Source organism: Hyperolius riggenbachi, chromosome 3, assembly GCF_040937935.1.
Source record: "Hyperolius riggenbachi isolate aHypRig1 chromosome 3, aHypRig1.pri, whole genome shotgun sequence".
Classification (NCBI taxonomy): domain Eukaryota; kingdom Metazoa; phylum Chordata; class Amphibia; order Anura; family Hyperoliidae; genus Hyperolius; species Hyperolius riggenbachi.
Window position 1 is genome coordinate 233,160,442 of NC_090648.1, and position 68,998 is coordinate 233,229,439.

General features: G+C 43.9%; 1 protein-coding gene across 1 annotated transcript; it reads left to right on the forward strand.

The window, feature by feature from the left end:
* The first annotated feature begins 17,968 nt into the window (after positions 1–17,968).
* Positions 17,969–58,964, forward strand: SMO (smoothened, frizzled class receptor). Its single transcript, XM_068272627.1, has 12 exons — positions 17,969–18,614; positions 36,444–36,649; positions 36,953–37,162; positions 38,325–38,497; positions 39,636–39,855; positions 40,050–40,173; positions 42,622–42,714; positions 47,163–47,271; positions 49,056–49,241; positions 51,300–51,448; positions 52,566–52,700; positions 56,341–58,964. The coding sequence occupies exons 1-12, from the start codon at positions 18,365–18,367 to the stop codon at positions 56,931–56,933; spliced, it is 2,448 nt and encodes an 815-aa protein (XP_068128728.1). The 5' UTR covers positions 17,969–18,364; the 3' UTR covers positions 56,934–58,964.
* The last annotated feature ends 10,034 nt before the right edge of the window (positions 58,965–68,998 follow it).

Genomic DNA, 68,998 nt, shown 5'->3' on the forward strand with positions numbered 1-68,998 from the left:
ACCCGGGGCTTCTGATGGTCCCCCGCAGGCATCCTGTGCCCACGCAGCCACTCACCGATGCTCTGGTCCCACCTCCAGTTCACTTCTGGAATTTCTGACTTTAAAGTCAGAAAACCCCTGCGCCTGCGTTGCTGTGTCCTCGCTTCCCCTGATGTCACCAGGAGCGTACTGTGCAGGCACAGACCATACTGGGCTTGTGCTATACACTCCTGGTGACATCAGCGGGAACGAGGACACGGCAACGCAGGCACAGGGGTTTTCTGACTTTAAAGTCGGAAATTCCAGAAGTGAGCCAGAGGCGGGGCCGGAGCATCGGTGAGTGGCTGCGCGGGCACAGGATGTCTGCGGGGGACCATTACAAGCCACGGGTAAGTTCAACTCATTTTCCCCCGACCCCCCTACAGTATTCCTTTAAGATGGTGGGAAACCATGGATTGCATTTGTGCAAATGGAAAAAAATCTCCCAAATTAAATACATATTTTTGTGTTCAGGGAAAGAGAGCCATTTGTCCTCCTGGATATTGAACAGATTACTGAACTCACGCATCCGTGCTGTGTTCAAGTAAGTCACTATTTGTATTCCAATCATGTGCGTTGCACATCAGGGCCGCAAGGCTATAGCCTCTCAGAGAAGGCACAAGTTGAATCTCCCAAACATTTGGGGAGACACAACTTTCTCAAAGTTGCACTGATTTTTTTTATTTCCAAATGAATCTGGACCAGGCATCTGGAGTGGGTACAGAGATCTTCCAACCCCACCTCTTCTTCTTGGCATCTGTGTACAAGTGCTGATGTAATGCGCATGCACGAGTATGGTCTGTGCATGCGCAGCAGCATGCCCTTGTGGAGTATGGTTAGAGGGCCATAGCCCTGGAAAGATGGGACACTGGATTATTGGAGAAGTCTCTACTGAGGTCTCTGTTTTATTTGTGTTTTCTCCATTTCAAGCGTACAGCTTGAAGACAAAAGTATAACCCCCGTAATCTCAGCCTGCTCAGCTAGAATAAAACTATAGTATGTGGCTCACGTTCTAAGCTACAGTATTAATGTAATCATAGTAAATTCTGTAAAAGCTGTCATTGTTCATTACTGGACAGGGTGGAGCATCACAGCATAGTGGAGACAGTTACTGGAAGAATTTGTATGACTGCTTTGCAGCAAGACTCTTGACATGATACAGCTGCTGAATCTCTTCTGTTTGGAAATCTTCCGTTTAACACTGTATACCAGCTACAAGCTTGTGCAGGTGGGTAAGATATTTTTAGGCCTTATAACTCAATGGTTTCCTGGAGCAAGGCAGGAATGTTTGCGGAGGCCAAGCAGATACTCTGCCAGGAGTGTGAAGAACTAGCACATCCGGTTATCTATTTCATTTTCTTTGCTTACTTGTTAATATTATTAACTAGCTGATGACCCGGCGTTGCCTGGGTATATATTTGGCTGGTGTCGGCTCTGCCCACTTTTTCTAAACCTAACACACAAAGACTCACTGACCAAGTTTGTGAGCTTTGGCATCAATAATTTGTATATTGCCATAGAAATTAAATAAATCAGACTGGCGGTTTGTGGCTCCGGCCCTCTCCAGCATTTGAACCCCAGCCACCCAATGACCAACTGTAGCAGGTTTGAGGCATATGCTATTAACAGTGTAAAAATGGCTATTATAGGCTCCACTCACTTCCCTGAATATTAATCTCAGTCACCCAGTGACCATCTGGGCAAAGTTTGAGAACCCTGCCATTAACAGTGTAAGAATGGCTGCGGTTTATATTTGACCAGTGAAATTTGCTTTTGGCTCTGCCCACTTTTTGTAACCTGGACACACAGTCACTCAATGACCAAGTTTGTGAGCTTTCGGGTCCTTGGCATCATTTAAAACAAATCTGATTGGCTGTTTGTGGCTCTACCCCCTTTTCTGAATTTGAAGCCCAGTGACCCAATGATCAACTGTACCAGGTTTGAGGCTTGTGTCATTAACAGTGCAAGAATGGAAGCAATTTTTAATATTCCCCTTGAAAATCAACAGGTGAATATTGATTGGCTTTCTTAGGCTCTACCCACTTTTCTGAATATTAATCCCAGTCACCCAGTAACCAACTGTGCAAAGTTTGAGAATCCTGCCATTGAAGGGGCAGTTTAGTAAAAATTATTATTTACCATTAATCACATATCAGTTATTTAAAATAAAGAGCATATGTTTCTCCATAGACCTTGTGTCTAAAAAGTAGATGATATCACTTAATTCTGCTTTCCAGAGAGCTGAGCTTTTTAATTAGCATACTATGCGATGGACTTCACTGATACCAGGTACTCCAGCTGATTTATAACCTGACTCACACCCTACAGAGAGCTGCTGTTCTCACATGTAACTAGCTAAGTAAAGACTCCTCCAAGAGAAGAGACCCAGCACCGTCTTCAAGTGTATTATAAGCTCTTTTATTTATTTAAGGCATCAAAAAGACAAAAAGGGCAAGTCTGTGCGACGTTTCGAGAGGCGACTCCTCTCTTTCTCAAGCTGACAAGCCCTCTGAATACATAAGACACAATCAGCCTTAAATAGTCCTTGCTCCACTAGGGAGCCAATCAAAATGGTCTGGACGCCCTGTCATCAACCAATTAGGTTAAGTTCCTGCTTGCAGGCCCTCCCATCTGGTGGAGGACCTGATGGGGAACTACATCTATTTATACACTCCAATCATTTTAAAATGGCCGCTAGAGGGCCGACCAATGGGGGTAGAGCATGTTCTGAATGGAAAAAACGTCATTCAACCGTCATGCGGAAATCCGCATTGAAAATCCGCATGTGGTTGCGTTCAATGCGTATGCGTAAAAACGTACGCGTAAAACCATATTCCAATACTATGACCACGCGGAAATCCGCATTGGATATCCGCATATGGTTAAAATTAATGCGTATGCGTAAAAACGTACGCGTAAACACCCGGAAGCAAAAAATCGTCTAAACCATAGACGTTTCAATCCAATCGCCTATACCGGTTACGCATAAAATTGATCTATACCGATTGAAAAATGTACATGCTCCTAACCCTAATAGGAATGAGTGTCAACAATATATAATATATGATAAGAGAAATCTGAAAAAAATATAAAAAGGAAAAAATGACAAAACTCACGCTAGGTGTCTGGCGGCCACCCACAGCGGCGGCCAGACACCGAACGTCACAAAAAATGAATATAAACCACATCTCACCCTCCCAGACTGGCGTCCGTCTTAATTGCGGCGGCCAGTCTGGGCTAGCGAGAACAAAATTACCAATTCTGTCCCGACTGGCGTCCATCCCTGGCGGCCACTCGGGAAAGAAACAGGCAAAAAAATCAAAAAATATATGCTTTGAAGGCCAGCCCGGACTGGCGGCCACATATCAGTGGCGGCCAGTCCAGGAGAGCCAACAAATCAACATAGTCAATAAATATATTTTTTTCAAAACAAATAATAAGTTTTGCTATAAGCTCCTCTCCCCCCCGGCCGGCGGCCACCAATTGTGGCCGCAGGTCGGGAAGGATCGGGAAAAAAAGAAAACAGAACCAACCCAAAAAGGAGACTCCAGGCGTCCAGACCAAACAATAAACAACAAGACATCTATCTATAAACACATGGACCCAACTCGCACTCCTGGTTAAGACCCCCTGGACCAAGGGCATCCAGCTTCCTAATCCAAAACAACTCCCGTCTCAATAATAATTTGACCCTATCACCCCCCCTGCGTGGTGGGGGGACAGAGTCAATCACCTGGACCCTCAACTGGCTAACACTATGGCGACAGGCAGAAAAATGGCTAGCAACCGCTTGTTCAGATGTGCCCGAGCGGATAGCTGACTTATGCGCAGAGATGCGCATTTTAAGTATCTGTGTGGTCATCCCCACATAAATCAATCCGCAAGGGCAGCGAAGAAGATATACAACATATGCAGAGTCACATGTGTAATAACCATTAATTGAAAAACGTTTCCCTGTAGTAGGGTGTGTAAAAGTATCTCCTTTAACAATGGAATTACACATATGACACGACAAACAGGGAAAAGTCCCTTTTCTTGTAGTAGTTAAATTGGCAGTTCGAGAGCCAATATCTGCCCTCACCAAAGTGTCACCAACTGTAGGAGCCCGTCTATATGACATAAGTGGATATTCCTGAAATTCCTTAACCTGTGGAAAACCTTGTTTTAATAAAGGCCAATGTTTCCTAACAATTTTCTCAATTTGTTTGGAATTGGTTGAAAAAGTAGTGACCAGAGGAATCCGATCGATCTGTCTGGAGCGTGATCTTTTAAAAAGATCTAAAAGATCACGCTCCAGACAGATCGATCGGATTCCTCTGGTCACTACTTTTTCAACCAATTCCAAACAAATTGAGAAAATTGTTAGGAAACATTGGCCTTTATTAAAACAAGGTTTTCCACAGGTTAAGGAATTTCAGGAATATCCACTTATGTCATATAGACGGGCTCCTACAGTTGGTGACACTTTGGTGAGGGCAGATATTGGCTCTCGAACTGCCAATTTAACTACTACAAGAAAAGGGACTTTTCCCTGTTTGTCGTGTCATATGTGTAATTCCATTGTTAAAGGAGATACTTTTACACACCCTACTACAGGGAAACGTTTTTCTATTAATGGTTATTACACATGTGACTCTGCATATGTTGTATATCTTCTTCGCTGCCCTTGCGGATTGATTTATGTGGGGATGACCACACAGATACTTAAAATGCGCATCTCTGCGCATAAGTCAGCTATCCGCTCGGGCACATCTGAACAAGCGGTTGCTAGCCATTTTTCTGCCTGTCGCCATAGTGTTAGCCAGTTGAGGGTCCAGGTGATTGACTCTGTCCCCCCACCACGCAGGGGGGGTGATAGGGTCAAATTATTATTGAGACGGGAGTTGTTTTGGATTAGGAAGCTGGATGCCCTTGGTCCAGGGGGTCTTAACCAGGAGTGCGAGTTGGGTCCATGTGTTTATAGATAGATGTCTTGTTGTTTATTGTTTGGTCTGGACGCCTGGAGTCTCCTTTTTGGGTTGGTTCTGTTTTCTTTTTTTCCCGATCCTTCCCGACCTGCGGCCACAATTGGTGGCCGCCGGCCGGGGGGGAGAGGAGCTTATAGCAAAACTTATTATTTGTTTTGAAAAAAATATATTTATTGACTATGTTGATTTGTTGGCTCTCCTGGACTGGCCGCCACTGATATGTGGCCGCCAGTCCGGGCTGGCCTTCAAAGCATATATTTTTTGATTTTTTTGCCTGTTTCTTTCCCGAGTGGCCGCCAGGGATGGACGCCAGTCGGGACAGAATTGGTAATTTTGTTCTCGCTAGCCCAGACTGGCCGCCGCAATTAAGACGGACGCCAGTCTGGGAGGGTGAGATGTGGTTTATATTCATTTTTTGTGACGTTCGGTGTCTGGCCGCCGCTGTGGGTGGCCGCCAGACACCTAGCGTGAGTTTTGTCATTTTTTCCTTTTTATATTTTTTTCAGATTTCTCTTATCATATATTATATATTGTTGACACTCATTCCTATTAGGGTTAGGAGCATGTACATTTTTCAATCGGTATAGATCAATTTTATGCGTAACCGGTATAGGCGATTGGATTGAAACGTCTATGGTTTAGACGATTTTTTGCTTCCGGGTGTTTACGCGTACGTTTTTACGCATACGCATTAATTTTAACCATATGCGGATATCCAATGCGGATTTCCGCGTGGTCATAGTATTGGAATATGGTTTTACGCGTACGTTTTTACGCATACGCATTGAACGCAACCACATGCGGATTTTCAATGCGGATTTCCGCATGACGGTTGAATGACGTTTTTTCCATTCAGAACATGCTCTACCCCCATTGGTCGGCCCTCTAGCGGCCATTTTAAAATGATTGGAGTGTATAAATAGATGTAGTTCCCCATCAGGTCCTCCACCAGATGGGAGGGCCTGCAAGCAGGAACTTAACCTAATTGGTTGATGACAGGGCGTCCAGACCATTTTGATTGGCTCCCTAGTGGAGCAAGGACTATTTAAGGCTGATTGTGTCTTATGTATTCAGAGGGCTTGTCAGCTTGAGAAAGAGAGGAGTCGCCTCTCGAAACGTCGCACAGACTTGCCCTTTTTGTCTTTTTGATGCCTTAAATAAATAAAAGAGCTTATAATACACTTGAAGACGGTGCTGGGTCTCTTCTCTTGGAGTTCCTGCTTGCTGTTCCTGGAGACAGAGGGACAACGACCAATAGCACGTCGCATCTAGATGGTTGGGTGCTGCCTGTAACCACTTGTTCACCACTAGCTAAGTAAATAGATAAAGCAGGCTGCTAATTAGTTACATACATATCAGCCTGTTTGTTTATTTACTTAGCTAGTTACAGAGAACAGCATGGCTATCTGTAGTGTGTGAGTCAGCGTTATAATCAGCTGGAGTGTCTGGTATCAGTGAAGTCCATAAGTCGCATAGTATGCTAATTAAGGAGCTCAGCTCTCTAGAAAACAGAATTAAGTGATATCATCTACTTTTTTTTAACACAAGGTCTATGAAGAAACATATGCTCTTTATTTTAAATAACTGATATGTGATTAATGGTAAATAATAATTTTCACTAAACTGCCCCTTTAACAGTGAAGAAGGGCTGCAGTTAACATTTTCCCAGGGAAATCTGTTTTTGACTCCACCCAGTTTTTGTAACCTTGACACATAGTCACTCAATGACCAAATTTGTGAGCTTTAAGGCTCCTGGCATCAAAAATGTGTGAATGGAAGCAGTTTATCCAGCAAAGAAATCTGATAGGCTGTTTGTGGCCCCGCCCCTTTAGTGAATTTTGACCCCAGTCACCCAATGACCGATTGTAGCAGGTTTGAAGCCTCTGCCATAAACAGTGTAAGAATGGCAGCAGTTTAAATATTCCCCTTGAAAATCAATAGGTGAATTTTGATTGGCTGTTGTAGGCTCCACCCACTTTCCTGAATCTTAATCTCAGTCACCCAGTGACCAAGTGTGCCAAGTTTGAGAACCCTGCCAACAGTCTAAAAATGGCTGCAGTGTACATTTTCCCATAAAAAATGAATGGCTGAAATTTGATTGGCTCTTTTATGCTCCGCCCACTTTTCCTGGATTTGTAACGTCGGCCACCAAGTGACCAACTGTGCCAAGTGTGGGGACTCTGGCGTGATTACTGTGAGAATGGCAGCCTTTTACATTTTTTCCATTGACATTAATAGGTGGAATCTGATTTGCTGTTTGTAGCTCCGCCCAGGTGTGCAGGGGAGACGCGAGACCCCCAGAACATATCATCCCAGGTAGTAAGTGATCTGTATACTAAGTTTCGTTCAAATCGGTAAAGGCGTTTTCAAGTGATCGCGGCACATACAGTACATACATACACACACACATACATACAGTGGCTTGCAAAAGTATTCGGCCCCCTTGAAGTTTTCCACATTTTGCCACATTACTGCCACAAACATGAATCAATTTTATTGGAATTCCACATGAAAGACCAATACAAAGTGGTGTACACGTGAGAAGTGGAACGACAATCATACATGATTCCAAACATTTTTTACAAATAAATAGCTGCAAAGTGGGGTGTGCATAATTATTCAGCCCAGAGTCAATACTTTGTAGAACCACCTTTTGCTGCAATTACAGCTGCCAGTCTTTTAGGATATGTCTCTACCAGCTTTGCACATCTAGAGAATGAAATCCTTGCCCATTCTTCTTTGCAAAACAGCTCCAGCTCAGTCAGATTAGATGGACAGCGTTTGTGAACAGCAGTTTTCAGATCTTGCCACAGATTCTCGATTGGATTTAGATCTGGACCTTGTCTGGGCCATTCTAACACATGGATATGTTTTGTTTTAAACCATTCCATTGTTGCCCTGGCTTTATGTCGTTGTCCTGCTAGAAGGTGAACCTCCACCCCAGTCTCAAGTCTTTTGCAGACTCCAAGAGGTTTTCTTCCAAGATTGCCCTGTATTTGGCTCCATCCATCTTCCCATCAACTCTGACCAGCTTCCCTGTCCCTGCTGAAGAGAAGCACCCCAGAGCATGATGCTGCCACCACCATATTTGACAGTGGGGATGGTGTGTTCAGAGTGATGTGCAGTGTTAATTTTCCGCCACACATAGCGTTTTGCATTTTGGCCAAAAAGTACAATTTTGGTCTCATCTGACCAGAGCACCTTCTTCCACATGTTTGCTGTGTCCCCCACATGGCTTGTGGGAAACTGCAAACGGGACTTCTTATGCTTTTCTGTTAACAATGGCTTTCCTCTTGCCACTCTTCCATAAAGGCCAACTTTGTGCAGTGCACGACTAATAGTTGTTCTATGGACAGATTCCCCCACCTGAGCTGTAGATCTCTGCAGCTCGTCCAGAGTCACCATGGGCCTCTTGATTGCATTTCTGATCAGCGCTCTCCTTGTTCGGCCTGTGAGTTTAGGTGGACGGCGTTGTCTTGGTAGGTTTACAGTTGTGCCATACTCTTACCATTTCTGAATGATCGTTTGAACAGTGCTCCGTGGGATGTTCAAGGCTTTGGAAATCTTTTTGTAGCCTAAGCCTGCTTTAACCACTTGCCGACCGCACGCTTATACCGTGCGTCGGCAAAGTGGCAGCTGCAGGACCAGCGACGCAGTATTGCGTCGCCAGCTGCAGGCTGATGAATCAGGAAGCAGCCGCTCGCGCGAGCGGCTGCTTCCTGTCAAATCACGGCGGGGGGCTCCGTGAATAGCCTGCGGGCCGCCGATGGCGGCTCGCAGGCTAAATGTAAACACAAGCGGAAATAATCCGCTTTGTTTACATTTGTACGGCGCTGCTGCGCAGCAGCGCCGTAAGGCAGATCGGCGATCCCCGGCCAATCAGCGGCCGGGGATCGCCGCCATGTGACAGGGGACGTCCTGTCACTGGCTGCACAGGACGGATAGCGTCCTGTGCAGCCTCGATCACCGGGGGGGGGGGGGGGAACAGGTAGGAGAGGGAGGGGGGAATTTCGCCGCGGAGGGGGGCTTTGAGGTGCCCCCCCCGCCAGCCACACGCAGGCAGAAGAGATCAGACCCCCCCTGCACATCATCCCCATAGGGGGAAAAAAAGGGGGGCAATCTGATCTCTCTGCCTGCACCCTGATCTGTGCTGGGGGCTGTAGAGCCCACCCAGCACAGATCACTAAAAACCACGCTGGTCCTTAAGGGGGGGTAAAGGGTGGGTCATCAAGTGGTTAAATTTCTCAATAACTTTATCCCTGATCTGTCTGGTGTGTTCTTTGGACTTCACGGTGTTGTTGCTCCCAATATTCTATTAGACAACCTCTGAGGCCGTCACAGAGCAGCTGTATTTGTACTAACATTAGATTACACACAGGTGCACTCTATTTAGTCATTAGCACTCATCAGGCAATGTCTATGGGCAACTGACTGCACTCAGACCAAAGGGGGCTGAATAATTATGCACACCCCACTTTGCAGTTATTTATTTGTAAAAAAATGTTTGGAATCATGTATGATTTTCGTTCCACTTTGTATTAGTCTTTCATGTGAAATTCCAATAAAATTGATTCATGTTTGTGGCAGTAATATGACAAAATGTGGAAAACTTCAAAGGGGCCAAATACTTTTGCAAGCCACTGTAGGTCCTTCTTAAAAAATTAGCATATTGTGATAAAGTTCATTATTTTCTGTAATGTACTGATAAACATTAGACTTTTATATATTTTAAGATCATTACACACAACTGAAGTAGTTCAAGCCTTTTATTGTTTTTTTTTTTTTTTGTAACACTATTTTTATTGTTTGAATTTTAAGGAATAGCATAGGATCACATCATCCAGCTATCGTAATCATTCAAATACAGTACATCGAATATATACTTAGGTAAGGCAATAATAAGTAGCATTTGGTTGGTTCAACAAATATCAACTTGGGTAAACAGGATGATGTCATAAGGATATTAAGATTAGCCTTATCTTCGGTGTAACATATTAGACTCTGATAGGTTCCTTTTTATGAAAGTGGAATAAAACATCATGTGCCTATCGTATAATTCTACTATAGTCTAGGAAGGTAGGGAACATAAGCCTATAGGAGGGGGGGGGGGAATTGTGAGTCACAGTGGTCAGATAGTCACCTAGATCAGCTAGTAAAGGTCAACGGGAGTGAGAAGGGTCTTAAAGTTGTATGCATAGTATAAGAAAGGTATATCTTTACATTATTTGCTAAGCCTTTTATTGTTTTAATATTGATGATTTTGGCATACAGCTCATTAAAAATTTAAAATTCCTATCTCAAAAAATTTGCATATTTCATCCGAAAAAGTGTTTTTTTTAACAAGTGTTTTTAAAACAAAAAAAAAAATCAACCTTTAAATAATTATGTTCAGGTATGCACTCAATACTTGGTCGGGAATCCTTTTGCAGAAATGACTGCTTCAATGCGGCGTGGCATGGAGGCAATCAGCCTGTGGCACTGCTCAGGTGTTATGGAGGCCCAGGATGCTTCGATAGCATGGACCTGTAAACTATGTAGACCTGTAGATCTATGTGCCTTTCTCCTAGCAGAGTAAACCAGTAGACACCTTCTAGTTTACTCAGCTATGCATCTAGAAATGTAGGCTGTTTTAGAATGAATTATCTTTGCTACTGAAAATTATAGAGGCGCCTTGAAATAAATGTATGGTTTTATTAGGCAAGTCATTACAATATTATAAAACATTATCTTCTACAATTGTCAGATTTAAGATAAATGAAATGAATAATGTGCTAATTACTTGACTTACTATGATGTGATAAACAGCTACTGGCAGGCACTGAGGCTTGTGCAACAAAAAATAGTTTAGCCACTGGGTGCATATATAGGTCAATATAAATTCACATGCCACTGGTCCCAACAGGGGTTTTAAGCTGAGTATGTGAAGTCATGTATGCCTCATCATTCTTAGGCAGGCAGCTCTTAGTGTAGTCTACTGCGTGATGCTGCAGAAAATAGTGCCTCCAACAAACTACCAGCAGCAACTTGACATAAATGTATCATACCGCATAGTAAGGCGGTATTCCCTGAAGGCCTGTTTTTGGCAGTACGGGCTGCACCTCAATGCTGACGCCAAAATACAGTGTGAAAACGGCCTCAATATCAGCCATACAGACCCCCCTGATGAACTATTTGAGTAAAGGTAAAGATTTCTCATGGTAAAGGAGTATCAGCTACTGATTGGAATGAAGTTCAATTCTTCTTTAAAGAGAGCCCAAGGTGGGCACATAAAATAAAAAAAAGCTATGCTACCTGACCCGGGGGCAGGGCGGATCAGGGAGCCGCCATCCCCACCGCTCTGATGGCCTGCTAGGGCTCACTTTCGTGACCTCTGGGGTCACGCGCTGGAAAGAGAGAGATTCTCTCTCAGTGTGCAGGGAGGTGGGGGAGCGGCACAGGGCTTAGCCAGGGAGAGACAGCTGCCCAATAGCAGCTGGAGAAAGCCTGCAAGAACACCCCAGTGGGCTCTTTGAGCAGGGAATCCCTCTCCTCTCATTAACCTCCAGAATAGCGACAACTATTGTTGTTAATTTCGGGGGGGCTATAGCGTGGCGGTGGGGGAGGGGGCAGAAATCGGCATAAGGACACACAGGCGTGTCATGAGGCAGGGAACATGCCTCTGTGTCCCATCTGCCCACTTGCCATACCGCCTCGCGTTCTCTTTAAGTAATGTACCACTTCAGCCTTCAGTGTAATTTCCCCTTATGGGTCAGAGCAGTTTTCAACTTTCCACGCTCCTCCCTTTCATTCGCCAATAATGTTATCACTACTTATACAAAATTATCTATGTCTTGTCTTTTCCACCACCAATAAGGCTTTCTTTGTGTGGTACATTTTGCTAAAAATTATTTTATTAGAAATGCATTTTAACGGGAATAATCAGAAGAAAAAAAATGGAAAAATTCATCATTTCTCAGATTTCGGCCATTAGAGCTTTAAAACAAAACATTCTACTGTGTTTAAAACCAACACATTTTATTTGCTCATTTGTCCCAGTTATTGCAACATTTAAAATATTTCCGTAGTACAATGTATGGCGACAATATTTTATTTGGAAATAAAGCTGTATTTTTCTGTTTTGCATCCATCTCTAATAACATGCCTATATATGAAAACAAAATTATATTTATGTATAGTAAGAACAATAAAGGTTAATAGGAACTTGCACCAAAAACGGACAAGTACTACCATATGCAAAAGGTGAAAAAAAGTATACATTTATTAAATATCAACAAAAAAACAGACATATACAGTGCAATTTCAAATTGCTAAACACATCTATTACACAAAGAAATTCAGGTTGACCATATTGTATTGAATAGACTCGAAAAGTGCTCCAATGTTATGTCATAACTGCAGCAGCAAATAACTTTAGCGTAGTAGACTTCAAACTCCACATGGGTAGCATAAATATATGTAGACAGAGAACTGTTCCAGCCGACTAGTCATGACCCAGTGGGTGACTAGATGTCGTAGGGGAGAGCACCCAGTACTTGTCAAAACAAAGTGGTGAACCAGAGCGGTAAACCAAGTGGTAGCCATGTGTCCAAATGCTAGTTGTAACATGCCAGATTGGTCGTGAAACGACTGATTGAGACAATTCAGTCCAGAGCTATAGAACACCCAATTGCAGTGTAGAAGCTCAATGTGAGTGATGGACTTTCTAATATGGATAGCATGTATACAGTCCAATATGGATCACAGGTATACAGTCCAATGTGGATTACATGACAGTAGTATGATCTCACCCAAATCCTCTGAGTATTAAAGATCTCATATGTGGAGATAGTGAAGCTGGTTTCATAAAGCAAGGAGCACCGAGCGGTCTATAGGCCAACCATGGATAAAAAGATCAGGCTGCAACAAAAGAATCAACATGTTTTGCTGCATCACACAGCATTATCAAAATAAGTGCAGCAAAAATGGCGTCCATTTGTTGTCCTTTTTTCAAACTATTTATGTATATTTTATCATTTTAATTTTTTTTTATATGCATTTTTTTTTTTTTTTTGGGGGGGGGGTAACTATGGGACACGGCAGGAGGTAAGTAGTTAATTTAACCACTTCCTCCACTGCTACAGTATATCTACATCAGCTGTGGCACCCTCCAAGCCAAAATGAGGCTATACTGACTTGTTTGCAGCCCTGCTGTGCACGATTGGGTGCACCCCCCGGCACTGTCAGCTGCATTACTAATTGGCGAAAGGGAACATGTTCCCTTATAGCCAATTAGTCCACCCCCTCCCATGAACGATCGCTGCAGTAGTCAACTGCAGCGATCCTTCATCTGTCCCCCTCCGTACATAAATAGTTAAAAATATCCTCCAGCAAGCAGCCTCACTCACCTTACCTCGTTCCTGAGACTATCCTGAAGCCCGAGCCTCCGATCCCCGCTCTGCAGTCAGCCCCGCTATGCCGAATATCCGGGTCCCGGCTTGATGACGTCATCAAACCGGGACCGGATATTCGGCATAGCCGGGCTGACTGCAGAGCGGGGATCGGAGGCTCGGGCTTCAGGATAGTCGCAGAAACGAGGTAAGGTGAGTGAGGCTGCTTGCTGGAGGATTTTTGTAACTATTTATGCATGGAGGGGGCTGCCTGATGGGGGGGGGGCATCTGGCTATCGATTCTGGGGGAGGGGAGGGATGTTAAGATCACTGGGGGACATCTAGCTAACTGGGGGGGAGTGTCTAATAGTAAGGCACATCTGATTACCCTGAGGGGGGGGGGGGATAATCTAATACCAGGGGCACATTTGGCTATGATGGGGGGCCGGTGCTAATCCTGGGGGCATATCTGGCTAAAATGGGGGAATGCTGATACCAGGGGCACATCTGGCTATAATTAGGGGCACTATTCTTAGGGGCGCATCTGACGGTCTATGCTGGGGGTGGCAAATGCAGGGAACTTTACTGGGGGGGGGGGGCTTATATTGGGGACATATCTGACTATCCTGGGGGGGCGGGCTGATACTGGGGACACATCTGGCTATCTATTCTGGGGGACATAATACTAGTGACATAGTTTTTATGACAGTAGCACTTTCTATTTTTAAGCTGGAACCGATACAAGCTGAGAAATCATGCATTTTTTATCTTTTCCTCTTTTTTACCCATTAAAATGAATAGAAAACAACTATTTTCTTAGTACAAACTACCCCCAATGAAAGCCTAATTTGTCTTGAAAAAAACGGTATATAGATCATTTAAGTGTCATGAGTAGGGATAAAATTATTGCTGGTTAACTAGGGTCATGGCTAAAACATCAAAACGGCTCTGGTCCATAAGGGGGAAACAAGGCCTGGATGCAAAGTGGTTAAATAGTATTTTTATGTGTATTTCTAAAATAAAATGTAGGTGTAATTTTACTATTTGGCCACAAGATGTCCTCAGTCATTAGCTTCCTGCACCTACTGTTTGTATGTGAACAGGAAGTAATAAGTGTAAATGTAATGAGTGTCATTTACAATGAACGCAGGCATCTCAATGATGCCGGCGATCATTGATACAGTGACTTAGATCAATGAATGGCAACTGTTTTCCTATTCACTGATCTCCGGACTAATGGGCAGCAGCGAGAACGCACATGGGCGCACATGCACAAGCGAGCGGGAGCATGCACAGCGGCGATCGCGGTGTGATATATGTATCTACGCCCGAGGCTAAGATGAATTTTTAGGGGTGTAGATATACTGTATACAGAGCGACAATTGGTTAAAACACTTAAAAAAGCAAATTAGAACAACCAAAAAACGTTGTTCATACTTTATGTCCAAATCCATAGTTGTATGAAAGTACATCATGTATCATAGACTCAACTTACAAATTCAGCTTACAATCTCCCAGAATGGAACCTGTTTGTAAGCAGGAGGCATCCTGTACCTGTGTGTGAGAGCAGTGAAAAATGTGTTGATCTTGCTCCTGCTTTACAGTAGAGAAGTAGAAAAAAAAAGCCCACATTTAATTATTTTGATCTTTCTGATCTCAGTGGCTAGCAGGAACAGTACTTAGACTCATCTCAGGGTTATGGTGGCCATACATGGTACAATTTTTTCATCCAATCTTACCATTTCCATGTAGTATAAGGGTAAATTAAGTAAATATACTGAAAGGATAATTTAGGCAGTTCCCTTATATTACATAGAAATGGTAAGATTGGATGAAAAAATTGTACCATGTATGGGCACCATAAGTTACATCCTGAAATTACATCCAAAACGACAGCCTTTTGAAACCAATAGGCTGCTTGCGGGAAAAAATTGTGTGTGCAGTATTGGAGTCGCATCAGCACAGGTGCCACACCTGTCGCACGTGGAAACGGAGTCTTACTGAACAATAATGTCTTTCTTCACTAACCTCTAATGCTCACCCCACTACCGTCTGCATTCAAACAGGTAAATGTATCACCACTAATGAGAAAAGCTTCCACAGTCCCTACAACCCAATCTAGCTACCATCCTGTTTTGTTTCTCCTCTTTGCATCTAAGCTTTTATGCCTGTAAGCAGCATGTCCATTCAGAACTGTCTCTCTCTTAACTCTTTGTATAACCCCTTTAAGTCTGGTTTCTGCCTCTACCGTGCATCTGAAACATCCATACAAAAACTGCTATTGAACACTTTACAGCCAAATTTGAAAGTCAACTCTGAACTATTTGAATCTCATTGACCATCCTTACTAGTGATGTCACTGGTGTGAAGACAGCTTTAGGCTTCTGCTTCCACTGAAATATTCAGGCAATTACCAGCTTCACAAAAGCAGTAAATCAGGGCCTATGAGGGGCAGCAGAGAAGTAATGCATGTAGATATATATACGCTATAGCAGCATAGAGAGTGATAGCAGCGGCTGGGAACGCGGAAAATCAGCCGCGTTCCCAGCCTGTCGGCGGCTGTCGCCGAACAGGAAGTAGCCGCCGGCGGGGACAGGACGATCGGAGCGGGGCTGCGAGGGCACCATCCAGCTTCAGGGGGCTGAGGGATGCCCCAGGTGAGTAAATGTCAATTTTTTTTCTAGACTTAAGTATTCCTTTAAAGGGGTTCTTTCGCGAAAAAAGTAGGCAGTTAAAAAATGTGACAGATGACAGGTTTTGGGCCAGTCCATCTTTTTAAGGGGGATTCTCAGGGCTTTCTTTGTTTTCAACAGCATTTCCTGAACAGCAGCTTAACTGCCAAAATAGCAAGATACCAGCCGGCCTCCCTAATCACTTGCACACTATTATGTCAGTTAGATTTTGCAACTGTTGTTCAGGAAATGCTGTTGAAAACAAAGAAAGCCCTGAGAATCCCCCTTAAAAAGATGGACTGGCCCAAAACCTGTCATCTGTCACATTTTTTAACTGCCTACTTTTTTCGCGAAAGAACCCCTTTAAAGTGACCCAGAGATCACGAATTACAATGTTTTTAATTTACCCTGGGCTTCCTTCAGCACAATAAGCATGGATGCGTCCTCGCCGTCCTCCCATTTCCCTCCGTTCAGCGGTAATCGATCCCCAGTAACTGGCTCAGTCGGCTCCAGTCTGAGTTAGCCCGGGTCTTCTGCGCATAATTACCGCTAAATGGAGGACCGCAGAAGGACAGCAGTGACGCATCTATGCTTATGGGGCTGGAGGAAGCCCTGGGTAAGTAAAAAACTTTGTAATTCGTGATCTCTGGTACACTTTACATGTGTGCTCTCTGCTCTGACTACTTGGGTGTCAAGTTTTGCATTTACAATCTCCAGTTAGGACATGTACACACTGGCTGCGTTGCATGCGATTTTAGAATCCCATGCAATTTTTCAATCACAAAACCTTCATGAAAATAAAGTAAATCGCGAGGCGATGTAAACAGTGGTGCGATGCGATTTCAGAAAAGCGCATTTGCAGTGCCTGCTGTGCTCTTTGAGCACTTGCGTTTGTAACGTGCAGGAAAAATGCAATGTATGCAAATTTCATTGTGCTTTTTTAGTAAACAATCAGGAAACCATGAAAACATAGCCACAACAAATTTGCAATCACATCCCAAATACACAAAAATCGCAAGTAGAATTTTGATTGAAAAAATGCAATCGCATTGCACTGCATTTGAGATTGGCAATTTTCAGTGTGTACAGACCCTAATGATCAAAAAAAGCTTGTTTGAAAGAATGACGGGATACTTTGACAGCAGATATTGTAAAAGACTGAAAAGAAGAAAGGTCTGTGTTGCTTAGGTGCACTTAATTTTACATTATAAATGCTGTAGTGAAAAACCAGCTGCTTTTCAGAAGAAGTCCCTAAAAGAGTCTCATCCTTCTTGGCTCAGGATAGCTGGAGAGAAGATGCTAAATGTGATCTCAGCACATTGTCCTGCCAATCACCTCGTTCCTTCTGGTCTCTGCATTTGGGGAGGGGAGAATGTGAAACTTTTGTCTGCTCCCATAGAAGGGACATTCCACTGGCTCAATCACAGCTCCGTTAAGCTGAATGGTAAGAAGAAAACCATTGATTGAGATATGTAGTTCAGTAATTACAGATCAACCAGGGCCTAAGGATAGAAATTCCAGTTGTTTTCACCCACCTGTAAGATTTAGGATTCTATAGCTTCGTGGAGGAAATCCTAAAGGAGCACGTTCCCTTCTTTGTCTGGTGGGAGTGAACATAGACCCTATCATTTCTAGCCCGGGGACAAACTGAGTTTATGGGGACAATTAGCAACCTAGAATAATGAATCTGCACCATCAGGCGTGACATGTTTTAGCCCGGCGGACGGTACTTCAGATCTAGTTGGCGACCCAGCATCTTGCATGCAGGCTCTATGTATCGCATGCCCGATTATACTGACGATGCAATAGGGCGATCTGCATTTTTTTGTGATTTCGAGGAGTGAAAAGCCACTTTCAAAAGTGTGAATTTCAGTGAGATGCTGAGCTAGAGAGCTGGCTGCCAGGGAAGGAGGAGGAGGCTGGGATCCCAGAGCTTGGATCAGATTACATTCTTCCACTCCTCTCCCCACAAATCCCCAGCCTGGAAGTTTTTTTGTTGAAGAGAAAAGTGAACTGTTTTCTCCAAAAACCTAAACAAACCCGATGTTTGCCTGGCCCCGAGGTCTGTCTCGTGTGGGCGACTGAAGATCGGGGGAGATAGCTTTGTTCTGCTGCTGTTTTCACTTTAGGAAAATTGTTGTTTCGGGGGATTGCTGCGAGTGAATGAAGAGAGCCCTGGAAGTAAAATGGAGGAGGGGAGCTTTCAGAGCTACAGAGGGCTAGACGAGCACCCATCCCACTGAGAGGGGACAGATCTGCTACAAGGAAACAAAGCTGTGTGCACTTTCATGCCTTCTTATCCTGGAAAGTCGCTGAATAGTTCCCTCTCTTTTGTCTGAAGATGCCTTCTGCGGTTCTGTGGATCTATTGGAGTGTGGGGTTCTGCTACTCATTCTTCATCTCTGCATCAGGGGAGATTCACTTCAACGAGTCTTTCTATATGGATAGATGCAAGAAGGCCACGACTTGTGAAGCCTTGAAATATAACGCCTGTCTGGGATCTACCTTACCCTACACGTTTACTTCCACAGTGCTGGCCGAGGATTCCACTTCCCAGGAAGAAATTCATGATAAACTCTCGCTTTGGTCTGGTATGTATGGTTGTTGTGCCGTGTGTTCCTCAAGTTGGAGGTTCTTCTTATAAATCGCCTGAAGCCTGGTACACACATTTAGTTTTGATTGGCCAATTTAACCACTTCCATGTAGCATGAGAGCTTACCTACACAAACTGTTCATAGTATTCAAAATGTGTTGGTACTTGCGCTACCTGGAGGTGGTAAAACTGGTCTGGTATTTGCCATTTAAAATTGAATGTGTGCATGGACCTTGGTACACACCTTTAATTTTAATTGACCGATTTTACCACCTCCATGTAGTATGATTGCCAACAGATTTTGAATTCTATGAACAGATTGTGTAGGTAAACTCTCATACTAATATGGAGGTGGCAAAATTGGCCAATCATTAGGTTAGCAAATCAAAAATTGAAGGTGTGCACTTGGCTTTACCCTGGAATTATTTAGTGTATAGTATAATCTCATTATAGTTACGCCTGATATAGTAGACATTTGGTTTAGTAAAGGTGGCCATACATCAGGCGACTTGGCGGCCGATCGACCATCCGATTTAATTATTATAATCGGAATTGGATGAAAATTGGTGCCGCCAAGTGCATGCCCGTTCAACCAGGTGACTAATTTCGGGCCGAAATTGGTTGGATCAATTGGTCGGACATGCTGCAAGATTTCGGGCCTTCTTGCGCAATCAGGTGCGCGGTGGTAATGGCTAGCAATATCGGGACAAGCGATGAAACTCCCTGCACTATTCCCACTATGTAAATGTGCTGTAATGTGCATTTATACATTACACGTCCTTTGTTGCGGTGGCCATCTGTCTTCTGCCACTCTTCTAGTAGCTGCATACACACTGCCGGTGCATACGCCAATGCGTGACATCACATACGCGCCACGCCAGCAGCATGTATGCGGATAATTGAAGAGAGGTGGAAGACGGACAGCCAACGCGACACAGGACAGATAATGTATAAACGCACATTACAGCACATTACATACTGTACATACACACACACTCACACAGTGGCGAGGCTGCGGCTCGGCCGATTCTCAAGAGATTTCATGCTGAAATTGATTAGGAATCGGCCTGCGGTGTATGAGCATCCGACAGATCTCTCTCTAATTGGATTTGATTAGAGAGAGATTTGTCTCTTGGTCAGATCTCCCCATCATCACTAGATGTATGGCTACCTTAAAGGATACCTTAGCACAAAAAGAATTTAAAATCGGGGGGAGCAGGCATGTTTAGTTGGCTCTCTTCATGGCTGCCGCTCCCCCGTTCTCCTCCGTCCCCCTATGTACCGCCTACTAACCCCCTGAACTTACTTCCTGGTCGTGGTGGTCCCGGCTGACTGGGCAGGCGCTGCCCGGTGGAGCATGTCCTTTGATCATGCGCCGCAGCCGGGAGTGCTCTGCGCATGCACACTATGTCACAACTAGGTAGTGCTACTACTGTATAGCTATGACTGCCTGACCATTCAGTGTTGCATATGTGCCTGTATACATTACCTTTCTAGTACACACAGCGTTCAGCAATTTGCTATACTTCTCACAGATTAATTCATACTGGGGCACATCTGTGAAGACCAGTGCAAGACAAAATTGGAGTATAATTTAACAGAAGTGAAGCAGTATCCGTGATCTGGGCATCTGCTCCACATTTTCCCCAATTTGCTCTAGTTCTCCTTGTATTGGTCTTAATCTGTCCCACTGTCAGGCTAGGTTTCAATTTATGCGAAAATGGACCGATTCCTTGGCCACGAATTTGGATGGAATTTGGCAGCCTATAGAACTCTATGCAGAGCATCTGAATTCGTGACTGGGGAAATATCTGAGGCCCTGCAGCATAATCAGCTCGTCACCCGTCCGAGTCCCATAGCCGTGCATAGCGTGGCTAGAGGGATTCGGCTGCGAGACACGTCACAGCTGTGCCGGTATCGCGTCACGCAAGACGCATGCCGCGCACATGTGGAAATGAGGCCTAAGAGGTAACACTTTATATTGTGACCTTTTCCTTATGTTTGCTACATAGTATGCATTGTTATAGCAGAATGTTCTCATGTGGCTTTGCAGATGTGATCACATGATTAGAAGCACACTCTTCCAATAGAGCTCAGTGTGATCCCTACATATGACACTTCCGGTGACAACTTTGTTTATTGGTATCCATTGCCACATTTGTGAATGTGATGAGCAATGCAAAAGCAAATAAGCATTTATACCCCTGAAAATCTAGAGCACTGTCTCTCACCATTATTACAGCATGTACCACTATAGGAAAGATTCTAATTACCAATTACCCCTGGTTGCAGGTAACATCAGGCCTGATTCAAGTAGCCCCAGTGAAACTGTCATGCACAGGTAGCACATGGTAATTTTACTGGTACTTACTCTAGCAGAGTACCATGCTGTACTCAATCAGCGCAAGTTGCGCAACCAACAGTACATGGGTAATGGGGGCTGAGCTGATTGAGCAACACTATGCTGGCATAAGTACTCTGAGAATTGCTGTGAGCAGGCATTTACAAATCAGGCCCATCATCTAAAGTATCTCTTAAAGGGAAGGTTCACGGTCACGCGCTGGAGTTCCCCTGTATCCACTCTGCAGTACCGCCGGCGGTACTGCAGACTGTATAGATGGAAACTCCAGCACGTGGAACCATATAGAGGTGAGTCTGTGCGCACTGCTTTTATTCCTCCCTGATTCGCTGAGTAATAGTGCGTGGAGGAGAGAAGATGCAGGGCGAGGGGGGATGCTGAAGCCTGTGGGACCCAAGATGGCCCCTGTCATGGACAGAATTCTGTCCATTTCATGATATAAAATACACAGCAATCAAAACGTGTACAGGGCAATACATCTCTAAAGCAAGTACAGCAAGTAAGTAACTGCTTAAATATGTGTTTTTTTTCTCTGGCATAGTATGGCTAATAGTTGTTCTTTAAGAAGTATCTTTTCAGTACCAGTATTTCATTATTAATTCTGAACACCCTCAATAATTTCCTTATGCTTTTAATTGATGAAAAAATAATGTTTGATGTTTGTTTATATGCAATTTATTTTTTTAATCTCAAAACTTTTGTAATGAATCAACTGTGAAAATTTGAAATAGCGCATAATCGAACCTAAGTACTTCCTGGGGTACTTGTACCACATGTTGGGAAGCTAGGTTGTGGAGTCAAATCTCAGTTATTCCTCTAAATCTCTGTAGCGTACTAAATCTCAGTGAATCACTGTAGCGTGCCAAATCTCTTTAAATCTCTGTAGAGTGCTAAATCTCTATGAATCTCTGTAGAGTGCCAAATCTCTATGAATCTCTGTAGAGTGCCAAATCTCAGTGAATCGCTGTAGAGTGCCTAATGTCAGTGAATCTCTGTAGAGTGCCTAATGTCAGTGAATCTCTGTAGAGTGCCAAAACTCAGTAAATCTCTGTAGAGTGCCAAATCTCAGTGAATCTCTGTAGAGTGCCAAAATTCTAGTGAATCGCTGTAGAGTGCAAAATCTCAGTGAATCTCTGTAGAGTGCAAAATCTCAGTGAATCTCTGTAGAGTGCAAAATCTCAGTGAATCTCTGTAGAGTGCAAAATCTCAGTGAATCTCTGTAGACAGTAATGTAACTACTGGGGGAGCAGCCTGCACTGTTAGCAAGGTGGAGGGCCAAAACTTCCTTCCCTTGTGTAACCCCTCATGCTCCCCCAGTAGCTACCACTCTCACTCCTCCCTCCATGCAGGAATGCACAGTGGTGGCGAGGGGGCTGGTATTTTACCTCCTCCAGTGTCAGGCCCGGCTCATTCTCCTCTGCTGCAGCTGCCACTTTCACTCCGGCTTATTCTTGGTCATCTGTCTGTATATCGCATGACATCTCTTGACAAGCAGGCAGACTCAGAGGCAGGATGGAAGTCAGTGTAAGGGCATGCAGCTTCAGATGAGGAGTTTTGTTCTGATATGATTTATTATTATTCTCAAAATGTATTATAAAGGATCAACAGTGACCAAAAGTACCCCTGGTCCCCTACATCTGTATCCCCAATGGTACACGTACCGTGTGTTGAGAATCAGTATGCCACTGTATTGTAAATGGTAAGATACTGCAGAGTTCAAGGCCAGTACAGACTTTGTGTCACCCAAAACTACACCTGTAAGTACTTGGAAAATGTGCCCAAAATGATCTGCAGTGATTGTTTCAGGGAACCTCAGTTGCTGAACACGGGCATTAAAGAGAGCCCGAGGTGAACTTCAGGTCAAAAATCAAATACTGACCTCCAGAGGCTTCCCATGCCGTCCTCCGGACCTCCACCGTTGCCCAGGACCCTCCTGCACATCGCGATCGCACTTCTCTTTATGCATAAGTGTGGACGCACTGCACCTGTGCAAGAAGTACAGCCATGCTTATACTTTAAGAGGATCGCAGTCATGAGACTGAAATCCAACAAGAGCTTGTTGGATACCTTTGGGGGTCCGTGATCGGCAATGGTGGACTGGAGTACTGCGGGGGAAGCCTCTACAGGATCCAGAGCCTTCCTTCTTGAGTAAGTATTTGACTTTTCACCCAAGGTTTGTCTTGGGTACACTGTCTTATCAAGGCATTAGAGTGTTATCTCTTAAGAATCTCCCCACATTTTGGGGTGGCAGCTTTGTGGAGATTGCACACGTTTGGCTACCGGCTGAGCAGTGTGACGAGGGGCTGAGATGAATACAGCAGCAGCACTATGGTGCAAAAGCTACCTTTGACGTTACTAATATAGCGCCAAAGACCATTAGCAGAGACAACGTAACACCTTGGTCAAACTTCAAAGAAATTGATGAAGAAGTCACATCAAGCATCCTCCTTCACGTCCGCCTAACTACCTGTGACCTGGATCCTGGCCCAACACAGTTCATGTTGAACTGCCCCGACCTGTTCGCACCGGTATTCCTCAAAATTGTTAACTGTTCCTTACAATCAGGGATATTTCCTGCTTTACTGAAGGAAGCAATCATCAGGCCTCTCCTCAAAAAACCCTCCCTGGACCCAGATGCAATGACCAGCTACAGACCTGTCTCTAACCTTCCCTTTCTGGGAAAGCTAATTGAAAAAGCTGTATACCTCCAGCTAGAAGCCAGAATCCTACAAAATAACAGTTATGACCCATTCCAGTCTGGCTTCAGGAAACACCACAGCACTGAAACTGCCCTCATCCAAATATGCAACCACCTGCTCATGGCAAGAGAAAGAGGAGAGTGCTCGATCCTCATACTGCTAGACCTTTCTGCAGCCTTTGACACAGTTGACCATGACATCTTGATAAACAGGCTACAGGAATACTGCGGCATTGATGGCATAGTACTTCAGTGGTTCCAATCCTTCTTGAGTGGCAGAACCCACAAAGTGTCTATGGGGCCCTTCCTGTCCACCCCTGTAACACTTAAGTATGGGGTGCCCCAGGGCTCAATCCTCTCTCCCCTGCTTTTCACGATTTACATGCTACCGTTGGGAAAACTAATCCAAAAACATGGCCTGACATACCACTGCTATGCAGACGACACCCAACTATATCTTTCCTTCAAGCCTGGTGTGACAGACCCAACTCTAACTATAAACGCCTGCTTACGTGAACTACAGCAATGGATGAATGACAACTGGCTGAAACTAAATTCAGACAAAACTGAAGTCCTTCTGATTGGAGGGCAGAGCATGATAACAAAACAACTTAACTTGCAGTCTTCACCACTGGGAATAGGAGGCACGGATCTACGCAGCTCTGATCATGTGCGTAGCCTGGGAGTTCTAATTGATGGGGATTTAAACTTCAGAACTCAAATCTCTGCTGTGGTGAAATCATCCTATTTTCACCTGAAGAACATTGCAAAAATCAAGCACCTCATACCCCCAGAAGATCTGCCAACCTTAGTCCACGCCTTCATCACATCCCGACTGGACTACTGCAATGCTCTCTACACTGGCCTTCCAAAAAAGGCCTTGTACTGGCTACAGCTGATACAGAATACTGCTGCCAGACTGCTAACCAACCAACCCCGTCACTGCCACATAACGCCAGTCCTGCATTCCCTTCACTGGCTACCTATAGAATGGAGGGTCCTATTCAAGATCGGCCTACTGACATTTAAATCCCTGAATAATCTAGGCCCTGGATACATGAAAGATATGTGACAGCTGCGAAGCAATCCCCGCATTCTCAGATCCACAGGTTCTAATAATCTAGTCATACCCAGAGTCCACTTAGAAACTTTTGGTCCCAGAGCCTTCTGTCATGCTGCCCCTACGTTTTGGAACTCCTTACCTCAACAGATCAGGACAGCCCCATCCCTGGACGTGTTTAAATCCAGACTGAAAACCCACCTGTTCAGTCTGGCATTTGCAGAAATATAACTTTTGTTGTGTGAATACTTCATCCTACTAATTACTGAATCTGAGAGAGCCTAAGCGCTTTGAGTCCTATGGGAGAAAAGCGCTATAGAAATGTTATTGTATTGTATTGTATTGTATTACATGGAACAAATGACATGACATCAAGAGACACATGTATACACTTCATATTTCCATCCAGAGCAATCAGGAGTGATTATTTCAGCCAGGAAAATTCTAAATGAAGGTTACCATGTTGGCAAAGAGCTGTTTCTTTTTCCCTCAACAGATAAAAAGTAGGGTCTTTATAATAGCATGGTGTTATTCATAATGTATTATCAATTATTACCTCTATTATTATTTAGTATTTATATAGTGCCCACATCTTCTGCAGCACTGTGCAGAGTATATTGTCTTGTCACTTAAAGTGAATGGGAACCGCATTTAAAAAATAATGAAGCAAATACTTACCTAAGGAGAGGGAAGGCTCTGGGTCGTATATTATTATTATTATTTATTATATTTATAAAGCGCCAACATATTACGCAGCGCTGGACATTAATTTAGGTTACAGACAATATTTAGGGGTGACATACAGCAATATGACAATACAGGAATAGAAGAAAACCAGATCACACAGCACAGTATGAGTACAAGGTAATGCTTAGTCAGTCACTGGATGGGAGCATGGAGATTAGGCAAGTTAGGTTCACTCAGATGAATAGCATGGGTTTACAGTAATGGAGGTGCATGATCAGGTAGGACACAAAAGGAGGAGGACCCTGCCCAAAGGCTTACAATCTAGAGGGAGAGGTAGGGACACGAGAGGTAGGGGACCAGAGTTCAGCTGTGGGTTTAGAGCAATTGAAAGGGGTAGTAGGCCAGAGTGAAAAGGTGAGTTTTAAGGGCCTTCTTGAAGTTGTTGAAGGAGGAGGCTGCCCTAATGGGTGGAGGTAGGGAGTTACATAGTGTTGGAGCGGCTCATGAGAAGTCCTGGAGGCGTGCATGGGACTGGGTGATGCGGGGGACGGTCAGGCGAAGTTCATTGGAGGAGCGGAGTGAGCGGCTTGGTGTGTATTTCTGAGTAAGATCAGAAATGTAGGTCGGACAGGTTTTGTGGACAGATTTATAGGTCAGAATCTGATTCTGGACTGGATAGGAAGCCAGTGGAGGGATTCACGGAGGGGAGCCGCCCTGGTGGAGAGATGGGAGGAGTGGATAATTCTGCCTGCCGTATTCATGATGGACTGGAGAGGGGCTATTCGGGTCAAAGGGAGACCAGACAGAAGGACATTGCAGTAGTCGAGGCGGGAAATTATGAGGGCATGGATGAGTAGTTTGGTGGTGGCAGACGTCAGGAAAGGGCGAATCTTACAGATGCTACGAAGGTGGAAGTTGCAGGACTTTGTGAGGTTTTGCATGTGGGGAGTGAAGGAGAGTGCGGAGTCCACGGTGACACCCAGACAGCGGGCTTGAGAGGTAGGGCGAATGGTAGTGTGGTTAACAGGGACCTGCACATCTGGGAGGTCCAGGGATGACCGGGGTGGGAAGATAAATTCTGTTTTCTCTAGATTTAGTTTCAGCAACCTAGCGGACATCCAGGAGGAGATGGCAGATAGGCAGGAGGAGACCTTGTCCATGGTAGTGGTGGATATGTCAGGGGTGTGGAGGTAGATTTGGGTGTCATCTGCATACAGATGATAGTTAAAGCCCATGGAGGAGATAACTTGCCAATGGAGGATGTGTATAGGGAGAACAGTAGGGGGCCAAGGACCGAGCCTTGGGGGACTCCCACTGAGAGGTGGTTGGGGGTGGACGAGGTCTCATTGAAGGAGGTCGTGAAGGAGAGGTAGGATGAAAGCCAGGTCAGGGCGAGATCGTGAATGCCCATGGACTGGAGGGACTGGAGGAGTAGAGGATGATCTACTGTATCAAAAGCTGCTGAAAGGTCAAGGAGGAGGAGAATGGAGTATTTACCTTCAGCTTTAGCTAAGGCAAGGCCATTGACCACTTTGGTAAGAGCCATTTCGGTTGAGTGGGCAGGCCGAAATCCAGATTGCAGTGGGCCTAGTAGTGAGTTGGCATTGAGGTACTGGGTTAGGCGTTTGTGAACCAGACGCTCAAGGAGTTTTGAGGCAAAGGGGAGGAGGGAGATCGGGCGGTAGTTGTAGGGTAGGGTTTCTTGAGCAGGGGCAGTACTGTAGCCTGCTTGAAGCCTTCCGTCTCCTTTCTCGGTGCTCTCTATCCTGTGCTGGCTCCCCCCCCCCCATTTCAATCCTTCTCCAAAAGGGTATTTGGAAGTCTTCGGGAGCCGTGTCCTCCCAAAGACGTGCGGCTCCATACTGCACAGGCGTGAGCGTGCAAGAGAGCGGGCCGCCCTTCTTCAGGAGCACTCGGGCTCCCTGAAGACTTCTGAAGCCTCCTTTGGCCGGGTAAAGCAGTATTTGACTAATTTTGTCAAATACTGCTACCGGGCGAGCCAGCACTGGAACGAGGGGACCAGCAGAGGAGCGGGAAGGCTCTATAGGACCCAGAGCCTTTCCTCTCCTTGGGTAAGTATCTGTCTCATTTTTTTAAATGCGGTTCCCAATCACTTTAACTGTCCCTCAGGGTGGCTCACAATGTAATCCCTACCTTGGTCATACGTTTATGTACTGTATGTATCGTAAGGCAATTTATGCATTGTGTAGTGTATGTATCAGAGTTTAGTGCCAATTTAGGGGGAAGCCAATTACCTTATCTGTATGTTTTTGGGATGTGCTAACCACTAGGCCAACCTGCTGACCTTAAAAAGAAACAACCAGGTATTTAAAAAAAAAAACAGATCTACTTACCTGGGGCTTCCTCCAGCCCTGGCAGCTTATGTGTCCCTCGCCACAGCTCTGCTCCCAGCCGGTGGCCCGGGGTCCCCTCCGTTGGAGCAGCTGACCTGGGGAGGCCTCTGTGCCTGCGCGCTCACGATTGCGCTCACGCAGCTGGGAGCGTTTTGCACAGGTGCAGAAGTACTTCGCCTGCGCACAACGCTCCCGGCTGTGGGAACGCGCTCGCACAGGCGCAGAGGTTTCCGAACCTCACCAGGTCGGCTGCTGCAACGGAGGGGACACTGTGCCGGCGGCTGGGAGCGGAGCTGCGGCGAGGGACACATAAGCTGCCAGGGACACATAGATCTGCTTTAAAAAAATAATAAAAAACTCCGGGTGTTTCCTTTAAGTTATTATAAAATCTGCCCTGATGCCCACCACTCCCCCCGTTCTCCTCCATCCCAATCCTTTGCTAGCTAAATTTCCCCCAGCAACCTCTTCTGGGTTGGCCGGGTCAGGCATAAGTGCACAAGCGCTGGCCCGGCTGTGCATGTCCTACATCCTGCGGTCGGGAGCGCTCTGCGCATGACATAGTCGTGACGTCATACACAGAGCGCTCCCATACGTAGGCGCTCGATGTAGGACACGTGCAGCTGGGACAGTGATGAAATGCCTTTTATGATACATATTTTTAATCCACAAGATTGTCATATGCAAATTAGAATTGGAGTCATCATAAACTGAGAAGTTGGAGTTGGGAGTCGGAGGATTTTTGTACCCACTGCACAGCCCTGCTCCTAATGCCCCTTGCCCACTTGTGCGCTGTGTGAAACGCAGGTGGCCGCAGCAGTGCATGGCACTTGCAATGCTATGTGATTCCCCCAATGCGGTTTTGATCCCATACGTTTATCATGATTGGAATTGCACTGCGTTTGTGCAAAATTGTCAGCAAGTGTGCTGAATTGCAATGCATGACTGGAAACATCAGACAGGGCAGTCCATGCACTACTGATGTCTTGCGCTTTGCAAACACTTTGCGTTGCTGACAAAGTGATCAGCAACAGAGAAATGGGGAAGGGGGGGCCTAATGTGTTGGTGGAGGGTACCTGAGATGTTATTACCCAGAATGACTTGACTCGTATCTTCTTCCAGAAAGGGAAGCATGATATAATAATGTTGAGAACTAAACAAGGAAGTAAACTTAAATGTACTCAAGGTAATTACGTTTTTGCCTCCAAGTAAAGTTGCAACGAAAAACTCATCCCCAGGCACAGATGTTCTAGTCCTGGGCAGCACTCAGCGCAGCTTGTTCACATTTGTGTATAAACTATTTGATTAGCTGATGTCTTATAAATCACTTTTAAATTACTGGTTGGAAGACTATTGTCAGCCAATCCTGTAGAGTCAGCCCTTCCTGTAGCTACAACTACCAGGAACAGATGTCCCATGTATCTGTGGGGTTGTAGGAGATAGCAGGGCAGCCACTAACCATGTTCCTGGTAGTTATTGCTGGAGTCATTTCAATTCTGGGAGGAAGAGGTTTCTGTACATGGAAACTTTCCATTAGTTGTTTGTTTAAAGAGGAGCTGTTAGGTATAGGGTCTCAGAGAAAATAAACACATATATCAGTAGCTAAAGATTGGCTGTACTTACATTACATATGCATTTCACTGTCCACGTTTGGATTTCACAGATTTTGTATATAGTATATGCAGAGATAGATGCTCCTGACAGCTCATGGCAGGCTCCATGTTTGTGAAGCCAAATGTGTCGTCATGTCCTGCCTGCTTCTGATCACAGATAAGCTCGTTCTTGAACAACACGGTGTGCAGTGAATATTAATGAGCCATGTGGCTAGGAACAATAGCTGACTCCTGCAGTGTAGTCTGCCCGAGATTTATCAGTGCTTCGTGCTGGACTGATTAGAAGCTCCTGTACCGTCTCATTAGCAGCCGAGGGGAGGGCCCCAGAATGCTTTGCAGTTTAGCTGCGGCTTGCGTCTTTATGGGTCTATAACAGACTTTAAGATAAGCACACATCAAAGGTAACTGAAATGTTTATCTTCACTAATGGCTTTTGAGCTTCCTTCTAAACTGTTTAACACAGGAGAATAGAGGTTTAAATTAGCTTCTGCAGCCTGACAGTTACTCTTTAACCCATTTCCTGTAATAGAGACTTTTGGATCTATTGGGAGCAATCTTCTAAGACAGGCCTGCCTGTGGCGTATATAGGGGTCCAAGGAAAAATGGGTGCCAGGTAGAAGAATATCTGTAATTATACCATGATTGTACTATCACCCTCCAGTGTTCTCCCCAGAATATTTTTTCAGCCGGGTGGCACGAAAAAGTAGCCGGGTGGGAAGGGTCAAACTGGGTGTGGAATCACACTGGGTATCGGGAGTGGGGTGGGGGGTTAGGGAATATTCTAGGTACTACTGGATGGGTGGGGCAGCCCAGGATAAAAAACACACACACACACACACACACACACACACACACGCGCAATATATACACACACGCGCAATATATACACACACACACGCGCAATATATGCGCACACACACACACGCAATATATGCGCACACACACACACGCAATATATGCGCACACACACGCAATATATGCGCACACACACACACGCAATATATGCGCACACACACACGCAATATATGCGCACACACACACACACACGCAATATATGCGCACACACACACACGCAATATATGCGCACACACACACACACGCAATATATGCGCACACACACACGCAATATATGCGCACACACACACGCAATATATGCGCACACACACACACGCAATATATGCGCACACACACGCAATATATGCACACACGCAATATATGCACACACACACGCAATATATGCGCACACACACACGCAATATATGCGCACACACACACGCAATATAAGCACACACACACGCAATATAAGCACACACACACGCAATATATGCGCACACACGCAATATATGCGCACACACACGCAATATATGCGCACACACACGCAATATATGCGCACACACACACGCAATATAAGCACACACACACGCAATATAAGCACACACACGCAATATATGCGCACGCACACACACACACACACAAATATATACACACACACCTCACAGACACACACACAATGTATGCACACAGACACACCTGCTGAATAAAGTGCTCTGAAGTTTACACTGCAATAACTACAAGTATTTCCAAGTTTAGATAAAATTACAGCTAAACTGCTTTTTTTTATTTTCTAGAAATAAGGTCAGTAATGTCACATTTGTTATAATCTCTCGGCAGAAATCTTCTGTGTGCATTAGTGAGGACAGTACAACTGAAGCTAATACTGTCTGCATATAAAAGGAATTTACCACAGCAGTGGCTGCGAGACAGCCCCCCTCCCCCGTTATGACAGGAGACTTGCCGGAATCATGAATAGAGCCAGGCGTCCCGCGGTAGTTTATCTGTCCTGTGTGTGCAACTTCACAGGACCTTTCCCCGCCCCTCTACACTACGAAGGGAGCTGGGGAAGAGGGCGGAGATATCTCCCTGAATAACAGCGCGCTGGCTGCACAGACACAGCCGCTGCTGCTGTAATGATTCAAGAGGAGGAAAAAGTAACTCTGCTACACACCAGGGCAAACGGCAGCCGGGCGGGAGGGCAGGGTCAGGTGGGCGCTCCGCCCAGCTGAAAGGCTCTGGGGAGAACACTGCCCTCTGTATGTAATTCTCACACTAATCTTCCCCTATCTATGCCTAACACTAACCTCCCCCTACCTACTCCTAACACTAATACCCCCTGTCTACTCCTAACACTAACCTCCCTCTACATACTCCTAATACTAACCTTCCTCTACATGCTCCTAACACTAACCTCCCCCAATCTACTCCTAACACTAACCTTCCACTATCTACTCTTAACACAAACCTCCCTCCACCTAGTCCTAACACTAATTTCCCCCTATCTACTCCTAACACTAACCACAGTCATTATCCTCCCCAGCCAGCCCAATAATCTAAAAGCAGGAATAAGGCTACAGAGTAGTCAAACTTTGGTGCACTACAGATCCCAGCAAGCAGCTATATAGCCCCTTCAAACCTCACACTCGTCACCATCCCTGCAGAGGTCCACTACATAGTAACAGAACACCACCGCCACTATTTTACTCGGCTATATCCAGTAATTGGTCATTATAACATGATTACTGTCCGTGCATAGTTCCACGCCCAGAGTCCGTATACAGTGTAGCCAGCCCAATAATTTAAAAGGCCGGAGTCCGCTTACAGTGTAGCCAAAATCAGGTGCACTACTTCTCTCAACAAGCAGCTATATAATCACTTGAAGCCACACGCCCGTTGCTGTCCATGCAAAGTAGCAGAACTCCAACTCTGCTATTTTGCTTGGCTGCAGCTGATAATTAGATGATTTAAAAAGCAAAAAATCATTCAGAGGCTCTTTAGGACCTTTGTCAGAGGTTGGCTCCCCTCCAGTGAGGGTATAGTAGGTTTACCTAGACCCAAGCGCACCCCAGGAAATTTCTTTAATTAGATGATTTAACAAGGGCATCAAAATGTTTACATAAATCCATCTCTAGAATGGTCCAAAAAAACAGAAAATATCCAGTGAATGGCAGTTGTGTGAATGAAAATGCCTTGTTGAGGAGAATGAGCAAAAGCAACTTTAGAAAAGCTAAAGAGGTACTTAATGCATGTTTAAATCTTTTTGATGAAATTAACTGATGAAGCAGGCTGCATTTCACGAAAGGCTTTGTAAACAAGGGCCGGTTTAGACGGACGTCTTCCAGCGTCCCGTCGGGGCGTGCGCAGGCTTTTAGCTGCATCTCGTCGCGATTGGGGACATGAAGACGCAGCGGTTAATCAACCCTGGAAGCTGCATGCTGCTTCCAGGGTCACCTAGAACGAAGGGGAAAATCAGGATCGGAATGCATAACATACAATACCCTACTGCTACTAATATAAAGTGTGAGTACAACAAATCATGACTTGATGGGTGGTAATAAATAAGCTTGACCCACGTTTCTCAGTTCCACAGACCATTTTATGTCATGTATCCTAAAGTGTTTATTGTTTAATAAAGCATACATTTTATATATTTTAGTTTTGTTTAGTTTTTTTGTCATGGACAGTTATTTCAGGATGCCTTGTTAGTTCTACTAACCCTAATTTCTGCATATTTCTTGATACTTAAAGCGGATCCGAGATGAAAAACGAACTATAACAAGTAACTTGTCTATATATCTTATCTAAAGTTTAGATAGCTTACACAGCAAATCTAGCTGCAAACAGCTTTAATAGAATATGATTATTTCTTCCTGTGATACAATGACAGCAGCCATGTTGTTTGTAAACATTACACAGAGGCAGGCTTATCTGCATCTTGAGCAAAAAAACCTAATCCCCCATCCTCCTCCCCTCTGCCTCTGAAATGCATGGCTAGTAATACCTCCCCCTCCTCCTGCCCAGACTGAGCTCTTGCTACTGTCTGAAAGTGCCTTGGCTCTCTGAAAACCTGTGGGCGTGGCTTGTTTAGTTTATAGGGAATTAGAGTATTAAAACAAAACAAAAAAGTATTTGGCTTGAGGAATGCCCTATAAACAATAGGAAAGGAACACAATTATGCAATGAGTAAAAGTTCATCTCGGATCCAATTTAACCCTAGCCTTCCTCTCTAACATTATCCCCATCCTAATGCCTAACCCTACCTTTCCTGCCTATTGCTCTCCCTCCCTAATACTTAACCCCTGCCTTCCTAGCATGTAACCTTAACCTCCAGGCTACCAAAATCTCCTTACTGATACCCATCCTTCTGGCCTAATGTAATCCCCTTCCTGACACCCAATTCAATAGTACTACAACTGAAAGTAACTCAGGGCTGTGGAGTCGGTCCAAAAATCCACCGACTCCGACTCCTCAGTTTAGGATTCCACCGACTCCGACTCCTCGACTCCGACTCCTCTAATTTGCATATTACAATTTTGTTGATTAAAAGTATGTAACATAAAATTCGTCTCTTAACTGCCAACGCTTAGGAATTTTACAAGACAACTGAAGTGAGAAGGATATGTAGACTACTATATTTATTCCCTTTAGACTAAAACTAGTCCTTGGTAAGAGTACTTGTAAAAGGTACAAACCGGAACAAAGAACATCTATCAGGTCCTAGGCAATGTAAGTGTGGGTACATGTAAGAATGATGTGCAGGTACTCTGCAGGGGAATGAGGAGATTGTAAACAGACAACACCTCTGTGTTCAATGTGCACAGCATTCTCAGTGGATTCCCTGCAGCTCCGTGGGGAGTGCATATGTAGAGTATAGTACTACTGTGTAACAAAGTAAACCTGAGACAGATGAAATTAAAGTTTTATACATACCTGGGGCTTCCTCCAGCCGCCTTCAGGATAATCAGTCCCTCGTTGTCCTCCTCCACCACCTGGATCTTCTGCTATGAGTCCAGGTACTTGAGCCAGTCGGGCGTAGTGCGCATGCACACACTCCGCCGCCAGGAGCATACTATACCGGTGCAGCACTATTGCGCAGGTGCAGAACGTTCCTGGCTGTGGGAGCGGCATGCGGCCGGACAGCGCTGACTGGCTGAATTACCAGGACTCATAGCAGAAGATCCGGGTGGTGGAGGACAGCGAGGGACTGATTAGCCTGAAGGTGGCTGGAGGAAGCCCCAGGTATGTATAAAACTTTACTTTTCATCCGTCTCAGTTACCCTTTAATTTGTAGTCACCAAAACAAATTTTAACAACATATCAAATTATTTGATTTCATCAGCAAAGGGAGTGCATACATTGCAGAATTATTTCCATCTCGTTGACCATCTCTATTAGTGACACAGCTACACATCAGGCTTTATTCTTACAGCATAGATGTTATTTAGTATATATAAGAGATTCCTGTGTACACATCATATATACAGTCACAATCAGATATGTATATCTGACCTTAAAAATACAGGGACTGCTTTATTGAAGCAGCACAAGTAACTAATTTTGATTGGTTTATTTCATTTTTGTGGACTAAACACAGCTATTACTGTATATATACATTATTTTTAATGACTATTATCTGAGAAATAGAACATTTTATCATACTTTCTATTTTAATTACAGTTACAAATTCATTAGGAGTCGGAGTCGGTGCATTTTTTCCCGACTCCGACTCCAGGCACCCAAAATTGCCCGACTCCACGACTCCGACTCCACGACTCCGACTCCACAGCCCTGAAGTAACTTCCCCCTACCCTGTACCTAATGACCCTGCTAATATCGCTGCCTGTCCCTATCCGCTAAACTGTAACAGTGCTCCTTGTCTTTCCTCATCAGTGACCAGTGTGTGCAATGTTCCAGCTTCACAGTTACTGAAACACCACACCAAAATTACTTGTTTAGCGACACAAACTAGCACAGCACTTCTGGCTATCTTATAGCCTAGACTCTGTGTGTATATCCGAACACGGCTCTAAGTATATAGAATAGCTGTAACTTTTCGCCAACTTAATCAGCTGTTGTGATAAATTAAATAGACATGGACATGGACTGCCAAGCTCCCCACTGGTGCTGTACCCCTGCGTGGCTGTCTTAGAAGATAGGCGGGGAAGGTTTAGTCATATAATCTTAAAGCTATTGGTTTAAATAAGTTATCTGTGAACATTTGGAGCTTTGCAAGTCCTGTTTCTTAATATTTTGGGGACCAAAAATGTAGTAATTTCACTTTAATAATTTGTTTACAGAGATCACTTAGGCATACCAGCAAGCTTCTCACCAAGCCAGATACTGTAGTAACATTTCAAACATGTTTTCAGATGGCTTTTTGTTTGCATTCCAGCTGTGAGCTCAGACACCAACACACCTCGGCACCAGCCAGAAACTAACATAAAACAGTTTCTATATAGAGATTTGAATTCCATTAAGCATCAAACACGGGTTCTAAACATACCTAGACTATAACATACTTGTGTTTGTGTCTGTCCATCACCCGCTACCCCCCACACTCTGCTGGTGTATTCAGTGCTTTCCTTTCATTGCTTCAAAATACAAACAGGACTCACTCAGCAAGCCCAGTTGCTTCTGTTTGTAGGGCTGTCTTGTTCTATTTTTAATTACCATTGGAGATGTGAGATGGGTACTTTTTGAACTAGGGTTCTCCCTTATGTTGCACTTCTTTTACTACTTTCAGAGTCATCAATCCAAAGCACATGTGAGTGGGTGTCCAAAACCTGAAACTTTAGTCTGCAGATGGTAGGCTGTCAAGCACCTATAGATGCGAAGCAGTTCATTTTGGTGCGCGTCGCCATCATAGCAACAATGCTATGCTGTGCGCCCCGCGTAATGGTAATTCGGGGCTCTGGCGGTTGCCAGACCCTGAACTACATTTCCCTCTGAGTTGCGACATCTCGGAGTGGGGAAAAGTGTTTAACGCCACCGGAGAGTTTAGCGCCCAAACTGCCTGGCGCAAAAATGATATACACCCCTATAGATGGGCTACCATGTGCAACTAAGCCATGGACTCCACAGAATGTCCGTTAATGACATCGCCTTATATGCCATACTCTGTATTTGCCAATTTTTTTTTGTACTATTTTTCAATAAAAAAATCACTTTACATTCCCTTTCTTATATAATAAACTAAACATAATACATAATTCCATTCTTTGTTAGGTTTACGGAACGCTCCACGCTGCTGGGAAGTTATACAACCACTGCTGTGTGCAGTCTACATGCCAAAGTGTGAAGGGGGCAAAGTAGAGCTTCCCAGTCAAGGCCTTTGTCAGGTGACCCGCGGCCCCTGTGCTATTGTACAGCGTGAGAGAGGATGGCCAGACTTTCTGAAGTGTACCACAGATCGCTTCCCTGAGGGCTGTCCGGTAAGTTCCATTTGATTCATGATGAAAACTTCATTAAAATCCACACTGCATTTGAAGTCACAGGAAAATAGAAAATTGGCTAACGCGTTTCAGGCAGCAATGTGTCCTTACTGATAGCCTGTACTTTCGTTTCAGGAGGTGCTTTAGTTTTAGTTATAGCAGTACACCTTATTTTAATTCCTTGTCATCCATACACCATATACATAGTTTTTTTTTTACCGATGTTCAATCCTCTTTTACATGCTTTGGCAAATGGAAGAAGCTCTGTTCTACATAATGCATACTGTTTTATGTTTTTTACAGAATGAGGTGCAAAACCTTAAGTTTAACAGCTCTGGGACTTGTGAAACTCCGCTGGTCCGCACAGATAACTCCAAGAGTTGGTATGAGGATGTGGAAGGCTGTGGCATTCAGTGTGAGAACCCACTATTCACAAAGACAGAACACAGAGAGATGCATGTCTACATTGCCGTGTTCAGTTCTGTCACCATATTTTGCACGTTTTTTACTCTGGTAAGTTAGAATACAGATATTCACAAGGTAAATGAAAGCACAACATTTTAATGACAGCTATCACCAATGCACTGCAATGTAAGTAGAGTGTGTTTCAAAGAACAAACAAAAGCCCAGATATCCCTTTAGTTGCCTACAATGAAAGTATCGAGCTCAAATACAGAGTGGGCCAAAATTGAACACTGGGACCAAGTCACAGGCCAACCTCATAGTCTAGGGCCATCTCCCGCCTTTATAAAGTTCCTTGGTGTCTAATGGCCCCCCTCCTTCCCTCCCCTATACAGTTCACTGGTGTTTAGTGACTCTCCCTCCCCCATACAGTTACCTGGTTTCTAGTGCTCACCCCGATACAGTTCCCTGGTGTCTAGTGCCCCCCCCCAACCCCGATACAGTTCCCTAGTGTCTAGTGGCCCCCCTCTCTCACCCAGATGCAGTTCCCTGGTGTCTAGTGGTCCCCCTCCCACCCCTTAACAGTTCCTTGGTGTCTAGTGGCCCCTCTCGCACCCCTAAACAGTTCCCTGGTGTCTAGTGACCCCCTTTCCTTCCTTTATACACTTCCCTGGTGTCTAGTGCTTTCCTACTCCCACTCCCTTATGGCTTCCTTGTTGATCTAGGAGTTAACCTCTAATATAGCTTCCCTTGTGGTCTAAAGTGGGCCAAACAAAATGCAAGGTGGGGAAATCACTTGCATGCCAAATTTGATGGCTCTGTGGGCCAGATGTGGCGCATGGGCCGGAGTTTGACATGTATGATTTGGGTGGATTCCCACTCCTTAAACCTCTGAAGTGCCCAGAGATAACCCCCTACCCAGCGATTGTTGCATTTTTCATTCATCCCCAATTTGGAGAGCTAAAGCCTTGTACATACATACCAGGTATGTCGCCAGAGAGGAATCTGTAAATGTTAACACTTCAGTTACAGATGCACGCAAATAGAACACAGTGATTTGGTGCAGTTTACACATGTGTATTTTGTTCTGCTCCTGTGGTTATAATAGAGATGTAATACTTCTCAAGTGATCATTGATAAAACAGGCTCACCACAATGGATATTACTAATTCAGGAATTGTTCCCCAGCTACTTGTCTATACATACTGTAACTTGCTGATCTGTCACTGTGCTAGTTATTGCTGAACTGTTTGTGCTCCTGGCTTTTCCCTAGGCCACGTTTGTCTCAGATTGGAAGAACTCCAACCGTTACCCTGCTGTGATTCTCTTCTATGTCAATGCGTGCTTCTTCATGGGCAGCATTGGGTGGCTGGCACAGTTTATGGATGGTGCCCGAGAAGAAATTGTCTGTCGAGGAGATGGCACTATGAGGCTTGGAGAGCCTACGTAAGTCCTACTGGCTTTTATACATTTAGATATGCTAAATCATACAATACCCTATAGGCCTGAACGATTTATCGTTTTTAAACCGAAATCGCGATCACGGAAACGGCGATTCCGTGATCGTCAGAGTGGCGATTTTTTACAATATCCCGCGCCCTCCCGCTCTGCACTCCCCCTCGCCGCTCTGGCAGCTCAGCGGCAAGTCGCAGCAGCTCAGCGGCTCTCATTCCCGGCAGTTCGCCTGCAAACTTCATTCTCCCGCTGTGCGCCGCCTCTCCTCCTCCGTCATCAGCTCTTTTGGCTTCTTCCTCTGCCTAGCGTGTCATCAGCTGTGCGGGCGCCGGGCATCAGACTCCGCCCACCAGCTCTCACTCGTTTCCCTCTGCAGGACAGTGGAACATCAGAGCTGCCTCAGGTAGACTTTTAGGGGCTGGAAGAAGCCGGCAAGTAAAGCTTTACTTCTTTATTTTACCTCAGAGCCTCCACACACGGGCTCGCACTTGTTTTCCCTCTCCCTCCATTGCTAGCTGGGCCTGTCAGTTAAAAATAGTGTGGCCAGCAATCAGGCTTAGGAAATGGAATTACAGGATCACAGTTCAGCTCCCATCTGTAGAATTCTGAATGAGGCTTACAGCCTGCTAAAGCTTGATTTGAAAAAAATCGTGGATTGAATCAAAATCACAATTTCTGACAGAAATCCTGCGATTCAATCTTTTCCTAAAATCGTTCAGGCCTAATACCCTACCAACAAAAAAAAACCCACCACCAGATTCAACTGCTAAAGGATAAACCAGGTTCTGTATTTGGTTAAAGCTTGTGTTTTTACTTTGTTTTTCTTGGATCAGCAGTAAAAAGTTGACAGGCATCCAGTCATAATCATAAACCTGCCATTTATGGTTGAACTGAACAAGTCTGTACAGGCACAACCCAATTTCCTGTGCATGTTCATAGCTCACCGTTTGTCCTTCCATAGTTGCACCACTTTATAGTACTTTTTAAATTGTTAAAAGCTAAAAAAAAATTGTTTTGTAGATAGGATGAAAAATTATCTCCTGGGAGAAAGAAAAGTTAATTGAATAGGGGCTCTAGTATAAAGTAGTATATATGCCAAGGTGATCTTCCTTTTCCTTTTCTTTTTCAGGTCCAATGAGACTCTCTCATGTGTCATTATATTTGTCATCGTCTATTACTCCATGATGTCAGGAGTGATCTGGTTTGTTATGCTGACATATGCTTGGCATACTTCCTTTAAAGCCCTGGGCACCACCCACCAGCCCCTCTCTGGAAGGACCTCTTACTTTCACCTAATCACATGGTCTATCCCCTTTGTGCTTACAGTGGCCATCCTTGCAGTGGCTCAGGTAACTTGATTCTGCTTACACATTCCTATAGTGTGCAGGTTTCCATACTCTACCTTGTATTGATGCTCATGCAGTTCAACGTCAGATGCACAATTTTGATCAGGGAGTCTCAACTATTTAGAGATAAAGCTGTTGAAGTCCTGTATTAATGTTGAGATTGTAACTGAAGGAATTTCTCTGTCGTGTTCCAACAGGTGGATGGAGACTCTGTGAGCGGGATCTGTTTTGTTGGATACAAGAACTATCGGTACAGAGCCGGCTTTGTCTTGGCTCCTATTGGAATAGTACTAGTTGTAGGAGGTTATTTCCTAATTAGAGGTGAGAAACGATTTGTTATAGGAAAACCTTCACAAACAAAATTACAGTACAAATATCTTACCTAATTCCAGTTTGACATATACAGTTTCTTTGCAGTCTGTCTATCAGTTGGATATGCCAATAGTAAGGTATGGGAGGGGGTAAGATCATGCTCAGCTATCGCATACTATATCTGTATACTACATTATAGTGGCACTGTCTCCTGGACTATAAAATACTCTGGACCTTAAATAGATCAAATTGCGCAAAAGGTGGATCAGCGCAACACCAGGCCGCCTCCGAATGGCCTCCATCAGAGATGCGCTGAGCCCCCCCAGGAACTACAAACGCACCTTGAACCCAAACAGAAGCTCTGCATATACACCAAAAGCATGGCTGTTAAGTGGGAGCAGCTGACCAAAAACGAATTAAATTAGTACATAGCAAGGAAATGAACAGCGCTACTTAAAAACAGGCAAGTGCCTACCTGCAAAAGAGTGCAAGCCCCACTTGTGGGATATAATACACACCGAGCATACACATGACCTGTCTACCACTGGAGGATGTTGGTTTCCTGTAACAGCTTGCATGCAACCTATTAAGTACTCGTCCCTCCCACTGCGAAGAAGTCAATCCTCCATGGGAGGGGCCTAACACTAACTAAATCCTAACCTATGTATATGCATAGCCTGGGTGCGGCTAATCAAGTGAAATTGAAAATTGCGCAAAAGGTGGATCAGCGCAACACCAGGCCGCCTCCGAATGGCCTCCATCAGAGATGCGCTGAGCCCCTCCAGGCACTACAAACGCACCTTGAACCCAAACAGAAGCTTTGCATATACACCAAAAGCATGGCTGTTAAGTGGGAGCATCCCCATGGAGGATTGACTTCTTCGCAGTGGGAGGGACGAGTACTTAATAGGTTGCATGCAAGTTGTTACAGGAAACCAGCATCCTCCAGTGGTAGACAGGTCATGTGTATGCTCGGTGAGTATTATATCCCACAAGTGGGGCTTGCACTCTTTTGCAGGTAGGCACTTGCCTGTTTTTAAGTAGCGCTGTTCATTTCCTTGCTATGTACTAATATAATTTGTTTTTGGTCAGCTGCTCCCACTTAACAGCCATGCTTTTGGTGTATATGCAGAGCTTCTGTTTGGGTTCAGGGTGCGTTTGTAGTTCCTGGGGGGGCTCAGCGCATCTCTGATGGAGGCCATTCGGAGGCGGCCTGGTGTTGCGCTGATCCACCTTTTGCGCAATTTTACTTGATTAGCCGCACCCAGGCTATGCATATACATAGGTTAGGATTTAGTTAGTGTTAGGCCCCTCCCATGGAGGATTGACTTCTTCGCAGTGGGAGGGACGAGTACTTAATAGGTTGCATGCAAGCTGTTACAGGAAACCAACATCCTCCAGTGGTAGACAGGTCATGTGTATGCTCGGTGTGTATTATATCCCACAAGTGGGGCTTGCACTCTTTTGCAGGTAGGCACTTGCCTGTTTTTAAGTAGCGCTGTTCACCTCCTTGCTATGTACTAATTTAATTCGTTTTTGGTCAGCTGCTCCCACTTAACAGCCATGCTTTTGGTGTATATGCAGAGCTTCTGTTTGGGTTCAAGGTGCATTTGTAGTTCCTGGGGGGGCTCAGCGCATCTCTGATGGAGGCCATTCGGAGGCGGCCTGGTGTTGCGCTGATCCACCTTTTGCGCAATTTTCAATTTTCGATTTTACTTGATTAGCCGCACCCAGGCTATGTATATATATAGGTTAGGATTCAGTTAGTGTTAGGCCCCTCCCATGGAGAATTGACTTCTTCGCAGTGGGAGGGACGAGTACTTAATAGGTTGCATGCAAGCTGTTACAGGAAACCAACATCCTCCAGTGGTAGACAGGTCATGTGTATGTTCTCTCTGTGTCTGTGTGGGTTTCCTCCGGGCACTCCGGTTTCCTCCAACATTCCAAAAACATACAGATAAGTTAATTGGCTCCCTCTAAAAATTGGCCCTAGACTACAGTACTTACGCTACATAATATAGACATATGGTAATGGTAGGGATTAGATTGTGAGCTCCTTTGAGGGACAGTTAGTGACAAGATATGTATATACTGTACAGCGCTGCGTAATATGTCGGCGCTATATAAATACTAAATAATAATAATAATAATAATAATGCTCGGTGTGTATTATATCCCACAAGTGGGGCTTGCACTCTTTTGCAGGTAGGCACTTGCCTGTTTTTAAGTAGCGCTGTTCATTTCCTTGCTATGTACTTAAATAGTGCAAGGCGACCCCGTTTTCCAACTGCATTTTTAAAGGGCTATCATATGTAGATACAAGTATGTATAGTATGTGGTCACATTCAAAAGGCTACTGTGAAAAATATTTGTCTAGAAGAGTATAGGCAGAGGCATGTTTACTAATACTTATGACAATCACTGAGTGATACTTACTGTTTCACATTTCTCTTACAGGTGTTATGACATTATTTTCAATCAAGAGCAATCACCCCGGGCTACTCAGCGAGAAGGCAGCCAGTAAAATCAATGAAACCATGCTGCGGCTAGGTAATCAATGCTTGTTCTCTTGCTGGGTAATTTAAAGAGCAACTTTAACCAAGGATTGCACTTCATCCTAATCAGTAGCTGCAGTGGCGGACACAGGCAGCAGTGGGCCCCTGTGCAAAATATCAATTGTGGGCCCCCCTGAGGCAAAAAATGGGCGTGGCGATAGGCAAAAATTGGGTGTGGATAGAACCTGCGGCGCTACGCGCCGCGGCAAAACATGGGCATGGCAATGACTGGATAAGGGCGGAGCTAACTGTAATTTAAAGTGATCCCGGGGTGAGAGTGATATGGAGGCTGCCATATTTATTTCCTTTTAAACAATACTAGTTGCCTGGCGGCCCTGCTGATCTATTTGGCTGCAGTAATAAACTGAATTACACCAGCAACAAGCATGCAGCTTAATCGTCTCAGTTCTGACAATATTGTCAGAAACCCCTGACCTGCTGCATGCTTGTTCAGGGTCTATGGTTGAAAGAATAAGAGGCAGAGGACCAGAACGGCAACCAGGCAACTGGTATTGCCTAAAAGGAGAGAAATATGGCAGCCTCAATATTATTCTCACCTCAGGTTCCCTTGAAAAGTGCAACGCAAAGACAGTGGGCCCAAGTTTTGGTGACCCTTTCCCCAGAAAATTCACATAATTGTGCAGGTTTTCTCAAGAAAATACACATAATGTGAGCAGATTTGCCCAGAAAATACATTCAATCATGTCGGCAGATTTGCCCAGAAAATACATTCAATCATGTCGGCAGATATGCCCAGAAAATCCATTCAATCATGTCGGCAGATATGCCCAGAAAATACGTGCAATGATGTCGGCAGATATGCCCAGAAAATACGTGCAATGATGTCGGCAGATATGCCCAGAAAATACGTGCAATGATGTCGGCAGATATGCCCAGAAAATACGTGCAATGATGTCGGCAGATATGCCCAGAAAATACGTGCAATGATGTCGGCAGATATGCCCAGAAAATACGTGCAATCATGTAGGCAGATATGCCCAGAAAATACGTGCAATCATGTCAGCAGATATGCCCAAAAAATACGTGCAATCATGTCGGCAGATATGCCCAGAAAATACGTGCAATCATGTCAGCAGATTTGCCCAGAAAATACGTGCAATCATGTCGGCAGATTTGCCCAGAAAACACATGCAATCATGTAGCAAATTTGCCCAGAACATACATGCAATCATGTGGCAGACCTGCCCAGAACATACACGCAATCATGTGGCAGACCTGCCCAGAACATACACCTGCTAAAATAAATAATAAAAAAAAACATTTACTCACCTGCAGCAGCAGACCTCCTGTCCCAGCCTCCATCCGGCGCGCAGCTCCCATGGGTGGTTGGGTGGATAGGTAGCCTGGTGGGTAGGTAGGTAGGCAGCCGGGTGGGTAGGTAGGTAGCCCGTAGCCGGGTGGGTAAGTAGCCTGGTGGGTGGCTGGGTAGCCGGGTGGGTGGGTAGCCTGGTGGGTGGCTGGGTAGGCGGGTGGGTAGGTAGCCTGGTGGATGAGTAGGTGGGTGGTTAGGTAGCTGGGTGGGTGGGTAGGTAGCCTGGTGGGTCTTTAGGTAGGTAGCCTGGTGGGTTGGTAGGTAGCCGGGTGGGTAGGTAGGTAGGTAGCCTGGTGGGTGTGTAGGTAGCCAGGTGGGTGGTTAGGTAGCCGGGTGGGTGGTTAGGTAGCCGGGTAGGTAGCCGGGTGGGTGGTTAGGTAGCCGAGTAGGTAGCCGGGTGGGTGGTTAGGTAGTCGGGTAGGTAGACAGGTGGGTGGTTAGGTAGCCGGGTGGTTAGGTAGCCGGGTGGGTGGTTAGGTATCCGGGTGGGTAGGTAGGTGGGTGGGTAGGTAGCCGGGTAGGTAGCCGGGTGGGTGTGTAGGTGTCCGGGTGGGTAGGTAGCCGGGTGGGTGGGTAGGTAGCCGGGTAGGTAGGTAGCCGGCAGGGTGGTTAGGTAGCCGGGTGGGTAGCTAGGTAGCCGGGTGGGTAGGTAGCCGGGTGGGTGGTTAGGTAGCCGGGTGGGTAGGTAGGTAGCCGGGTGGGTGGTTAGGTAGCCGGGTGGGTAGGTAGGTAGCCAGGTGGGTGTGTAGGTATCCGGGTGGGTAGGTAGCCGGGTGGGTGGGTAGGTAGCCGGCAGGGTGGTTAGATAGCCGGGTGGGGAAGGTAGCCGGGTGAGTGGGTAAGGTAGCTGGGTGGGTAGCTATCCGGGTGGGGGGCCCGACTCCTATCCTCCCTCACTCACCTCGGGGCCCCCCTCCCGGTATGCGCGGCGGCCGGCGGGAGAGCAGAAAATACAGGAAGTCTCCGGCCAGGGCTGCAGCAGACGCTAGAGGCAGCTGCCGCTTGGTCTCCGATATGTCTCCAAGTTGGAGACATATCGGAGACCAAGCGGCAGCTGCCTCTAGCGTCTGCTGCAGCCCCGGCTGGAGACTTCCTGTATTTTCCGCTCTCCCGCCGCATGAGGGGGGGGGGCCCGAGGTGAGGGGGAGGGGCCCGAGGTGAGGGGGGAGGAAAGGAGTCGGGGCCCCCCAGGTTAAAAAAATTAAAAGCAAAATAAAAAAAAAAACCTGCAATACTTAATGGGCCCCTGAAGCAGCGGAACTTCAGGGGCCCTCGTGCGGCGGCACGGCCTGCACGGCCGTATGTCCGCCACTGAGTAGCTGATACCCCTTTTCCCATGACACATTTTTCCCTTTTTTCAAATAGAGCATCTGGGAGGTATGTGTGGCTGATATTGTGTTGAAACCCCTGCCACGGTGTGATGTCATGACCTTGGTTTGCTGTCTTGTTGCATTGTAGGGAAATAATGTCTGTTTCCAACTGCCAACCAAGCAATATCTCCCTCTGTGCATAAAACCCTCAGTCAGGGCTCGTTCACACCTAGGGCGTTTTTGCCCTTTTTTCAAGCGCCGGTGATTTTGAGAATCACCCTAAAAAGCTTGTGCAATGATTCCCTATGAGAGTGTTCACATCTGAGGGGTTTGTTTCCGCTTAGCAAAGCACTGCCTGTACCATTTTCTGAGCTTTTTTGCTCAATGGAAGGTATAGGGAAATCACTTTATATAGGGAATTCCTCAGCGCTTTTAAGAATAAATACATTGTATTTATTCTTTTCTGGGTCAAAGAGTTCACTTCCTCACTTGCGCCAGAAAATGAAAAAACAACTCGCTCTGCAAAAGCGCTTTAAAAAGCGCTTTATACAAAATTACAGCACACAGCAAAGCGCCGGGAGGATAAAACAAAAACGCGCAAAAAATTCAAAAATCGCTGCCATCAGCATTGAACATTCCGCAAACATCACCTGGCAGAACTAAAGAGCACCACCAGTGATATATTTCATAAAGTAAATCAGGAAGAAGAAAGATTTTACATTGGGCAAACACTGACTAAATAATTTATAAATGAATATTGTAAAAAAAAACAAGCAATTTTATTCATTACTTATTTTCACTACAGTTCCTCTAAATCATCTTATGCACAAGCTTTGTTTTTATAGGGATAGCAGGTATGATGTTCCAAATGGGTCTCATTGGCTATCTTTCCTTATCTATTTCTGATAAGATTATTGGGAAATGCAAATTCTGAAGCGTGTTAACCTGGGTACACACGGTACAATTTTCCATCAGATCGACAGAACTATTAGATAATTTCCGATAGGTCAGAGCGGATTGCGATCGATTTTGGGTACTTATCAACACAAAATCGAACACAAAATCTATTTTGTGGAAACAATTTGGACATCTACACACAATGCAATTTCTTATCAGATCACCGGTTGATCTGATGAAAATTTGTACCGTGTGTATGAGGCTTAAAGAGACTCTGAAGTCTCGTTTTTCAATTGCTATTCTCATATAATCCCCTTCAGCGTGAATGCCTCACTTAAATCGCCGCATCCCCATGGCAGATGGGTGATATATTACTGAGAAAACTACCTGCAAAGTTCCACGACTATGCAGGTCGCAGATCATGCTGAGCTTTGAGCTGTAGCTTAGCCTCTCTGCAATCAATCTCCACGGGTCTCCGCCTCCTCCCCGCCCCTCTCAGTGAAAGAAGACCTAGAGGGGCGGGAGGAGGCGGCGATCAGCAGAGATTAATTGCGGAGGAGGCAGAGCTACAGCTCAAAGCTCTGCCTCTTCTAGGAAGTAAAGCCCTGCGAGCCAGGGAGCTTTGCAGGACTATCTCAAACTAAAAAATCAACCATCTGCTGCGGGGATGCAGCGATTCAAGTGAGGCATTCATACTGAAGAGGATTTTATGAGAAAAGTAGGTAAAAAAAGAGACTTCAGGGTCTCTTTAAGGCTGCTGTAATGGAATTTTAACAACATGGAGCCAAATATGATGCTTTCCCTGAATATTTTATTTAGCAAATTACAAGTTATGTTGTTGCTGTTGTTGATTTGGTAACTATTTAAAAATACGCCTGTATTTCCTCCTTTTCTTTGGTGCAGGAATATTTGGAGTCTTAGCATTCGGTTTTGTACTCCTCACCTTCACCTGTCATTTCTATGACTTTTTTCACCAGGCAGAGTGGGAGAGAAGCTTCCGAGAATATGTCCTGTGAGTATTACAAGCTAAGAGTTGGACTTTCACCATCTACAATATACCATGGCCCATATACAATTCATTTTTTTCTCCTGATTTTTCTCCTAGGCGATATTTTCTAAATTTGACAACAAAATACCGTTAAAAAAAACAGCAAGCAAGAAAATACAGGTAGTCCCTGAAATACAAACTACCTGCCACTAAGAACGTCATTTTTTCAAATAGGTCTTATAGTTTTTGAGAAAATCAATTTCAAACAAATTAAAAGAAAAATGTTTTTTAAACTCAAACTCACTAAAATGACATTTTGCTGTGGTACACTATAATATATAGAGAGTTCAAAGTTCTGCATTAATATTTTACACATTTTAAAGCAAACCTGTGATCGAGCCCTGGATAAAGGGGGACAGAAGGAGGCACAAAGGGATCAGAGGTGGTACAGAGGGACACAGTGGAAGCACAAGGGAGAGGTGGCCCAGATGGAGACACTGAAGGAACAGGGACAGAGGTGACACAGTGGGGGGCAAAGGTGGCACAGGGGGAAAATAAAGGCAGAGGGGTACATGGGGGCACAGAGGAGGTACAGGGGACAGAGATGGCTCAATGTGTTAACCGGGACTACCTGTACTCAAAATAATTTCTTTAGTACATTTTCACCTACCGTGTGGTGCAGATTATTATTTTAAAGAGAGGAGGAAAAAAACAATCTTCTAGGAGAAAACTCTGGAGAAAAAGTTATTTGCATATGGGCCCAAATGTTTTTCCTATGAATGACAGAGGAAAATAGAGTCCCTAAGTGATTTGATTACAAACACATATCAAGCTTATAATCACTAATGTGATGTGAATTAAAGAAATGAACAAAATAACAATTAGATGTATAGCACATTTAGAATCATAACAAGCAACACTACTAGAATACAAGCCTTTCCACTCGCATTTGTTGTTAACAGGCTGCAAAGGACTTACGTCACAATGTCATGAGATTCAGTCATGCAGAGCCCATATTGGGCCTGAATTCAATTTTTCTCCAAAGTTTCTCCCAGGACATAAGTTTTCATCTTCTGTTTGAAATAACATTTCAGCACTCTGCAATTAAAAAGGTACCAAGAAGCAGGTGAAAAAGTATTGTCAAAAATATTTTTGCTGGCGGCGTACAAGGCATTTTATTGATAGGAAGTAAAAAATATTACCTAGGAGAAAACTTGGAGAAAAAGTGAATCAGGCCCATTGGGCATGATTTACAAAGCTTTTTCACCTGTTTTTCTCTGTTTTCACCTTTTGGCCCATATGCAATTAACTTTTTCTCCTGAGTTTTCTCCTTGGAGATACTTTTTCATCTTCTATTTAAAATAACTTTCAGCACTTAAAACAATATTTTGAGTATTTTCTTGCTCGCTGGTAAATGAAAGTGCATTTTATTGACAAGCTTAAAAATATCACCTAGGAGAAAACTCAGGTGAAAACGTGAATTGCATATGGCCCTTTCTATGTTACATTTTTAAGCTCCCAAAGAGCAAAAATATAATATAATTAAGGTAAGAAAAGTAATATTGAAACAAAGTTAATCAGGAACAACTTACTTTAAGTGATTATTTTGCTTGTAAATGTGCTGAAACGTTATTTTTATCAATTAGGTGATAAGTCATTTATGAGAAGTTTTGTGAATAGAGCCCATTGACTCTTACAATAGGAAACGGGGAAAAATACATCTTAGTGGTCAGAGTTCTGTTTAAACATTGTACAGCTCTGTAAAAAATATCTTAAATCCTCTGCATTTTACTTTTGCTTTCTTTCAGGTGTGAGGCCAATGTTACTATTGCATCTCAGAACAACAAGCCTGCCCCAGAGTGTGAAATCAAGAACAAGCCCAGCCTTCTGGTGGAAAAGATTAACCTCTTTGCCATGTTTGGCACTGGCATATCTATGAGTACATGGGTGTGGACCAAAGCAACCATTATCATCTGGAAGAGAGCCTGGTGCAGGTGAGACAAGGAGATGAAAAACTGAGCGTCTCCCATGGGCTTTTTCATAAAAATTGCAATGGACAACCTATTATTAGTGTGTGATAATAACGACACAGTACTCAAGTCATGTTCAAGCCTGAAGTGGAAATTTACAGCTGAAGAATAATTATGACTTGAAAACTTTGTACAGACAATTAAGTTCTGTCACCTAAAATGATAATTCCTGGTAGTTTCTTGTGATAGTCCACTGTTTATACATAATTTCCTTTTCTTCTATAGGGCAATGCATAAAGTGCAGAGGCTTCGCCATTGTAAAAAACTTTGACGTATAAATGAACTATAACTAAAATACATTGGGCCTCATCCAATCCACGTTTTCTCCCAAGTTTTTTCTCTTAGGAGATATTGTTTCATATTTTGTTTAAAATAACTTTTCAAAAAAAAAGTACTGTCAAAATTATTCTGAGTATTTTCTTGCTTGCTGGTAGCTTAAAAGGCATTTTATTTATAATGTGAAAAATATCACCTAAGAGAAAACAGTGAATTGGATCGGGTCCAAAGTAATTTAGTTATAGTTCATTTATACTTCATCAGGCTCATTTTATACTAGCATAAATATTGTCCCTTGTTTTGAGCTTTTGTGTATAATTTTATATAACTTTCTCTCTGTCTTTACCAGCGCTAAATTATTACCAAATGAGATTCAGTTTTTGAATAAAATAGAAGTTTTCGACATTCGCTTTCCTGTGTGGTCCACGAACCATGTGACCTAGAAGTAAGACAGATTTTGCAGATCTCTAAACTTAGCTTATTTGCAAACTTCTGGCTTGTAAACATACCTATGGCTCTGGATACTACAGAGCCTTTCAGGTCCTTAGTCTGTCCTGTCGTTCCTGTGCTGTCCCCGGTTGAAGTTACTTATTCTTCTAGGTCTTCAGGCACTCTTCAGGCTGCCTTTGGAATTACTAATTTCTCCCGATTAGTTCCAAAGACGAGAGCATCTGTATTACGCATAAGCAAGCCCAGACCCATGGATGTGGAGTAGAGATTAGCTCATCTTTGGAACTTTTCAGGGACACAAGTAGTTCTGAAAGCTGCTCGAGGAATACCGGAAAACATTTCAACCTAGCAGGTCAAATAGCTTCAACGGCTGAGGAAAGACGGGTCGGAGCAAGGACCGGGAAGGGTCTATGGTATCCAGAGCCTTCCCCCTACTTAGGTATGTATCAAACTTAACCTAACTGTGAGGTGTTAGTTTTTGTTTGGGTCCTTGCTGAGATTCCTCCTACCCTGTTCCCCTTCCTGTCTGGGGGTTCGATTCCACTAGGGGCGATTCAGAGCAATTCCCAGCATGCAGATTTGGACAGGAAATCGGTGCCTATTGCAATCAATAGGCTGCTTCCAAATTTGCATACGGGAAAAAAACCAGATGGTCGGCAATATTTTTTCGCTTCAGGCATGTGAATCTCCAGAGCTATACGTGGCATGGCTAGAGGGATTGGGATGCGCACTTGCATTGGAATAAAAGGAAAATGAGCCCTTATGTTGCTGAGAACATGACATGAGTGAATCTCTCCAACACTTAGGCCTCTTTCACATGGTTAGCTGAAGGCGATGCTCATGCAGAGGCGGCCATTGCATTAAATCACATCTGAGTTTGGCCATAATTGAACTTACACGTGGCATACATGATGTCCTTTTTTGCTGTCAAATTCTGACTTGTGGGGCTACAAACGCTCCCACTTTACTGTATTTAATAGCACCTGGGAAGGTGCTCAGTGGCCATCAGATGGGAGACCAACAAAGGCAGTAATATACAACTAGTAAATATTATAACATTACACTAAAATGTTTTTATTACTCTTGTGATTTACACACTTTCTGATACTTTATTGGGAACAGGAAGTAAAGGAAGTTTCTAACAGAGACAATTCTGACAGAGATTCTAACCCTTCTTCACTGTCCAAAGTGGAAAAAAAAATGTTGTGACCAGAATTCAAAAGCAATATTTATATATGATCTATTATTTATATACTGTCTAGTCTGTTAGTATAATTTTATACCTATGATTAACAGAATTTTAGGTCGCAGTGATGATGAACCAAAGAGAATCAAGAAAAGTAAAATGATTGCAAAGGCATTTTCCAAACGGAAGGAGCTGCTGAACAACCCTGAAAAGGAGCTGTCCTTTAGCCTGCACACAGTGTCCCATGAAGGACCAGTCGGTATGTATAAATAAAGAGCTTTTCCACTCTACATTGGAAAAATTTCCTACCGTATATACTCACGTATGAACCATGCTGAGTATTGGTGGACCCCCCAACTTTTGCCCCACAAAAACCTAATAATGTGTGACCCGCTTATAAGCCGAAACCTCAATGTCTCCTCAAGCTTCTCCTTGTGTATGTGATAAAGAGTTCCCACTGGAAGTGTGCTTGTTATTTATAGTTACCACTCCTTGTTCCTGGCACTCGTCTCCCTGTCCTTGCAGCTCTGTACTCATCACTAGAGATCCAGGCTGCACCGTATTCTTGTTCCAGGCAGTCATCTTCCCATCTCCCTTGCAGCTCTGTACTCGCCGCTGACGTCTGACGTACAGAGTCTTAGGGGAAACGGAAAGATGGCTGCCCAGAACAAGAAGACAGTAAAGCCAGAACCCCTAGCAGGGGGAGATGCATGGGAGAGGGGAAGATGGCTGCCAGGGATGAGGAGAGGTAACTATAGATACAGGCACGGGTCCAATGTGTACACTGTATATTGGGTCCCACATATGACTCGCATATAAGCTGACACTTTTTTGGTCCCAAAAATGTGTTGTTGTTTTTTTTATGCGAATGTATACGGTATGCTTAATCCATACTGCTCATCTAAGCTTTGAGGTGCCAAGTCCACCATTACATGCAATGGATACTGTACAATTGTAGGAATTTATAATATTGCAGAAGGGCCAAGCTCGTGTTGGAATGTGAAGAACTCTGCAGCAGTATGAGGTCATTGTTTTTAGATTCAATGAGCACAGTAGTAAAGCAATGTACTCATTAGAGCTTGGCATCGTGAAACATGAGGATTATGTGGGTCTTGTTGCCAATTTCCTTTTAGAATATGCTTCTTGTTTGGCTGTTGTGCTGATCCTCTGCTGCTGAGCCACTGACCCAGACTCATCTGGCCGTGATGCAGACACTAGTAAAGTAAAAAGATCAGCATGGCATCCTTAAAAAGGAAAAAGAGGGATTCCTCTCTATTTCACTCCTTTCAAGTTGTATGTTGGACTGCTAGTAATATCCTGTGGAATTACCTTAATTACATGATTGCAGTCACCATGTTTATTCCCTATTTTCCCAGCTGGACTCAACTTTGACATTAATGAACCATCAGCTGATATGTCTTCAGCATGGGCACAGCATGTCACGAAGATGGTCGCCAGGAGAGGAGCCATTTTACCTCAGGATGTTACTGTAACTCCCGTGGCAACTCCAGGTGACAAATATAAACACTTCATATGCAAAACAAATAACATGTGGATAATGTAGATATGGACAAGCATGTGTACTGAAGTAAATGTTTATTGTGACTGTATAGGCTGGTGTCCCTATGAGAGCTAAGCCACCCCTTACACTTTTTAGTCTATTTTAATAATAGTTTGTCTTACCACATGATAAATATCTGGAAGAGAATAGAAGCTACTGTAGAAGTGGAGAGGGAAGGGTGATTTTTTTTTTTCAATTTAACTACCGGATATACTCACATATAAGCTGACCCGTGTAAAAGCCGAGGTACCCACTTTTCCCTCAGAAACCAGGAAAAAGTGATTGACTCGCATATAATCCCCCTCCCCGATATAACCCCTTTACACAGTAGCCAGATGTTCCCCCAGTACAAGTCAGTCCCCCTCCCCATAGCCAGATGTGCCCCAGGATCATACAGCTGTGTCTCAAGAAGCCACTGTAACGATCGGTGTCAGCACACAAAGAGAATCTGATTATTGGTGATCTGCAGTATCACCAACAATACAGATATATACCCGATTATTGATGATCTGCAGAATCCCCGATAATCCAAGTATGACTAACCTCTGGACACCTATATAGTGTGAGTGTTTGGTGCAACAGTAATGACTTTGAGTGAGACCACCCGAGGAGCAGGTGGTCTTTGGCAGTATGGGCGATACTGCCTTCTGAGAAGTGCAAAAACCTTCCAGCAGCCTGAGACCTCCAAAGGGGTGGAGTCCCAGGCTGAAAGTAGGAAGTACCTGTGAGTGAGTGACACCTGAAAGGTGGATGTCACTAGCAGGTCTGGAGACTATCTCTTAAAGGAGAGAGATAGCTCTCAAGGTCGGGCAAGCCAGGTCGGCAACACACAGACACACAAGGTACAGAGACAGAAGGCTGATTCGGTATCCAAAGGCAGGCAGGGTTGGCAACAGATAATCAGATATGCGTAGGTACCGAATCAGAAAGCAGAGGGATAGTCAGAAAAGCAATAGGTCATAACAGATATCAAACAATGCCTAGTCTTGGATGTGAGGTCTGTGGTCTCTACACCCTGGAACTAGTCTGGAGTATAATATGATGGTACACAGTATCCCTAGTCTTGGGTGTGAGGTCCGTGGTCTCGACACCCTGGAACTAGTCTGAAGTATAACAGAATGATAACACAAAGTCCCTAATCTTAGGTGTGAGGTCCGTGGTCTCGACACCCTGGAACTAGTCTGAAGTATAACACAATGATAACACCAAGTCCCTAATCTTGGGTGTGAGGTCCGTGGTCTCGACACCCTGGAACTAGTCTGAAGTATAACACAATGATAACAGAAGTAATCTGGCTCAGTGTGAATTCCCAGGTCCTCCTGGTTCTAACACACTGTAGAATCTGACTAAGGTCTGAGTGCTTCCACGTAAGTGTTCGCAATGGCAGACAACCTGAGACTGACCAGCAGTAACTATGTATAGAGCGGCGCTTTCCGGCGCCACCCATCAATGATCAACCAATAGTCACTAGCTCTGAGGTCAGCTGACCGACCTGGTCAGCTAATCCCTCCTTGGTTGTCATAAAGGTTCTGCCTCTCAGCGCGCGTATTCCTTAATCTGTGTGAACTTACAGTCCCAGCCACACCAGACGCACGCTGCTGCGTGCAAACCGCCGCGCTGGACGCGGAATCAGCCGCCTTGCTGTCAGTACACGCGGCGGCTTTTCCGCGTTCTATTACAGCCACTAGATGGCATCATAGATATGAGACACTGCGATTGCCACATAGGAAGAATCCCCGATCATTGCACCGCTGACACGTTGCTTGCACGCTCAGCTCCACAAGCCAGGGGGCACAGGTAGTCAAGAGCAGCACACTCTGCACACCATGTTGCAGGGGATGGAGGGCACTGACAGCAACAATTTGATGCAACAACCCACTTATCAAAAATGTTAAACAATGGTGGAGAAGTAACTACGTAGTATTGTATTTTTTATTTACAATGCTGTGAGTGCAATATGGTCAAATATTTTTTGTAGTTCAACCAGGATAATTTGATTCCTGCGTGGAACACCTGAATTACTAGAAGTTTTATCTTAGAGCACACTCACCTCCAGCATTGACCAGAAACACCACGATAGATTTACTAGTTTGACTAACATTGTTGTTTGAATTTGGGACCTTGTGGTTCAGAACCCTAACACCCTCTTTCAGCACCGAATAGCAGGAATGGGTACATTTGATTTAACGCAGATACTTCCTGCTTTCAAGCTGGAAGGACGAAGTATCAGAGAAGGAGGAAGTATGGGGGTTAAATGAAATGCACCCCATTCTGCTGTTTAGTGCTAAGTGCGGGTTGTCGTGTTTCAAACCACCAGGGCCCATATGCAATTCACTTTTTCACCTGAGTTTTCTCCTAGGAGATAATTTTTCATCTTCAATTTAAAGCAGTTTTCCAGTACTTTTTAACTAAGTATTTTCTCGTTTTCTGGTGACTTAAAAAGCATTTTATTGACAAGTTTAAAAATATCACCTTGGAGAAAACTAAGGTGAAAAAGTGAATTGCATATGGGCCCAGGTCTCAAATTTTAACAACATCACTAAGTCTGACACAATTTTATAATTAGTTTCCTGATAATGACCAGAAATTGAAAATGTATTTGTGAGAAGTAAACCCTTCTTCCATGTATCTTCTCACAATGGCCTAATTATTTTTTTAGATTCTGGAACCTCAGACCAAACCCCAGATTTTCTTAAATGCTAATGAAATGCACCCTATTCTGCTGTTCTGTGCTGGGAGCGGGTTGTCGTGTTTCAGACCACCAGGTCTCACATTTTAAAAACATCACTAAGTCTGACACAATTTTATAATTAGTTTCCTGATAATGACCAGAAATTGAAAATGTATTTGTGAGAAGTAAACCCTTCTGACATGTATCTTCTCACAATGGCCTAATTATTTTTTTAGATTCTGGAACCTCAAACCAAACCCAAGATTTTCTTAAATGCTAGGAATTTGTATTAAATGTGTGTTATTGTATTGGATAATAAAAATATAAATCTTCTTTAGTTATAGCTAAGCCTTGGTCTTTCTCCTAGGTCAGACATTTTTTATGTTGTTTTGTGATATGTGAAATAAAAATGTAAGCGTTCTCACCACCACTGCAATGATATACAGTATGGAGTTGGGGATTCCCAGTCTTCCATTGGGGACATCTACTCCGCTAACAGCAGGCAACTGTGATATTTCCCTTTGGTAGAATGTCCTCTAACTTCATGCCATGTTTTTGGACAGGTAGTGAAAGAAGAATATCTTAAACCAAAAAAAAAAACAGACAACAGTAAAAATCTTACAAAGAAAATACTTTTACGAGCTGTGTACATTTACACAAGCTCGTTTTCTCAAAACATTGAGTATGAAAATATTCTGTGTTTTTTGAAAAAAAAACTGCTTCTGTCAGCAGAGAGCTCTGCCACATTGCATTAGGTGGGATAGTCATCACCTACAGAGCCAGCCTTTCCATACTCTCATCTCTGAACTGGGGAGAACAGAGTGTGATATAAACCTCCCATGTTTCCAAACACTGTACTTGATCTTCCTTTACCTTCTTACTTTTTCTATAACATTTTGGTTTAATTTGGTTTCCCTAGTTCCTCCAGAAGAAAGAGAAGCCATGTGGCTGGCAGAGGCAGACAACCCCTATGGACTGGAGAAGAAAATTAAGAAGAAGAAAAGGAGAAAGAAGAAAGAGGTCAGACCAATTGATGAAAATACTGGTATGAAAAATTACCCTGTACGGGCTTCAACAGCAGTACCTCGTCTACCAAAGCTTCCAGTTAAGCCAGGTCTAGTGACCAGAACAGTGGAACTGCAGGAGTCTGAAGAGGCCCTACCAGGATCCTGCAGAGAATATAGAAGATGGCCACCTTTAAACGGAGGATTATACCAAGTGGGAAATATGGATGACCACCTTGGATACAAAAGATACACCCATACCAATCATATTTCTCACCCTTACGCCCCTGATGAACTTCCTCTAGCTGAACAGAGTGGTGCTCAGTATATGCCTTATCCAAGGCGTGATGGTGTATTCCAGTATTCCAATGGGAACCTTCCATCATATTCCATAAGACATGGTCATTGCAATGAAAGAACTCAAAGCAGAAGAGTAGAAATCCCCCCAATTCACTCCAGAGCAAACCTCATGGATGCAGAACTCATGGATACCGATTCAGATTTCTAGCAATAGAACAGGCACTTTATATACTCCTGCTGGGTTTACTTAGGCTACAGTTACCAGTGACAATCCCGATCTTATGGATCCCCGCTGTATTGTATTAATGGCAATTTCTCAAACGGAGACACGTAGAATTGTGAAGTCTTGCCAAGGGACTATTTCCTGCAAATAATTGTTATTTAACTGCCAATTTTGGACAAACTGAACCAGAAGTATGAAATTACACGTGCTGTGCTTGAGTTGAGGAGAAAGTGCAGAAAGTCTGTTTACTGTTCATTCATAATGCAGCTATACAGTGGAGAGTTTACCACAGTAGCACCTACTTTGCCTTATATGATGGACATTATTCTGCCGATGTGCCGAATATTTACTGTGTATATGACAGCTAACTGCTGATCTCAGTGAGCATGGTGCATATACAAGAATTGTTATCTAGGCTGAGATGAATTTTGTGTTCTAGTATCTGTTTAGTGATACAACTTAATTGCAAAAAACATGGCATGTCTGTTCTTCTGATACCAACTGCAGCCTTTCAATTAGTTATTAAATCTGACAGTGTGGACATGGTTAGCCTGGTCACGTTCAGATCTGATTGTACAAAAAAATCAGTGTAGAAACCAGTGGAATTGGAATTTTTAGTCAACTTATGTCATATGTTTTATATTGCAACAATCTGCAATACAAGTATCTCAGTTGGTACTTGCTTGTTGGGAATAAGCAGGATTTTGTATCATTTTCATCACATTGGTACATTCAGTGAAACCTTGGATTGAGAGTAACTTTGTCTAAAGGTGGCCACACACCATACAATTTTTTAAATATCTGTTCAATTTAAGAATTGCAATCAATTTTTCTGACAGATTGTAACATTTAAAAAATCTGACCAATGTACCACACACCTATGTTCAATTTTTTCCTCAATTATGATGAAAATGATTGGAAACTCAGAGAAAATTGCTAGGGTGTGTATATTAATAAATTAGCAATCCAACACACACCATACAATCTTTAGTAGAAAGATACAATCTTTAGTAGAAATTGAAGAGAAATATCTGGCATTCCAGATCGATTTAAATCGAAAAAAACGGGAAATCCGATCGGATTTTTAAGTCGAATGAAAAAAAAAGCTTTCGATTTTTTCGAGAGATACGATCGTTTTTATCGAATTACTGTAAAATCAGATCATTTTATTGTATCGTGTGTGGCCACCTTAAGAGTGCTTTGCAAGACAAGCAAAAATTTTAATGAACTCTGCCGACAAACGATCATTCCCCAATCTATCTTTCAGCATTGTGTTTAGTGGGACGCAAATGTTCATGCGAACGCTTGTTTAAACCAAATTATTTTTTTGCTAATGTCCATTGATTTAATCTGTATATTATACAATCGTTCCTGATGTGATCCATCAAGACGGTCTTTCAAAATAAACGATCGTCGCTGTTCGTTGGCCGTCTTTATCCGTTGTTTACTGAATTTTTGTTAAAATTCATGAAACATGAGGAACGAACAATCTTGCGGTGGGTATGAACCTTAAGATTATGGTTCTCCTTTGACATTGCAGGATTGTACTTGATTGTACTTAATCTGAGTGTAGGGACTGTACAATGCAACAGGTCCATGAAATCCTCAAAAGTAGGCAAAAGCAACTGTCATTAAATAAGTTCCTTGTTAAAGCGGTATCGTCACCATAAAAATCAAATTTCAACAGCAACTGGTCTGAGTGTATTAAGTGATAAAGATGCCAAGCCTGCATTCAAAACTTTCAAAACTTTTTCTGCTGTTATGATTTGGAGTTATCACATACTTAAGGAACACTGGCCCTTTAGTAGTCGTGCCAAAGAATTGCATGCTGGGGGTTCTTTTTATCTATAATCTATTCCTCCTCTTCCCTTTATTTCCCTGCCAGCTTCTTATCTGAAACCTAATCCCCTACTCACTTGTGTTTACAAGCAAGGCTGAGGTGACTCAGCGATTGGAGGAGACAAGAAAAAAAGTAAAGGGCAGAAATGACATCACGAGTTAGCCTTAAAGAGACTCTGTAACAACAAAAACCTCCCCTGGGGGGTACTCACCTCGGGTGGGGGAAGCCTCCGGATCCTAATGAGGCTTCCCACGCCGTCCTCTGTCCCACGGGGGTCTCGCCGCAGCCCTCCGAACAGCCGGCGACTGTGCCGACTGTCAGTTCAATATTTACCTTTGCTGGCTCCAGCGGGGGCGCTGTGGCGACTTTCGGCACGGAAATAGACGGAAATACCCGATCTCCGTCGGGTCCGCTCTACTGCGCAGGCGCCGGAAACTTGCGCCTGCGCAGTAGAGCAGACCCGACGGCGATCGGGTATTTCCGCCTACTTCGGCGCCGAGAGGCATCAGAGCGCCTGCGCAGGAGCCAGGAAGGTAAATATTGCATCACGGCTGTACGGAGGGCTACAGCGAGACCCCCGAGGGACGCAGGACGGCGTGGGAAGCCTCATTAGGATCCTGAGGCTTCCCCCACCCGAGGTGAGTACCCCCCAGGGGCCGTTTTGTCGTTACAGTTCCTCTTTAACTGTGGGCAAAAGACATGGCCCCCCACCAGGAACAGAATTCTTGTAATTTACTATATAACATTCACTGAAATCAAAACGTGGACAGTATAATACATGTGTTATGTAAGTAGATCAAGTATTTATCTACTTATATATGTGTTTTTTTCCCTGGCATAGTATGGCTGATCCTACTGCTTTAAAGTCACACACACGCACAACAAAAAAAAGGTTGTCGTGAGCCAACAGATAGCATGGATTCTGTTAGTTATAGAAAAATACTTTTTTTACATTTTTACTTTATACAGGACAGTACTTAGTATTAAATATTTTTCTATTAATGTATATTGATTGTGGAGCGAATCATCTGAGTTTCCATTAATATATAATATACTTCACCAGATGGGTGTGCCTAAATATTTATCCCATCAAAACTGACTGGCACTGGAAGTTTATACATAATGCTTAAAGTGGCAGCTATAAGTCAATCTCAGCTGCTTGTTAAAGGTGTGATCAGTCTTTATTTGAGGCTTATATTAAAAGAGTTACAAAAAAGCAGTATGTTTGTATGCATCTATCTGGGAATTTTAAAGTGAGAGAGACATGGTGGCTGCCATATTTATCATCTTTTATATAATACCAGTTGCCTGGCAGTACTACTGATTTTTCTGGCTGCTGTAATGTCTGAATCACACACCTGAAACAAGCATGTGGCTAATCTAGTCAGACTTCAGTCAGAAATATCTGCTCTGCATGTTTTCAGGGTCTACGGTGTATTAGAGGCAGAGGATCAGCTGGGCAGCCATGCAATTTGCATTGTTTAAAAGGAACTACATACTGTAAATCAGGCTCCATATGCCGCTCACTTCAGGTGTGATTTATAGCTTATTCTAGACAGTTGAAGAAGATTGGACACCCACCATTTTTTGCATGAGCTTTTGCATACTTTCATGCATTAATCTGCCAAACCTTGTAAACTAAGCCTTACTAATAGAATTAGAAAATAAGCTGTGATCCTGTTGTTGCAGTGACCCTTTTGTCTGATCTTTCCTTGGATTACAGTTTCTGTTTACAGCCCAGTTCCAGGATACGTTTTGCGTCACGTGAGATTTGTAGCACCTACAACGTTTCTGCTGCAATTGCAGCAACACATCTTTACCAATGGTCATTTTCAAAACAGATCATGACAAATCTGTTGTCAATGATAAAGTTCATTTTATGTTCTTATTTAACAGCAGTAGTAAGCTTTTTTTTTCCTATGGAAATATTTGACTGAATACAATTGTATATATGAACCTTTCTGCTGGGTGCATTATTGTCCTTCATATACACTTTTGCCCTGTTTTTAATTTATATTTTATGTGCATGGTACCCATTTTTTGTTATGCATAACAATGTAAAAAGTTATATCTATATGCCATTTTATTCAATTAGTTTTATTTTCTCCATTTTTGGCATGGTTACTGTTACAGTATTTTTTACTACTCCACACCCTCTGGAGGTAATTTGCGCCTAAAGATTTATCTGAAAAGAACTGCATTGTGTAGAATAATTAGTTTTTTCACTGAGCTGGTCCTAGAAAGGGTAAGAAGCCTAGCAGAGCTACCTTGGCAGCATAAATCAGGGATGTTATCTATGCTTATATTTCAGTTGAGTTGGAGGTCCTTCTGCCAGTCAAAGCCCATCCAACCAGATTGTTGATTACCTCCCGGGTTGATATTGCAGAGTTTCCTTAGGTAATATTGATCAAGTAGCTACCTGGATATCACAATCAACATTTATTTTAAAGTCATAGGGTTTGATTCACTAAGACAAATAGCATGCCTTATCAAAGTAAATGCCTTATCAAAGGTAACACGCCTTATCAGAGTAGCATAGTGAGCGCTACGAACCCGCAGGGGCTCAGGACAGGACGAGTGGAGTTGCCAATTAGCAGGCATAAGTATGCTACCCTGATAAGGCGTGTTAACTTTGATGAGGCATGTTAACTTTGATAAGGCATGCTATTTGACTTAGTGAATCAAGCCCATTACTAGATAATTATATATAATATATATATATATATATATATATATATATATATATATATATATATATATATAATGAAAACAATTTGCTGCATTGCAGATTATAATACAAACTTCACAATGTGCATTAAAATGTTCCTGAGGTGGTGGTCACAACAAAAAAAATATACATACCTGGGGCTTCCTCCAGCCTGATCGCTCCCACGCTATCCTGTTCTGCCTCCCTGATCACCCGCAATTGCTCCGGGAAAGTCCTCCGGTCCAGGGCCAACTGCACATGCATGGCCTGGCTGCGCGCATGCTCCTGTCACGTCATGTCACCAGGAGCGTTCTGCTCCTGCACAGTGCTACTGCGCAGGTGCAGACAGGGTGCGCACCTGGCCGGACTGCGCCTGTGCCGACTTGCCCCAACTGGAGGGTTTTCCGGGGCCAGTTGTTGGCAAACGAGGAGCCAGAAGAGGATGACGTGGGAGCGATAAGCCTGGAGGAAGCCCCATGTATGTATATTTTTATGTTGTGGCCACCATCTCAGGTACACTTTAAAGGATACCTGAAGTGACATGTGACATAATGATAAGGATACTGGTATGTACAGTGCCTAGCACACAAATTACTATGCTGTGTTCCTTTTTTTCTTTCACTGCCTGAAAGAGTTAAATATCACGTATGTTAGTGGCTGACTCAGTCCTGACTTAGACAGGAAGTGACTACAGTGTGACCCTCACTGATAAGAAATTCCCCTTTTTAACTCTTTTTTGCTTTTAGAAGCCATTTTCTGCTAGGAAAGTGTTCTCATAGTTGGAATTTATTATCAGTGAGGGTCACACTGTAGTCACTTCCTGTCTGAGTCAGGACTGAGTCAGCCACTTACATACCTGATATTTAACTCTTTCAGGCAGAGAAAGAAAAAAGGAACACAGCATAGTTATTTGTGTGCTAGGCACTGTACATACACATGTCTATCTCATCATGTCGCATGTCACTTTGGGTATCCTTTAAGAAAGATGAGCCTGAAGTAGGTGGACAGGCTTGTAGATGTGCACCTAAATGTCCTCAATGAAAACTATCATGTGTACCAGAATGAGGCATCTATGTGTATTGCATCCCTTTCCTTGTTTTTGCTTACGTCTCCATTTTGACTGATATTACTGCATTGCTTAACTCCTCTACAGTCTCATGAAAAGTATTCATTAACTCATTTGACCTAGTTTTACATTACACATCAGTGTTCTGTCCTTGTAATAATGTATATATTTAGTGTGCTATGATATGTATATGAGTGAAAGGATGAAATATTTCCTTTTCCGTAGTTGTTTAATTTGACCCTTTGAAATTCTGGTATTTTTTTCTTGTGTTTGTTTAATTCCATAATGTAATCAATGACATCTTTGACATTAGTCATGCTCTGCTTATGTATTTCCTTGCAGCTGTGCATTTAAAATTGTAATACATTTTGTCTTGTTTGTAGAAAACTAGCTATTACTTAGCACCAAATGAGAAGGTTTGCCTTTGTATCGTTAGTAGAACTGGGCCCATATGCAATTAATTTTTTCACCTTAGTTTTCTCCTAGGTGATCATTTTTCATCTAAAATAACTTTTCAGCACCCTGCACTTGAAAAAGAACCAAAAATAGGTAAAAGAAAAAAAAAAGGTACCATCACATTATTTTTGAGTATTTTCTTGCTTGCTGGTGGCTTAAAAGACATTTTAAGTCTGGTGGCTTAAAATAACAATAATATTTATATAGCGCTTTTCTCCCTGGGGACTCAAAGCGCTGTGACCCTGCATTATGCAGTCTCAAAGGCTAGGGAAAAGAGGTGAGTTTTTAGCCTTTTTTTAAAGCTGTCCAGAGAAGGAGCCTCTCGTACTGATTGTGGAAGTGAGTTCCATAGAGTAGGGGCTGCATAGGAAAAGGCCGGAGCACCAAATGTTAACTGTATCCTGGGAATAACCAGCTTCATCTTGTTGGCAGAGCAGAGGGTGCGTGGAAGGGCATAAAGTTCCAATAGATCCGCTATGTATTTGGGTCCCATGTGGTGTAGAGCCTTGAATGTCAGCAGGCAGATCTTAAACTTGATTCTCCATTTTACTGGCAACCAGTGAAGAGTTTGCAGTACTGGGGTGATGTGTGAGCTGCGGGGGGCATTGGCTAGGAGTCTGGCTGCAGCATTCTGTACTAGCTGTAAGGGGCGCAGAACCTTATCTGTAGATCCGATTAACAGGGCGTTGCAGTAGTCTAGGCGGGAGGATACAAATGCGTGAACCAGGGCAGGTAGGTCTTCAGCTGGAATAAGGTGTTTTATTTTCGCTATATTTCTTAGATGGAAGAAGGAAGACTTGACGACAGCTGATACCTGCTGTCTGAGTTTTAGATTTCCATCCAGGATCACCCCAAGGTTTCGCACAGAGTCTTTATACTGTACAGTATCTCCCCCAATTGCTAGTTTGAGGTGGTGAGCGTTTTGAACTTTATCCATCATGTGTGGACCACCTACCACCAACACCTCTGTTTTGTCAGAGTTCAGCCTCAGCCAGCTGGTGTTCATCCAATTTTGTAAATCCACTAGACACGCATTTATGGATGCTGATGGGTCTTGGGTGCCAGGCTTGAAGGACAGATACAGTTGTGTGTCATCTGCATAACAATGGTATCCTAAACAAAAATACATTTCATTGACGAGTTTATAAATATCACCTTGTGGAAAAAGGGAATTGCATATGGGGCCAGGTGAGAATAGGTGTTCTGATCCTGTGCCTTGTACTGAACACAAAACAAGCTCATCAGGGGTGTAACTAGGAATCAGTGGGCCCCAACAAATCTTTGAACTTTGACAATCAGGCTAAAGAGGAGCAGCAAGACCTGATGTGGTGGCCAGAGTGGAGAAGCCAGGGTAGGAGAAGGAAAATCGGTATGAAAGGAAGTAATCAGAACTGTGGAGAGGGGGGGGGGGGGCAGGTGGTAGGAGCAGTATGATTTGAGGTGATAAGATTAAGAAGGTCAGCCAGGGTGGGAAGTCAGCATGGATGGTAGTCAGCTCCAGTGGGGAGGTAATTAGGATACACAATAACTGTGGAGATGGTTAAACTTACAAACATGCAGCATCCCCGCTTGTTCACATCCCCTATGCAGTACATGTCACAGCAGAAGTGAAGTTCCATCAGGAGTGAATGGAGAAGCTACAGAGAGTGCCCTGCTTTCACCCACGCATGTGGTCTGACAGTCCCTGTGATGACAAGTCCTATACGGCTTATCACTCTCCCTCCCTTGCTTATCCACCAGATTTAATCTGAAATGTCTGGCAGTTGCAGTGAAAATAAAGTGTTGTTGCCATGGTCCTCCTTCTCCTCTCCAGTAATGTATGTGGTGACCCCAAGCCCCCTCAAACTGCGGGGTCGCAAGAGTGATAGTTACCCCCTTGAAGCTTGTGAAGGTGTTTCTGATTATTTCTGCTTACATTATATTTTTTCAAATTAAATAATTTTAAAGCCTCAAGCACAGAAAGGAAAAGCTGTTACCAAAATGTGTTTTGTATTTGTTTTAATTTGTAAATATGAATAAAATTAACTCTTTTACATTTTTTGGCACTGAGCTAGCTCATTTTGGCTTACACAAACAGTGTTGCATTTGAAGCTAAAAGTAAGTCACTTAGGGCTTGATTCATAAACAAGCACTGCTTCAGCAGCGCTCGTTAAAAACAATTAGCAGCCGCTATGCACGCTACGCTCGCTCCTTGCAGCGTAGTGTGCCTTACATAGCAACACACGTTGCTTATATAGCAACGTGCGTTCCTTTAAATACCAGCCGCTGCTGTGAAGTATCGTGACTATACTATACTGTCAATTAACATAGTAGCAGCCACACTAGTGAGGTATTGTGGTCGTGATACTTCACAGCACAGCTGGTATTTTAGCGCTTGTTTATGAATCAAGCCCTTAGTGTGGCACAAAGCACGGACATCTATCCTCTAGGGTCAACAGCTCACTCTCTACGTCCTGGTTTTCTGAACTAGGTAGTAGAGAGCGAGTTGCAGCCCCTAGAGGACAACTGTATGGAAGACCTGGCAGTATCATCTGGCACTGGATCAAGTAAGAATATTCTTCAAGCACTTCCACTGCCAATGCTCTGCTATAGGGGACTCAGGAAGGGAGGGGGGACTATTAGACACCTGGGACACCTATATGGGGGAGAGAGGGGAGGATGCCAGGGAGACCTAAATGGGGAGAGGGAGGGGCACCACTAGACATCAGGGAAAACTACATAGTAAAGGGAGGAGAGAACCACTAGACCACCAGGAAAATTAAAATGGGGGGGAGACTACAAGACTACCAGGGAAGCTATATGCGGAGAGAGGGGACCTATTAGACAACCAGGGGAGTTATATTGGGGAAGGAGGGGGACTAGACCATCAGGTAAGCTATATGGAGGTGAGGGGACTACAAGGCCACCAAGAATGCTACATGGGGAGGGAGGAGGCCACTAGACCACGATAGAAGCAAAAAAGGTATGTTAAAAGTAGTGGCATGGGTTTCTACCCTAGATTTATACTCGAGTAAATTATCTTATATGGTTTCTCAAGGAAGAAATAAATGTAACAACCAGATCAGTTTATATTCGAGTAGATATTGTAAATAAAAAAGAAAAAATAATGATTATACAGGCCCTTATTTGTTTATCCCATTAATTAGCACTTAGTTGAGGTGAAACATAAGGGGCCATATGCAATTAACTTTTTTTCCTGAGTTTGTTCATAGGAGATAATTTTTTCATCTATTTTAAATAACTTTTCAGCACTTTGCAACTGAAAAGTTGGTGAAAAAGTACTCCCAAAATTATTTTGAGTACATCTTCTTGCTTACTGGTGTTTTAAAAAAAGTATTTTATTGACAATCTTGAAAATATAACCTAGGGCAAAAAAGTGAATTGCATATGGGCCAAAGGCTCATATGCAATTCACTTTTTTCCTGCGTTATCTCCTAGGAGATAATTTTCCTTATGTCTTCAAAATAACTTTTAAGAATTGTACAATTGAAAAAGTACTTACAAGTTGACAAAAAAGTACTATCAAAATTATTTTGAGTATGTTCTTGCTTGCTGGTGGCTAAAATGCATTTTATGACAAGATGTAAAAATATGACCTAGGAAAAAACTCAGGAGAAAAAGTGAATTGCATATGGGCCAAAGGGCCATATCCTATTCAAGGTGATAAGTAGCTTGCAGATGCGAGCTACTTATCACCTTGCCATCGCGCGAGGATTACCGGCAAATCCTATTGCCTATATCCTTCGTGCGTTGGCCAATCGTCAGGGAGCATTACTCAGGCGAAAGCCTGAGCGATGCTCGACATTACCGGGCGATGGGGAGTGAGGTTTACGCTGTGGTGCTGTCCTTCAGCACCATGGCCTCACGCCCCACACATGCAAACTCACCCGCCGAACATCCGCCGCCATCTTCTGCTGCAGCATCTGGGGGTCTCCTTTAATAAGGAGACCCCCAGAGCTCCCCGTCGGGTCGTCGCACACCTTAGAAGCCCCCCACGTAGCTGCGCCGGGCACCCCTGTTAACATACATACCGCTGCTGATCACCCGACGTCTCTCGCCGCAAATTGCGTTGCGTAATTACAGTGTATCTAACACTAATTACTGTCCGCATAGGAGCCCGGGCAAAGCATCTTTGAATCTGCAGCCGGGGCTCCCCATTGGTCCGCTGTCTGAGCCATTTTATTGGTTCAAACAGCGGACCAATGGGGAGCGATGGCTGCAGATTCAAAGATGCTTTGCCCGGGCTCCTATGCAGACAGTAATTAGTGTTAGATACACTGTAATTACGCAATGGAATTTGCGGCGAGAGACGTTGTGTGATCAGCGGCGGTATGTATGTTAACAGGGGTGCCTGGCGCAGCTACGTGGGGGGCTTCTAAGGTGTGCGGCGACCCAACAGGGATCTCTGGGGGTCTCCTTATTAAAGGAGACCCCCAGATGCTGTAGCAACGACGTGCGTTAGCTGGTTTAGACCTGCTCTTTGCAGGTTTAAGCTAACGGTCATGTCTGCCGGGAAGCATCGCTTCGCTGAGGAATGCAAACGGTAACTGGATACCGTGTAAAGAACTCGCTGGGCGATTACATCGCCCAAGCGAGTTCTTTTCCGCCTGGGGGGACCATAACTCAAGTTAGGATTAGGCGATGCCCCATCGCCTATATTAAGAACTCGCCAGCCCAAGGTGTGATAATTCAAGAGAAAAAGCTTTGTGAATCACCCCTATAGTGTGAACAAGACTTAAGAGACCATGGCATAGTTTTTATTACACTATTCATCTTTCAGGTGTGTTCCAAATCCCTATAAACAATAAAAGTTGGAGCATATTACCACTTTGCATATTACATAGCAATGCCTAGGCGCCAGGGGATGCAAGCGGCTCAATGCCATTATTCCTTCTCTCAGAAAGTGGAGTGCTTTCCAGGAGGGTATATGTTGATATTTGGCACATGAGGTTTGGGGTCCGGCTACCAGTAACCAGAATATCACAATAACAGTTGCAGAAACGCGGTTGATTTATTTATTTTGCAACAGTGCCCTAGTCACTGCTTCAGCATTCCCTTTTGATTATCTAACCCTAACTGAATCCCCCCATGCTAAGCTCTTCCTGATACTTGTAACCTTAACCTCCCCCCAAACTCTTTCTCCTAACCAAATCTTCCCCTCAACAACTTCCTGACACCTATCCTTAAAGCGGATCCGAGATGAAAAACTATACTAAACTATACGAGATTAAACTAACTATAACAAGTAACTTGTCTATATATTTTATCTAAAGTTTAGATAGTTTACACAGCAAATCTGGCTGCATACAGCTTCAACAGTTAATGATGCTTTATTCCTGTGATACAATGAGAGCGGCCATGTTCTGTTTGTCATCATTACACAGGTAATTTGCAACTGCATCTCCACCCCTCAGCCTGTGAAATCTCTGGCTAGTGACCTCCTCCTGCCCAGACTGAGCTCCCATACGCCCTTGCCACATGGGTCTGAGTGGCTTGGCGTTTTGAAGAAGCTGTGGGCGAGGCTAGTTCAGTTTATAGGGAATTAGAGTATTAAAACAAAAACAAAAAATTATTTGGCTTGAGGAATGCCCTATAAACTATATGTAAGGAACACAACTATGCAATGAATAAAAGTTCATCTCGGATCCACTTTAACACCAACCCCTTCCTGATGCATGACACTGACCTCCCTTTCTAATGCTAAACACTTCTTGATGGATAACCTAGATCAAAAAATTAATTCTCCTACCTGGTCACTTAACACTAACCGTCCTAAACTACATCCTGCCTTACCGATACCTCCTTTTCTTCTCCAGAGCTGAATTCAATCACTATGGCGCCAATATCTGCATCACTGGCTTTGGCAATGTAATAAATGAGCTGGCGCCCAAACCTGCTTAGCTGATGGTAGGCCCTGTACTAAATTTGTCTTCAAGGTACCTTAGAAAAAAAGTGGAATAAGGAATACCAGCAAAAGACTG

Coding starts and splice junctions, on each gene's coding strand:
- SMO (XM_068272627.1), top strand. CDS start 18,365: ATGCCTTCTGCGGTTCTGTGGATCTATTGGAGTGTGGGGTTCTGCTAC. Junction 36,650..36,952: donor GCTTCCCTGAGGGCTGTCCG/GTAAGTTCCATT, acceptor TGTTTTTTACAG/AATGAGGTGCAAAACCTTAA. Junction 52,701..56,340: donor AACTCCCGTGGCAACTCCAG/GTGACAAATATA, acceptor TGGTTTCCCTAG/TTCCTCCAGAAGAAAGAGAA.